General features: G+C 31.2%; 4 protein-coding genes across 5 annotated transcripts; 1 reads left to right on the top strand and 3 right to left on the bottom strand.

The window, feature by feature from the left end:
• Positions 1-9082: 9082 nt before the first annotated feature.
• LOC107648576 (ethylene-responsive transcription factor ERF011) lies at positions 9083-9900 on the bottom strand. The gene has a single exon (XM_016352388.3). It carries the CDS (start codon positions 9744-9746, stop codon positions 9153-9155), a length of 594 nt encoding a protein of 197 aa, XP_016207874.1. The 5' UTR covers positions 9747-9900; the 3' UTR covers positions 9083-9152.
• A 5825-nt stretch (positions 9901-15725) lies between these two features.
• Positions 15726-18183, bottom strand: LOC107605650 (uncharacterized). The gene is made up of 2 exons (XM_016307599.3): positions 17437-18183; positions 15726-16853 (listed from the first exon to the last, which is right to left on the bottom strand). Exons 1-2 carry the CDS (start codon positions 18106-18108, stop codon positions 16272-16274), a joined length of 1254 nt encoding a protein of 417 aa, XP_016163085.1. The 5' UTR covers positions 18109-18183; the 3' UTR covers positions 15726-16271.
• Positions 18184-25403: 7220 nt separating this feature from the next.
• Positions 25404-30168, bottom strand: LOC107605649 (pentatricopeptide repeat-containing protein At2g27800, mitochondrial). Of its 2 annotated transcripts, none has more exons than XM_088489318.1 (4): positions 29816-30168; positions 29470-29607; positions 28050-28229; positions 25404-27434 (listed from the first exon to the last, which is right to left on the bottom strand). In XM_088489318.1, the coding sequence occupies exon 4, from the start codon at positions 27187-27189 to the stop codon at positions 25861-25863; it is 1329 nt and encodes a 442-aa protein (XP_088345444.1). In that variant the 5' UTR covers positions 27190-27434; positions 28050-28229; positions 29470-29607; positions 29816-30168; the 3' UTR covers positions 25404-25860. The 2 variants fall into 2 exon arrangements, with proteins under 2 accessions (XP_088345444.1, XP_088345443.1); XM_088489317.1 differs by having other exon boundaries at positions 25404-27396; positions 29816-30167.
• Positions 30169-43568: 13400 nt separating this feature from the next.
• On the top strand, positions 43569-46934 carry LOC107605648 (uncharacterized). The gene is made up of 3 exons (XM_016307597.3): positions 43569-44104; positions 44344-45036; positions 46300-46934. The coding sequence occupies exons 1-3, from the start codon at positions 43888-43890 to the stop codon at positions 46803-46805; spliced, it is 1416 nt and encodes a 471-aa protein (XP_016163083.1). The 5' UTR covers positions 43569-43887; the 3' UTR covers positions 46806-46934.
• The last annotated feature ends 25155 nt before the right edge of the window (positions 46935-72089 follow it).

Raw genomic sequence — 72089 nt, 5'->3', positions numbered from 1 at the left:
ACAAATGCACATATTTAGGGGGAACTCCTGCAAAAATTTTTTTGTGAAGTCTTCTCCAAAGCTTTCTATAAAACAAAGTGCATTATTGTTGCTTTCAAAATCATTTATAAATGCATATCCTCAAAATTGGTTTGTCATTATCAAAAAGGGGGAAATTGTAAATCATGTTGCTTGTATGCGAAGTTTGTATTCGTAGGTTTTGATGAATGACAAACCAACAAACGACATGAAAGACAAACCAACAAACAACTTGAATGAACAAGCATGTTGAAAGATCAACCAACATTCAACGTTGAGGAATGAAGAGTTGAAAGCAACACAACAACAACAAGAAACTCAAGTCCACAACATTTGAAGACAAGTATAGTGTCTTAGGACTTAGGTAACTTCTTGTTAAGAACCAATTGCTAAATCTCTCAACACACACTCACAAAATGTTTTGATGCACATCTTGCAATTCGATGCTAGCCAAATGGTTTAAAAACTTGTTTTCAAAGGTACAAAAGCATAAGAATTGACTCCAACAAGTTTAAGATCAATCCTAAGTATTTTGAAGTGATTTTAAGCCATTCTTTAAGGTTTGCATCGATGCACACTCATCTTGCATCGATGCAAAGCATGCGACGACTTGTTGCATCGATGCAAAGATGTTTGCATCGATGCAACCTAGCTGAAAATTCAAATTTCAGCTTCAAAGACACATTTGCATCGATGCAAAGTGTTATGCATTGATGCAAATGATTCAAAAACATAAAAAACGGCTAGTTTTGACAAAAAGGCTCCATCCCATTAACTCCCCAACGTTTCTAAGGTTTGGGGAGTCTATAAATAGATGGATTGAAGCCTTATTTCATATACGTGAGTATTTGCAAACTATCTTGTTCATAGTCTTTCATTCTACACATTTTTTAAGGTGTTATAATACACAATTTGAGAGAGCAATATCAATTGGTTCAATAGTGCTAAACTTGTAATCATACACTCTTCTAGAGAGTACTCATTTCGTCTCAACAATTCTTTGAGAATTGTTTTCTTGTACACTTTGTAAATTGGAGTGTGATCTCCAAGGTTGAGTCAAGAGTTATAAACACTATAGTCGGTGAGGATACCAAAGAAGTATACTAAGTACTCAAGGCAAATCTTAGAGAAGGTATCTCTAAGTGGAGTGGGTTAGTATACGAGTGGTGATCATATACCGTGAGGTGTTAGAAACTAAGGACTCGGATTGTAAAAGGTTTTGCGCGAGCACCTTGAAGCTTGGCAATAGTGGAACTTCTCAATAGCGATTGAGAAAGAAAGTGGACGTAGGACAAGGATTGTGCCGAACCACTCTAAATAGCGTTTGCATCTCTCCAAACTCATCTCTTCAATATTATTGTCTTTTACCTTTGAGCAAATAAATTGTGATCGAAAAGTAGTTTCGTAAGTACTTAAGGAATAGCTTAAGTCCGATTGGTGAAAAGCTTGATCAATTTATTTGAGTTGGTGTCTATTGGAAAGTAAAAGCTCCTTATAAATGCTTAGCAATTGAGTTAAGCTCTTGGAAAAATACTAGTACAATAACACTTTTGTATATTGTCTTTAACTTTCGCAAAAAGATTCATTGTTGTTGCAATACTCAATTCACCCCCCCTCTTGAGTAATTGTGTATAGGTTCTACAATAATGTTCAACATACAGCCAAAAAAAATATCCATAAAAAAATCAGCAGCCAAAAAAATTTAACCATCAGAAAATCAGCAACATCATTCGTTTTCCATAATAAGCAACATTCTAAAAAATCAGCAACTCAAAATAAGCAAACATTAATAAAATCATTATTATTAAATCAGCAACTCAAAATTAAACCCTACAACTCATAATTAAATCTAACTCAACAACTTATAATTAAACAAGACCAGGCCATCAGAAAATCAGCAATAATATCATTTATTTTCCATAATCAGCAACAACATTTCAAAAAATTAGTAATTCACTAAGTAAATATTAACAAAATTATTATTATTAACTCAACAACTCACAATTAAACCTAACTCAATAACTCAGAATTAAACAAGACCATCAAAAAATTAGCAACAACATCATTCATTTCTCATAATCAGCAACAACATTTTAGAAAATTCAATAATCAACAATAATTAACCAGAAGTCAAAACAAAATAACAATAATCCATTTCTGTTAACAACAATGAACAATGAACAAAATTAACTCAGAAAACAATAATTAATCCAGAAAAATAATAATCAACAATCAACATAATTAAATCCAAAAAAACCGCATTAACTCCCAAAAATAAAACTGAAGAAGCAGTGTAGGATGGAGGCTTACAAACTCAGAAATTCAATAACTAAGCAGAAATTAGCAAACTCAGAATCAGAAAGCAGAAAATCAAATAAAAAGTACAAACGGAGAAGTGAGTTCGGACAGAGAGCAACAGACAGTTCGAAGAGGAATGTTGGTCTTGGACAGACACACACAGAGCTCAAAGAGACGACGATCGATTTAGCAACCTTAGCGACGGCAACGCCACCGGGTCAACACGTCCTTCATGCGATGGTAATGAGAAGAGGAGCGATGAGAACTGAGAAGAGTTCGACGATGTGATGAGAAGAGTGCGATTTGTCCCTGCTGGCAGTGACAGCACCCTCTACCGGAGAAGAAGAGTTCGCGATGAGGGATGGTGATGGTGGCTAGCTAAGCTTAGGGTTAGGTTTCACCATTTCAGAGAGTGAAAGAAAGGGGGTGCTTAGGTTCTTCCTTCTGAATTTCTTGTTTTAAACAATTACAAACGGCGTCGTTTTGAGTGATGCACCAAACCGGAAACCATGAAAAAATATGGTCGGTTCTGATGGTTCATCGGTTAATCGTCGGTTCGATCAGTTTTTTGACCGATTTTTTACAGGATGATTTTATATCTCAACTAAATCCATTAAGTGATCAATTCTCAGTTAACCCGGTTGAACTGGTCGGTTCGATTTGATTTTTAAGATTATGCCTTTTTTATTGCACATGCAAAATTTTAAACTTAACGGGTAGATAAAAATTGTCAATTTTTTTTCCAAATATTTTTGAACATTTTTATTATAATATAACAATTGATACACTATCTTTTATTAATTTAAATTTTTTTAAAAAATAATTTTATGATAATATAAAAAATTTTATAAAAAAATCTAAAATTAAATCCTTGTTAAATACAAAAAATTAGCATAAGATAAATAAAAAATAAAAAATAGGGTTATGTACTTTTTTCATCCCTAAAGTCTGGGGTGAAAATCAAATTCGTCCCCGACTTTTTTTTTGTTATTAAAATCATCCTTAACGTTACAAAACGTTATAAAATCATCCTTTTGTCCATAAACAACATTTTTCGGATAATTTTACCCTCAAATAAAAATAAAAAATATTAAAAAAGAAAAACCACCCCACCCACCCCTTACCCCCCACCCCTTTCACCTAAATCAGAAAAAACAAAAAAGAAAACAAAAGACACAGAATAAAAGAAGAGAAAAACAGAGAGAAAGAAGAAAGAAAAGGAAAGGAAGAAGAGGCAGGTGACGGCAGGAAGGAATGCAACCGCCACTGTCGCTGTTGTGTTGTGACGAGAACGAGAGAGAGAGAGAGAGAGAGAGAGAGAGAGAGAGAGAGAGAGAGAGAGAGAGAGAGAGAGAGAGAGAGAGAGAAGAGTGACGACGAAGAGCTGCTCTATCGTCGTCGAGCTTCTGATGGTGAGGGGTTCTACTCTTCTCTCTCGCTAGATCTGTCCTCTCCTCAGCCATAGCTGCGATGGCGACGGCAGTAGCTTTCCGTGTTGTCGCTTCTTCCTCCTCTTTTCTTCAACCGCGACGGTGATGGACGACAGCAACACCACCCCTCTTTTCTCTTTTTTCTCTCTTATCTCTTTTCTGCTTTTTCTTTCTTGAGTTTGAAGTATGGAGTTTTCAATTTTCTTTCTTGAATTTGAATGTGATGTTGTTGTTGTTGGATTTTTGAATCTGAATATATTGTTGTTGAGTATTTTGTGTTAGTTTTATTTTATTTTTTTGAAATTAAAAAAAAATTGTTGGTGTTGTTGTGATGGATTTTTGAATCTGGATATATTGTTATTGTTGATTATGTATTGGCTTGGTTTGATTTTTTTTTTAATTAAAAAAAAAAAATTGGTATTGTTGTTGTTGAAGATTTGGGTGGAGAAAGTGGAGTAGGGAGGAGGCTGACACTAGAGTGAGGAAGGTAAAGAGAAAAGACGATAATAAAGGGTATTTTAGTCTAAAATTAAAAAAAGAATAATTTTATAACATTTTATAACGTTAAGGATAATTTTAATAATAAAAAAATGTCGAAGACAAATTTAATTTTTACTCAAGACCTTAGAAACGAACAAAGTATTTAACCAAAAAAAACCTACGTAAAATGTATGCAAACAATGAAAAAGCTTTTATGTAAAGAAGTATATTAGCGGTATAATAATTGATATATCATTTTCTGACTTTAATTTAAACTTTATTTCTAATTTATTTGTCCCAATTTTATATATAATGTTTATAAAGTATTGTCAAGTATGCCCCCAAAGCTAACAGCCTAACACCGTCTAAATCAATAATGGCAGAAGCATTTTGTTAAACATTTAAGAAAGTTTTGAAATTACCCTTATAAAATCATTTTACTTTGACTCAAACACAAAAAAAATGCAATTATATAGAATTTCCAAACAAATTAAGATTTTAGAAGAATGGAAAAGAAAAGGTTTGTAGGGGTGTAAGTTACCGAACCGAACCGAAATTAACTGTAAAACCGAGTCGAAATTTACAACAACTGAATACAAAACCATAAAAATTGATTTTTTGGGTTTTTTTCCGAATTAAATCGATTGGTTCGGTTCGGTTTTTAGTTGGTTTGGCAGAAATCGAACCGAACCGAACCAATGAAGTGGCTTAGTAATGCAATGTTTTATTATGTTTAGTTGTTGGAATGAGTTGAAATTGTGTTGAATTTGGATGTAATGTAATGTTATTTCAGTTTATTGATTGTTTTGAACATCATTTTACTGAGATTAATTTTCTATTAGTTAGAATTTAAAAACTGAAAAAATCAACCGAACCAAACCGCTTTTGGTTCGATTCGATTTGATTCGGTTGTTGCACAGACAATAAACCAATTAATTGGTATTCTATGAAAACTGAATAGATCGATTCGATTAATTTTTGGTCCAAAATCAAATCAAACCGAACCGATAAAACGCCTAAAGATTTGTGGTGTAAAAATTCAAAATTCAACTCTACAAGTATTTTTTTTCTTCGATTTTCTCTAAGACCGACTCAGCAGAAACTCTAAACGTAAAAGTGTATAATTTATTTTATCCCATGTACCGTACCCTTAAAAATCACAAATTTTATAAATCCATCCATAAAAATATCAACCATATTAGGTATAAACAAAATTAGCAATTAAAACAAGTCAGCGTTTAAATATTTATTGATATATAAAATACATATTAAAAATGAATGAAAGTATATATGTATTTACATATTGATTAATTTTTGTAACTAATTTAATATATTCCAAATATTTTTGTAAAATATATAGTTTTCGGAGCAAAAGCTATGCATTATTATTATTATTTTTTAAATATTTTTCTTTTGTTTGCAAACCACCATTAGAAGATTGTGTTAATTTGCTTGCTTCACCATTGGTAGATTCATATTTACTTTGTTCGAATTTCCTTATATTTGCCATTTTTTAAAAAATTTTTCACCAAAAATTGTAATAGTTTTGGTCGAATGAGTTTTTTGTGTTTGGGTATTATGGTCGAATGAGTTACTAAAAAAATATCAAACATTCTATTGGATGTTTTCCTGTGAAGCCCATTTGTTTTCTCCATTTTGTTTATGAAAAGCTTAAATACCAAAAACAGCATTGTGAAGCCCAGTATTACAAATTATAAGAAAACCATACAAAAAGGTTCGGAGAAAACCACATATAAAACTATAATTGTCAGAATTAAACCGGTAATCGAACCAATCAGATTACTGATTTATTAGTTTATTAGTTTAACGTTAAAATGGTAAAGCCGATCTCACGTAAATAAAAAATAAAAAATAGTTAAAAACTTAAAATTAAAATTTAAAATACATATCTTCACTAATATTTTATGAAGAATCAAGTCTCAAATTCTAAAAATAACTAATATAAAAAAATTATAAAATTTATCAGTAATACTACAATAATATATTAATTTGACACAATAAAAATAACAATTAATTCACAAAACTTATCATCTAACTATAATATCAGTCGATTTTAATACTAACATCAAAACAAATAACTTTAATCACAATACTAGTATTGAAATAGATCAAGAAGATTAATAAATTTTTAATGAAATTTATATTTATATTAATAATGGTAAATAATTAAAATATAATTAATTTAAAAATAAAAAATACAAAATTAAATTAAATTATATATTTATAAAATTATATAATTGAATGTATGCTATATAATTAATATTTGTCACCTATAATGTTAAGAACCATAAAGGTTAAGTGGCAAGTGGATACCTCAAAGGCTCTTGGTTTGAAACTTGGTGGAGAGATTTTGAAAAATTTTACAAACAGACCAGTTTAATTAGACTAGTTTGTACTAGTTCTAGTTGATTTTGACCAATTTGCTCCGATTCTTATCAATTCACGCAGGTTTTTTTTCTTGGACGGTTTAAAGAGTAAATTGAGCAAGTTTAAGATTTGGTTTACTGGTTTTTCGATCAAACCGGCCAATCCGATTCGATTTTCATAACTATACATAAAACATGCATGCTTGGTCGCCGAGGCCTTGATCAGATAGCAACTTTGTTTGTCTCACTTGGAGCTACACCGGGTTCAAATTCTCATGAAAGAATATAGAACCATGCTAATAGAATAATAGTAGAGGTGGGTGTGTGAGTTGGTCTATGTTGTGTAAGACAAACAAAAAAAAAAAACCCATACATGCTTGGTTCATTTGTAGTATTTTGCAGTGTTTTGTGTGTGTAAAACATAGAGTAATTAACCAAATCTATTTTCGAGAATTTTAAAAACAGATATTGTTGTCTTTGAAAAAAATTAATATACATATTGATCTTCGTAGTCTTTTTTTCGTTGGCCAAAATAATTTTCAAAACAATTTTCGGCATGATTCACTAACGAAAAATGCTGAGTTAACGCTTTATCTTGCACATGTGGTTGTTAAATATACACGTGTATGTGCGACGTCTACGTATGCGAGGAGACAAAACAGTTATTGACTTTTTTCTTCACTTTCTTAATCATATTCTTCATTCACTGCACTACTCTTTTCTTTTTCTTCCTCCTCTTTTCTTTATCCACTCTTTTCCTTTCTCATCCCTTTTCTTTTATCGGCAATTACCTTTTCGATTGCGATTCTGTCACCCCACTCACCACCGCTGCCACTTTCTCCCTATCCGTCGACCACTGGCTCTTTTTTGACGACCTCGCCTAAACACCCGACTCTTTCTTCTCCTCCCCTTCAAAATAAACATTAACCTCAATAAAAAATGTTACAATTATTAATAATACAAAACTCCTATCTTTTTTAAATCTGTACTTCATGCTGTATTCCTTTGAATTTTGATTTCTTTTCATTCTTAAACTTATACTTCATGTTGCATCTCTTCAAATTTTGATTATGTGAAAATTTATTTTTAAATTCTTAACTCCTATATTTGGTATAAATTTATTATTTTTAATTATCAATTTAATTTTTTTAATTTAATAATTTAATAATATATTTTTAATTTATACTTTTAAATATTAATAACTCCCTATCAACTAAAACCAAATCCTCTAATATTTCTCTTCTAAAAATGTTGGCTTTGTTTGGCCACTTTTGTTGTCTCATCTTCATTCCCTTTTGACTCTTTTCACACCGACGAATTGTGGTTGCAAAATCAATTTTAGAAATAATCAAAACTAATTAATTAAAAAGAGAAAACAACAAAGACAAAAGCAAGCCGCCTTAATTAAGTGACAAAATTATCAAAGGGAGCCGAACGAAAATTTCTTCTTTGCTTTTACATGAAAAGTACAAAGAGATATCTCCAATACTACAACAACATGCAGTTCAGTTTCATGAACTAATTTCTAGGATAAAATTTAACCCACCGACCCATCAACATTTAGTGGCCAACTTGCTATTTTACACTTACCAAACCAATAATAACTTACATTTATACAGATGGAATCTAATAAAAAATACTAAAAAACTTATAAAATTTATTATTTTTAACTAATAATTAATTATTAATATTAAAAAATATAAACTAAAAATATATTATTAAATTATTAAATTAAAAAAATTAAATTAATAACTAAAAACAATGATCAAAACTAATAAATAATAACAAAAAATAATAAATTTTAATAAATTTTAAATATTTTTTTAATTTAATTTTTATATATTATTACTGAATAAAATTTTGTTAACAGATAACCTTTTTGTATGTTTCCTAAAGTATCTACAGATTAAGGATACATCAATATATTATTAAACTTACTATTTAATATATATATATATATATATATATATATATATATATTAAATTAAATAATTATATAAAAGATTTATATGATAAAAGTATTAAAATTAAATTTTTTATATATTCCAAAAAGATACGAATATTTTTGTATGCATGATAATGTGAATCGTAGCACAGGGAAACTTATACTAGCTAGCATTTGCTAATATATAGTAGAAGCCTTAAACAATAATTTGTGTGCTCAATAACATTATCAAAAACAAAACCTATTGATATACATACCCCAATTTTTACTATGAATGATACACGTATATTTTCTAGATGGTAAAAACTCAAGTGAAGTCGACTTCACGTGAAGTTGATATTTAAGAGCCGTTAAGTTGATATTTAAGAGCCGTTAGATGAAAATTTAGTTAAATCAGTCAAATCATCTAACGGCTCTCAGGCATTAACTTCACGTAAAGTCGACTACACCTGAGTTTTTATCTTTCTAAAAAGGGAGAAAAAGCTTGAAGACAAAAAAAAAAAAGTAAAAAGGGTTAATATATAGACACAAATTCATTATATATATATGAATATATATAATATTGATAGATATTTCCAACCATACAATAAAATACTAGAAAGCAAGAGAATCTCCTTCATCATCAGGTTTAGGAAACTCATTTAAATCAGGTTTCTGAAGGAGAGAGGAAGTTGATGAACAATTATTAATATTATTGTTGGAAGATGCATGATTAAGTGCTGTTTGGAGAGCATCCACTCTTGCTCCAACTTGTGTTGCTCTTTTGCGTATGGAATCTGCTGACATGTCGCATTCTGGTTCCAAACAACCACCATCCTTGTTTCCTTCATCTTGAAACAACAACTCCGGAAAGTTGAGCCGGGCCGAGGGGCCTCGGAGGTAGAACACGGCCGTGTCGTATGCTCGCGCGGCCGCTACCGGTGTAATGTACGAGCCTAACCATATTCTTGACCTCTTGTGAGGTTCTCGAATCTCCGCCACCCATTTTCCCCACTTCCTCATCCTTATCCCTCTATAGGGTTTGTTTGATTTTTCTTTTTGAACTTTTGATTTCGTCTTACCAGGACTTCTGTTATCACTTCTACTTCTATTATTTCTATTCCGACTTATCACTGATGAGTTAGTAGAACAAAAATAATTCCTATCTTCCATGTTTAGAAATCTATGGCTACGTACTATATATAACATCAAACCCTATCTAACAAAGTAACAAGCATGTGGGTTATGTGGATATTTATAGGGGTATCAAAACTTGAAGGGAAGATTATTCTATTTAGACCTAGAACAACAACAATGGTTTCTCCCGGTGATACTATATTTTTTTTATATCTATGAAGATGGATGGAAAATATTATCATTATTGTATTTATATAGAATGATAAGTAGTTTGTAGGGAAAGGAGAGAGAAAATGAGTTTTCAACGTGTCGTGTTGTGGGGGTTGCCACGTTGATTTTAATTCCTTCGAGATAAATTAAATTCAATGGTGGCCGACACAAAACATCACAAGTAACCATCTCAACTATATCTACATATATGTATACATACATAAGTATATATATATATGAACAAATTAAAATACATTCTAATAATAACATTAAATAAATGAAAGCACACCCTGCTTTTGTGTTTTCCTAGTATTTTTTGTATGGTATATTATGGCAAATATGTGGTTTCTATGAACATACAGTAGAAAGAAGAACAAAGCTTGAGTCTTATTTAATTTAGGGTTCATAGTTGTTTTTTTTTTCTTTTTATCATGTATATATATATATATATATATATGACAAATAACCTTTATATCTGGGTGGTTTTGATTGAATCACCATATATATTGATATTCAAAAAATAATCATATTAATATATATATATATATATGGTAGCCTTTGGTAGAGAGATAGAAACGGAAAGACTAAGAATGAGAGACAGAGACTAAGAGACAGGAATTGAAATAAATCTCAGTATTCTGTTTGGTACAAAATGGGAGACAGGAATTGAAACAAGAATGAAATTCTAATTTAATTTGCACAAAGGGTAAAATTGGAATTAATTAATTGAAATGAAAGTATTTTAGGTATAAAATGTTATTAAAGTTTCGGTCTCCATCTCTAAAAATTTCAGTTTTCTGTGTCCCTACTTTTTGGAGGTACTAAAATACTGAAATTTTAGAGACAGAGACAGAAATTTTAGTACCAGTCTCTGAACTAACAAATACAATACTGAATCTCAGTCTCTCAGTCTCTGTCTCAGTAGCTCAAAACAAACGCTACTATATATATATATATAATCACCATATATATATTAATATTACTTACGCCACTTTAATTAATTAATTAATTAAAAAATACCAATTAGTGACGCATCTAATTAGGTTTTGTGTCAGAAAATAATATTAATGTTATTTCTCATGTTATTGATATGTTACGCTATATATATTATAAGGTCCAGGAGATAGAATAGGGGGTTGAGTTTATACATGATGGCTTAAAACATAAGTAATTTAATTAGCAATTGCGGTAATAACGTTTATATATATACTCATATATATATATATTGGAGTTTGGTCATGCAATGATGATGATGATGATGATGTTAATGAATTTTTGGTTGGTGGAAAACAAGGGGACAGGTGGATGCAATCAAAGAGAAGAGTGAAGTCGGTGGTAATATATAGATATAGATAGATGAATATATACACGAAGAGATGCATTTGGAATCATGAATATAAGGATGCAAGTAGAATAGAATATATAACTTTGCGTCCACGCAATAATGGAAGTAACACATACACGTGTAATGGAGAATACATACTTGAGTTTGAGGGCGTCCTTCTTAGCTTTTTTCTTTTCTTGCTTCTAAACTTCATCACTATTCGTTTCATTATATGTAGTATTCAGAATAAATGATGATTTGTACTTATAAAAAATATAGATATTGATAAATATATCTATATAAGAATAAAATAATAATTATAATTATGAAAGATAATTTTTGTGTGTCAAAAATACTCAAATATTAGTTATATAATTGATCTGTTAGAATATTTTTGACATACAAAAATTATCTTTCACTACGTTACCAACAACATATCTGCCAATTTCTGTCAACTCTTATTTATAACTGTGTTTTATAGAAGTGTCTTCGTGGATGTGTCTAATAAAAATATCTTTTTTATGGTTGTGTTTAATAAAAGTGTCTTTATAAATATATTTTGTAGATGTGTCTCTTTATATATGTATTTAAAATATAATAATTAATTATTGTTGGTAATAAGTTGGCAGATAATATATTGGTATCATATACTTTTCTTTGTCGTTTTATTCTTATATGAATATATTTATCAGCATTTATATCTTTCATATTTGTAATTATTCGTAGTATTCAAGATTCGGTCTGGTTCAAAAACCGGTTCACCATTAAGTATATTTTGATGAAGGCTGTATTATGATGTGTAGAGAATTCCATACAAAAATAACGTTTTGTTTTATAACAAATTTGTCAATATAGTTCATTGGTTAACTTCGAATTATTAATAAAGAAATGCTCATCATTATCCACTTGCATTGACACTGATTTTGATGTGCTTAGACTTTTTTGTAAAGTGGCCTCCATTAATCAATCAATTACTACTAATTCTTTCGCATTATTTTTTTTTTTTAATTTGTTTTATACGGTAAAAATTCAAATTTATTCAAATCATCTAACGATTTTCTTCAATTATCAATTTTACGTGAAGTCAATTGTCCTGAGATTTCACTGTTCTCTCTATATATATACGTTTATTAATATTTTAAAATATATAATGGCACAAGGTGTTTTTTTTTAAAGGTGAAAGGCGAGCCTCAATAATAGTAGCATCTCAAGGGTTTGGAAAGATTCTCGCATGTTTTTTTAAACCCAAGTCACCAATAACTTTATCATAAATTCTTAATTGAGTAATATTGACTTCTATATTGTTTAACTCAAAATATATTGTTTGTTTTAATTTCTCTCGATAACAACTTAATTGTGATAGTTATTAAGCAAGTATAATTAATAATTTTTATCTATCCGTACACCTACGCATTAACAAAATTCTTTCACTGTTTTTTAACTTTACACAATTATTTTAAAATAGGAGTGTTTGTAAAGAAACAACCGAAAAGTTTGGTAACAAAAAAAATTAATAAAAAATAGTCATAATTTATCTTATTTAGTATTAATTAATTATTATGACAATTAATGAATACTAAATACTATAATTAATAAATATTAAATAAAGTAAATTTTGACTGTTTTTTTTGTCTCTTTAATATTATTCAAAAAATAAATGGAGTCTTACAAATGTAAGTATAATAATTAATAAATTAATTAATTTCTAGTTAGTAAGTTAATTAATTAATTGGTTGATTAATTAGTAATTACATTTGTCGGATGTTGGGTTGTCATCATCATCAGCATGATATGAAATTTAAAGGCATTCACCAAAGCTTCATTTTCAACGGTAGATATCATTTTCTTCTTTTCTTCCAATTATCAAAACGACCAGTTTTTTTTTTTTTGGTGACTATCAAAACGACCAGTTAATTCAGTTTCTGTTGCATTATATTTGGATGTTTGTTAATAATAATAATAAAAAGAATAATAATAAAATTAAATTATGTTTGCTTTAAGAAAAAGTTAAGAAAATAATTTCTATATTTTGTAGAACCGTACACAAGAAAATGACAAAAGTGATTGTATCTCAATTATCTTAAATAATAAGTTAGGCGAAATTTCATTCAGCTTGCAATTTGAGACTAAAGAAGAAATTAGTGATGATTTTTCCAACATGGAAAAGAAGTTCAGTCGGCAGACCTAGCTTTCTCTCCAGTTGAATATATACTTTTTTTTTTTTTTAGCCTTCAAAAAATATTCTTTACTAATCTTAGTTATTTAACACTTTTTATAGATAGACAATGACTTTCGTAAATAATGTGAATAACAGACTTTAAAATTGATCCAATAAAATAAAAATACACTACACCTCAACGAAAATCACAAAAATCACAAATAGAAAAAAAAAAGTTACCAACTTACCATATATGTCACTTATTAGTCATTAAATTCATTGTCTACCTATACTTTTCTTAAAAAGTCTATTTTATCAAAATTTTGAACACATATAGCTCAAGATTATTGTGATGCATTTTTTTAGACTAGTTTCTTGATAATACTAAGATAAGAGAAATGTTTTTTGTAATTATATAACCACGACTTTGAGTGTTGTTTTATATTTATAAACTAATTAACATTATAAGTAATTAAAGATTTCAATTAGTTTAAATTAAATTTGTGAAATAGATAAAAGTACATGTTAAACGGCTGTGTACAAAAGCTTGCAAAGCTTCATGAATCGTTCATACTTCATAAAGATAAGCATCAAATTATTTTATTTTAACAAAGACACCTCAAAGAGTGGGACAAATGACTCAGAGCTTTAAAGTTTCAACTTCATATGCTTTGCAGCGGCTAAAAGACAAATGAGCAAATCCCATTACTCTTGGTTCAGTTTATCTTTCTCTAATACTCATTATATCCTTAATTTTGTATTATTTACATGTTAGTCTTACCAAGCTTATTGGCTTATTTTAATTTGTAGTGAGGTATTACTATTTGTATGTTGATCAAATATTCTTTCCCTTCCTCTCTTCTTCATTATTATTTGGGAGCTCTCTTTTTTTTTACCATAAATAGGAGATTCGAACCTGCAACCTCTTAATTGAATATGACCATATGGGGAGACTATGCCATTTGAACTATAACTCATTAACTTATTTGGGAGCTCTCTTGTATTCTCTTTGTTATCATGTTTCATGTAATGTGGTGATTGGTCATATTATTTGATGAAATAAACCTCACATTAGTCCTTAAAAGAATTAAAATATCAGTTTGATTGTGGAAATATTTGCAATAACATCCTTATGGAATATGCCTCGTTATTTCTATGTACACACATATGATAGAAAGTCTATTCATACCTAATTTTTCAATCCTTAGCCACTACCAAAACCCTTTTTTGTTTCTTTAAAAATGAAAATTTTTCCACCTGTTTGTCAATAAAAGCTATCTCTGCTAAAAATACACAAAAAAGAAATTCTACTACTAAAAACTAGATTAATTTGACTTAATTCCAATATCATATCCTATGTTTAGGGTTGACAATTCATATCCTACCCGCGGGTATCCATAGGGTAGAGTACAGTTCGGGTATGTCTGCGGGTAGGGTAGGGTACGGGTTTAGAGTGTACCCTACCCTACTCTACCCGCACCTTATATGTAATACATACTTTATAAAAATTAGGTATATAGTGAAGGAAGTGAGAGTTGAACCCACAACCTCTTTTATATAATAACTTACAATAAATGAACAACCATTAGAACTAGTTAGTTAATTTAATAATTTAGAGCATTAGTTTTTTATTTTTTATGTTATTAATATGTATAAAATTTGAAATGATTGAATTTTATATTTACTTTGAAAAAATTTGATATTTCTGTGGGTAGAATAGGGTAAGGTAGGGTTTAGAATTTTAGGATGCAGGTAAAGTAGAGTAGAGTTTTAATAAAATTTTCAACCCGCGGGTAGGATTAGGGTTTGGTCCTTACCCTACCCTACCCATTGCCAGCCCTACCTGTGTTCCAATTTAGGGAAACCCTTGAACCATACCACATAATGAAGGTGAAAAACTTTAAAATCCCTTCACAAGCACTCATATTTGTTCACAAGAATGAAAAGTGCTTGTTCACAAGGTCAAACTCTTGGTCCTATGTGTTGCCATTTGTTGTCTTCTTTTTCATTAGACGTGTTTAATATTATTGACAGAAATTCATTGATCTAGCTAGAAAAAGATAAATGATATCTGTACCTATTTCTGAGTGTAAACATCAAAAGTGAACCCCACAATAGCTTCATTAGCTTGTAAACCAAATACTAATCCGGAACCTCATGAATAATAATATTTTTGGTGTAAGATAAGAAGATACTTGGCTATAACTCAAATTTTGATTTTGATTGTGGTCTAGGATAAGTTGAAAATCATGCATTTCAGTTTTGTCCCCCACACAACTTTACAGTCAGAACCCGCAATGCAAACAACATAATATAATCACATAGAACTACTAAAGCATGTAATATATGACACAAAAACCTTCAATTTCTCTGTTAAATATGGTTATAATATACTTGGGAAATAAATAGAGTCTTATTAATAAGAAAAAAATAATTTGAAATGCTTCACAGTAAATATATACCATTCAAAAGCTTGAATCTTGAACCAGCACTACCTATAGCAGAATGCTGAAGAAAAAAGAATTGCAGGCAGCATCGTTAAAACAAAGACCTCATTTTTATAGCAGGAGGAACCATACTCCATCAGCTATAGATGCCATGAGTTCAAGTTGCCACATAACATTATCCTCCATTCAATTGGTTATTCCCATTCCTCCTCCAATAAAAAAATTTGACTCTGAAACCAACATATCCCTGTTTAAAAAAATACTGGTACTTCATTTCAATCCTCCAAAGATAAGATCATTCCCACCACTTTTTGGTACCGTAAGGTCCAAAAAAGTGACAATTGTTTCCTTTTTGGTCCACATTTTAGCTTTCCACAAGAATATATACAGAGATTCCAAGACGCTATAATAAGAATTGCTCATAGAAAAGAATCAATCATTGGTTCATAGCTGCCATGTCAATAGAACCCATCATCTTCTTGATCACTGTCTTCATCATAATCTTCTATGTATTCATCCTCACTACTCCCCAACAGATAATCGTCTTCATCCTCCTCTGAAATTGCCGCAGTAAAATCAGTCCTCGCTGCTGCAAGTTCATCTACAAGCTCATCCAAATCACTACTCCCATGACCACCACCACTGTCAAATCTCGACAATGAAAAAAACCCATCATCATCTTCTTCTTCCACGACAAAACCGTCCCTTCGAGCCCTACTCCTGCTGTTCTCGATCACCAGATCCTTCTCCGAGACATTCCCATTCTCAACATCAATCCAAGGAAACCACAAATCGGCGTGCCTCCCCAGTGCCCTATCCCAATCCCCAACGACCACTGTCCCCAATTCCCTCTCTCTTGCTCTCCTCAACATCTCTGCGAAATCCGAATCATCTGAAACCAAAACCAGCCAATCAATCCCCCTGGTCATTGAGTGCTGCATCTGCCTCTTCAATGCCCAATCTGCAGCCTGAGGCTTATCCTCCACAGTCTTCACATATACCCCAGCCCTCCTCAGCTCTGAAGCTAGCCCATAACCAATCTTGTGTTACAAGAAACAAAATATAAAATACTAATATACTATATAGAAAGCGATGACAATATGTGACTGAAAAAGTTTGCATAATGGAACAGAAACAAATTGTTCATCATAACTACAGTGAGGCGTGTAAACACCAACCTTATGTATATTTCAAACCAATTTTAAGTCGAGTAAATGCAGAAATTTCATGTAAAACTCTGCGCTTTACTTTGTTTCGATAAGTTGATGTATAATGGTGTGTATCCAACATAATTTGTGAAACTATTAGGTTTTCATAGAGTGCTCAAACGGATTATGCTCATACCATAAATGGAATGACATTTCAGCTTAACATACAAGATAGTTGCTGGTGCAGATGAAATATCACCCCATTGATAATACGATTATCATCAACTAAGTAGTCTCTTTTTTCATCTTTGTAACACCCGAACCCTATTATTATTATTGTCAGAAATCTGACTAATCTAGCAAATTGGTTATGATTCTAGAACAATGCATAAAAATGAACAGCATTACATGGCACTAACATTTAGCAAGCAAAATAAAAACAAGGATGATTAACAGAAAAAGAAAAGAAAGAAACCTTGGGCCTGATGAGAGACCTAGCAGCCTCATTATACTTTTCATTCCCCTGAATAAACCTCTCTTTAAAACGCTGCCGTTTCTTCCCTTTCAAGGATTTCATCCGATTAAGCTTCTTCTGCCTCTCTCGTTCATGCAACTGCCTGAAATGCTTCTTCAGATCCAGATTGGTGCGACATTTTCTCCCGCAGACGGAACACCTGTAGGGCTCTGACGGCACCACCAGGCCCTTCCGTTCCAGCACGTCGAGGTGCTTTCTCTGCCGGCGATCCTGTAGGACCCACTGCGGGAGGTGGATGAATGTGTGGCGATTGGCGTAGGCGGAGATGTCGACGACGTTGCCGAGGTGAGTTGCGAGGCGCGTGAGGGAGCGTGCGGCGTCGTATGGGGGTCCTCGTGGGGGCTTGTTGTCGAGGTCCCAGAGGACGACTACTTTGGGGTGCTTAGGGGTGTAGATTCCTTGGTTGTTCTTCACCATGTCGATTTCGATCGGAGAAGAAGAAGAAGAGCATGCTGTGATGATTGGCGTTTGATGGTGGCATTTCAAGTTTGATGACGTGTGTGGGAAGAAGAGTGAGAATGAGAGAGAGTGAGAGTGGAAGAAGTGGAGTTTGTTGGCCGGTGTTTGATTTGTGGGGTTCAAAACACTGGCTGTGACTGTGAGGGACTTCATGTTTTCATGCTTTGCTTTGTTTTCTGCAGTTTTCGTTTCAGCAAGAAGATAGATAAGGCTGCCAAATGACCAAATCACCCTCTTGGATACAGGATGGGTTGATTTTTTTCAAAGTTCAGAAAATCGAACCGGTCATCGAGATGACCGATTTAGTTACTGGTTCATTGATTTAAGTGGTTCGATCTAATTTAATCAAAAAAAATTATTTTATACTAAAATAATAAATAAAATATAAATAAACACATTAAAACATAATTATAGTCTAATACAAACTTTAAAATATCAACCAACTTTAAAATACTACATAAACCATAATGTTATGATGAGATTCAAATGCAAACTCAAAAGTCAAATAACAAAAAAAAAAAACAATTATTCAAAATTATATTCTTGGCCAAACACTGTTCACGTATGATTGATGATCGCCTATTAGGCCTTATCAAGTTTCTCCTTATCATATTGAAAACATTGTTCAATTAATTAGCTGATGTCAATTTTATGCTTTTACAGCATGTTCTGCGCGATGAAATGTTAATGACAAAAACTAAGCAGAGCTTTCCAAAGTATAGGTGTGCACTGCTGTTATAATGCATGGCTATGGTCTTGTGAAGAAACTATGTGATGAGCTTAAAGACTTCATGAGAAAGCACAATTTCACATCAACAGAAGATTTCAGAGGGTAATAGAACTTAAAATTTGGTCAAATATGTTTTTAGTCCCTATAAAATCTAATTTTTTTTAGTCCCTGCAAAATTCAGAAGATGATTGGTCTTAGGTCCTGTTAAATGCTGACGTGATAGACAGAAATCCAATCCTTACATGTTGCATTTCATCTACCACATCAACATTTAATAGAGACAAACTAACGACAAGGGTAGGGGATTAAAAGAGAAAATCACAAATTCTAAGGGACAAAAATCTTATGAACAGAAACTGATCTGGTTTCAACTTTCCAATAGATTGAAATACAAAGATGGAAGAAAAGCATTTTGATATTTTCCTCTTCTTTTTTGTTTTCGGGGACGAAAAATTGCAGGGCTTCAAAATTATCTAATAACAATACAATTCAATTACAATATCACAGCAACCCACTCCAACCAGTAATCTCAACCGTCAAAATTATTCAAAATTATTCAACCCAGTAACAACAGCAAGGTTCACAGAATGACTAAAAAGTAGCAACAATTATTCAAAATTATCCACAATTCTAAACCACGGTAATGAAAAATCACAGTTCACAGATTAACTAACAACAATTAGTCAATTATAGTTAAAAAAAAATTAATACCTAAAAAGTAGAACATAGCAGACTAAGCAAGAGGGGGACAAATTCAAAGGTTTCAATTTGCCAAGAACCGAAACAAAGCATGTAATCCATGTTGATCATATTTGACATAGGCAGCCATTCACATAACCTGAATTAATCCTGGTTTGATAGTAACAGACAATACCTCAGACACAGCCAGTTACAAGTCAATGAGAAATTGTTTATTACCCTACTGGGAACCTTCGGGTTCTTACCCCGTTGTGAAATTGTTTATTTTACAGATATACGACGTGAAGCACCTCATTGAACGTGCAGGATCTCTTGTGGAAAACGATGATTGTCTTTTGGGACTTTATTTTGTATTTTAGTATTTACTTCTCCACTTTTGTATATGTAACTGTATATCCCTCTTAGAGGTTAATTTATAGAGAAATTAATTGTATTTTGTATGCTTCTGAGTTGTATTATACTTTCTAACTGGCATTTTCTTCGCATGTCGAGACTAGTACTTGCTATGTATCTCCTTTTGTACCTAGGCTTGTTACCTTTAACGGTTCAAGTGTGATGCAATTATTGTTTTGTTATCCTTTCTTTATTGGCTCCTAGTATATTATTTTTCGAATATATATATACATATATATTTTTTTCTCTTTTTAGGCGTCGTAATGTTTCACCACCTTTAATTTATAACTATAGCGTAAGGTTTTGTGTAGTAGGGTGTTACAAGAATCTCCTTGCACGCATGCAATGAAGGATGCTCGGGATGCAAAATCCCTGCGGCAAGGGCTTAGAGAGGAGCTGCAGAACATACAACGCATGCGGTAGCAGATGGATATCTACTACAAGCAAATGCATGCAGGGGACAGCGGTGCTGGAGGCAACACATTCTCATCTGCACTTGACGAAACACAAGCACCCATAGTAGCACCATCGCATCAAGACCAAGAGCGAGACTTTTAGGAGGAGGAGGAGGATGACGACGACGATAACTATGAGGACCCGTAGAGTCTAGTGTGTTTGATTAGTGTATAATTTTCTTTTGATGAGATTACTTTATTACAGTGTAGTTTTTTATTTTAATGGCGTATTTTGTTTTCATTAATTTTTATTTACTCAAACAGGTTATAAATATGATGATACCTATTAAATGAAATTATTTATTTTTAAATTCTAAAAAATATTATCATTGAATTTTGCATTTGATAAATTTGTCGTTATTCGTTTTATTTTTTTAAGTTAAATTAAAAAAATACCGTTGAAATTAGCAACAAAAAATTCTGACGGTAATCATGATGCGAAATACAATTATTAGCGCCAACGTTACTATCATATTTTTTTTACGGTAACGTCTCCCTTAAATTGGTCATTCCTCAATGTTTAGTCAAATTTTTTCAACGATAATTAGCATCGAAAAGACAAAATCCAACGGTAAAACATTACCGGCAACGTTTATACCGTTAAATTATTTTTGCTGGTGGTAATAATATTACTGTTGAATTTTTTATCAATTCTGCTAGTAATTCCAACAATTTTTGGTATTTATTTTGTAGGAATGTGACAGAAAGAAGACAAAGAGGCACGCAAGTTGGTAGCAAAAAAAGGGAGGCTAAGTTAATGGCAGCAACGTCACGGCGTCGAGCAGGAAGGAGGTGAAGAGGGAGGCCAAGAGTGAGAGGCGAAGAGTGCGTCGAGTAGGAAGGAGGTGAAGAGCGAGGCCAAGAGTGAGAGTCCGAGAGTGTACCGTGTGTGAGAAAGTGTGTGAGGAAGATAAGAAAAATAATTAAGTTGTAATGATATTTTAGACATTTTATAATTTAAGTTCAATTTCAATGAAATGGAATTTCAAATCATACCTATTTTGATAAAAATTGGTTTTAGGAAAAGACAATGAAAATTGAATTGGATCCTGTCTATCTTTTTTTTTTTTAAACACTAAAATTCAATTTAATTCCTATAAATTTAAATTTCAAGAAGTTTTCAAACACCTTATCATTAATTAATATTAAATTTTTATCCATATATAAGCACTCTACGGACTACTACGTATAAAGAGATATTCATTTCTAACATTGCTAATAATTTTATTAGTACAATTATATTATATGTATACTAAAATTAATTACTAATATAAAATATATATTAGAATATAAAATATATATTAAAAATAAATTAAATAATACATATATTTATACATAATACACTAATTATAATAATAATATGTTGAATGAAGGGTTCTTAAATGCATATAAATACAAGAAAAACATGTATACAAATTTCTAATAATATATTAGTCATACATTCAAATTAACTACTTCCAACATTTACTAAAATAATATAATTATCTTAAAGAAATAATTTGATTACATGATTATCATATAAAAAATATTTTATCATATCTATAATTCAATATTTAACGAACTCATTAAATTATTTTCATTATCCTTGTATGATTTGTAAGTAGCAATATTAAGGACAAAATCATATCATCATATGTACAACAAGGATTGCGGCTGCCGGGAAAAAACACCCATAGTTTGTAGAGAACATGTTATCCAAACACTGTAGATGAAATATGTAGAAAATTATAATGTTTACAATGTAAACGAGATATATTATGACAAATTTTTAACAGCTATAAAGGGATGTGCAATTATTTGTATTCTTTACAAACATTTCACTACTTTTATACCTTTTTCTTCTGCAAATTAGCCATAATGTCTAGTAGTAGTGGATATTTGGTTGTATGTGTATATTCCAATTGCCTTATGAGAAATGGTGATAATGGGATCATTTTTTAGTGTGAGAATCTCGTTTTGTTGCGTACCGAGCGTTGTTACTTCGTTGTCGGAGCTGAAGAGTTTGAAGGGTATAGGCTGCTAGCACCAATGGAAAATGGAGTTTTTCAGTTTCGTCTATTTTGACTGCACGGCGACGAGCATGTGCGGCTGATGTTTGACATCCATGGAAGAATCATGGCCGAATAAGTGATGGAACTTTCTACGGAGATTGGTGATGTCAGCGGCGTGGATCTGGGAAGTCAGAGTTTGTATAGGATGATCCACCTCTCGCACCACCACCGATACACGTTGCTAGTCCAATGAATGATATGGACGTTGATGGTGAGGACTCAGACGAAGAGTATGTTGCGGATAGCAACGAAAGCGGTTCTTCAGAAGATGATGATGAGGAGGAGTTTGTGTCGGAGACCCCGGTCGAGCCATCACGTCGGTATCTTTTGCTTGCCCCAGTGCCATACCAAGTATGAAAGTCACGAAAGCACCCACCAACGAGCTCTCCGATAGCGCGTATCCCGAGGTGGTAGGCGACGTCCTACAGTGTGATCATGCACTCACCCCACAGCATGTGGAGGGTATGGGTCTCTGGATGCCAGCGCTTCACAAATGCTGTGATCATGGAGTTATCGAAGACGAAGTCCCTCAGTGCCACAGCGTTGCCAAATCCAGCCTCCCTCAAATAGGGAGAGAATGGCATGCGGTGGTGGGAGTCTATGACTAACTCTCCTGGGTAGAAGTAGGCGACCCATCTCGTAAACAATAAAAAACTCAAATCAGGAGTGTGTCAACCTATAAAGCTATAAAAAATTCAGTTTACATAATCCTACCAACAAAAATTTACATAATTTAAATTGAATTATAAAATTAAGTTAACAAATAACTAGAAATATATCTACATTGTAAAATCATTTAAATACAACCGGTTACTTATTGAATGAATAACTAAATTAATAAACGTGTATATAATTAAATTTAAATAAAAATATCTAAATAAAAAATTCGTAATTAAATTAGCAAACGTCTATGTAATTTAAAGTAAATAAACATAATCAATTAAATAAATAACAACCTTCATTTTTCATCTAATTCATAATGTAGATTATGTAAAAACATTTACTAAAATAAAGGAACAATGACTACACCATCAACTTAGTAACTTAATCTAAGTTATAACAACTTAAAATTAAAAATTCATGGATTTTTATATTGACTAAATACAAACCTCTACATATTCGGACATAATTAAGTTTACCAATAATTTTTTGTAACCCTTTTTCCATAACTAAAGTCATTAAAAAAAACTTAGTAACCTACATCAAAGGTAAACAAACCGAAATAAATATTTAACTACCAAATCCATGTCAAAATATGCCTAACATGTGGTTCAAACCATTCCCAACAATATATTTCTACTCCTAATATCTACTTCACACTACTTCTATAAAAATACCCATACTATGGCAACACATTTCATGTTTAACATAAATATTAAACGAAGAACAAGACCAATCTCAAAGTCGGCTGCCCCGGCAACGTGCCACGTCACGTTCAGCCTATTGATGTCCATATCGTGCTGATCGGCGTGCGCCATAATCTTGAAGTAAGTCATAAATTTAATTAGAGAAGGGTAAAAAGGGGAGAAAAGTTCAGGAAACATGCGGTTTAAGGTTCTCCTCTGTGCTGTGAACGAAACTCTTATATATAGGCACCTTTATGTCTTATTTCGTTTACAATGTAAATGAAGTAATATTACACATATTTCGTTTACATTGTAAACAAAATAAGCTCGTTACACAACACGTGTGTAAACGTCATACGGCCACCACGTTTTCAGTTTTATTTCTTTTACAGTGTAAACGAAATACATGTAATATTATTTCGTTTACACTGTAAACGAAATAAGACATAGAGTATATTTTCGTAAAAAACTTTAAAATATTTATTTCCGTAAATAAAATATTTATTTAATTTATTTAAAAAAATATAGATTTATTTAAAAATTTTAAAATTGAAATTTTGAATTTTAATTTACTTAATTTGATTTTTGGATGTGTATTTAAATTGGAATGTATTAATAATTAAAAATTTTAAAACTGGAATGGGGATTTTAAAATTGAGATTTTAAATTTTAATTTTATTTAGTTTATTTTTTGAATGTGTATTTAATTTTAAAAAGACATTAAATTTATTTAGATGTGTTTGTTTTAATTTTTTTAAATTAATATAATAAAAGACCGAATAAAAAGACACTTTTAAAAGATACCTAGTTGAACTATAATTCATAATGCGGTTGTTTATTGTTTACTATATTTTCATGTGATTCAATTAAATTTTAATTACTTTATTAGTCTTTATAGTTTCACCAAATTTTTAATTAAATCTCTATACTTTTTTTCTTTTCAATTGAATTCCTACACTACTTTTAACTTTGTAATTAGATTCTTTTTATGTCAAAAATAATAAAATTAACGAAATATTTTTTCTAAAAATCATGTGATCAAAGATCTAATTAAATTTTTTATTGTAATACTACATACCTTTAATTTGTAGAAAACTATTTAGTTAACTCTTAATTCACTTATTATACTAGAAATGACCTAATTATAAAATAAACACAATATAGAAACCTAATTGAAAAATATATATAGACTTAATTATAAATTTGATAAAACTATAAAAACCAACCGAGTTCAATTAACCTTCTAAAAACACTTTAATTTTACTAACAAACTCAGACAATCATAAGTCACTAACCTACCACAATCAGATGAAGTAAAATATTATCATCAATACAATCCATCTTGACAAAATCAGCCATTTTAGCAATAACTAATTTAGCCAAATCCTATGACTTAATAATCTCCATCAAGTTTTTTATCTCAATTTTTCTCTCAATATTATATCCTGTGTATCTTTTGTCACCCCATTTAAGAAGATTTTTCATTAGAGAGTAATAGAGACTAAACAAATACAATAAATAAGATTCGTTAGAGACACTGAAATCTAAATATAAGACTTCGGATAAATTCATTATTGATCAAAACTAAACTCGATTGTTTTGTTTATAAAAATGCTCAATAAATACCAAAAATCAATCCCTCTATCATTCGCCATGTATATTTATATATGTTGATTCATACATTTTCCAACAAAATAACTAACTACCGGATTAATCAAACGTTTCACAATAGAATAATAAAATTCTTTTACAGCATCAGAATCGAATATCTTACACTAACACCAAAGATCTATTCCTATACAGTGGCTGAATTTTTATATCCATGTAGTATGGTTAATAATTTATTTGCATAATTCTACATAGGTTTGATTGTTTTTTGGGGTTCCAAGACTTGGATACATAAAACTATAAACAATTTTTTTTAGGCGTTCACCTGCTACACATACAAGAGAATATGAAAGCTGGGACATCTCATGTGAAATTACAAATACATACAACTAATGGTTGACAGGATATGTCAACAATTAGGACATATCTACAGTGAAGAGTGTTTTTCAATGAAGAAGGAAGATTGTTCTTTTTACAATATAGAGAAATACTAAAAAATAAAAACATGTGCAATGCATATTCTAAAAAATATAGTTACAATCTTCATTCTTCAACCAACTTCACTCTTCACCAGAGAAATTCCCAAACAATTAAATGATAAAAGAATCTATGATTGTTGTACCTCAATCAATTCTGTTGACAGAATTCCCATAGTCATCTTCAAGCACATAAAGAAGCTTCCTGTAAGCATGCCCGTCAAGAAGGTCCTTATCCTGAAACTTGCGCAATAAGCTCATTGCCTCCTGAACACTTCCTCGTCGGCAAATCTCATCGAGCACGGTCCTATAAGTAATAAAATCCGCAGACCTCTGTTTTTCGGTCATCTCCCATAGATAACTTACTGCCTCCTCAATTTCTCCACCAAGCGCCAAAGCATTGACAAGTGAATTGTAAGATTTGCTACTTGGGATGAAACCCTTGATCTTCATCTCATGACATAATTCTTCTGCATTTTTCGTCCGGCCTTGAGCACACAACCCATGAATCAAGTAATCATAGGTAAAGGAGTTTGGCTGGCAATTGTAAACCACACCCATCTGATGGAATATCCTCAACGCATCGTTAACATGGAGAGAAAGGACATAACCTTTTAGCATAGCATTTAACGAAAATATGTCTGGCTCTACACCGTCATTCACCATTTGCTTGAACAAACTTCTAATCGTCTCCATATACACATAATTTATATAGGTGTTGCTACCCCTACCCAAAAGTGCAGCAAATAGAATATTATAAGTCCTAATTGAAGGCCTAGAATTTGAATTCCTACTGTTCTTCATTTGCTTAAATATATTCACAGCTCTACTCAGCTTCCTGGCCTCAGTGAAATAATATATAACGGTGTTGTACAGTGCCTCTGAACCGATCAAAGGAACTGCAAGCAGTTGGTTCACAATATCATCCATTTCTTGATACATCTTTGCAGCACCAAGCTTCTTTATGGTGACATGAAAAGTGGAAACATCGTGCCGGAACCTTGGCTGCTGAGATGCCCAATGAAACAGCTCTAAACAAACCAAAGGGTCACTTTGAAGAGTCATCACATTGCACAGTTCTTCAGGGGTGAACCTTGGTGGAATTTGGGACAGTGCCAAGTGAAATTTTGTTTGATCTAAAGTAGGCTTTAGGGATTTCAACAACCTCTTGCGAATCCTTTTTCTATAAGACCTTGAGGGAGCCCTGGTTGAATAACAATGATAATTGACGCAAATAGGTGCAAATATTATAGGAAATTTATCGTGGCCAGCAGTGATTTGAAACAAAAGGGGTTCAAATTTCTGGGTATCATGAAAAAGACACATCTTTTGTGGTCTCTGACAGATGAGGCCCTTGAACATGAGCTGAGGGAACTTCTGAAGAAATGAGCTTGGGAAAGAGAATAAATTTTGGATCGAGTTGTTCCTACTGAAGTAATTATGATATCTCAAGCAATTTCCACCAAAAGATTGCATTTTTACTGAGCTTGGTGAATAACTAAGTGGGAGGTTAAATAATACTTAACAGACGGCCCCAGTATGTGTTGAAGCATCTATTTCTTCCTCCCGTTTTCAAGTTTCTGCATTCAGAATATAATAATGCTAATTCGTCTTTATTCTAATGCACAAGCTCTCTCCATTGAATACGTTAATGGCCTCAATATTAATTCTCCACCTACTTCTCTGCACAGTAGCAATCGACAAGGGAAGCTTCAGCATCACTGTTAAGGAAGTAAAACTAGATGACTAACAAGTTTCTACAATGATTTCCCACTAACACTTATATGTATGCCATTTGTTCAGTTCAAGCATATTTATAGAATCATGGAATATCAATTAGACTACTATGACTAGACCAGCTCCACATTGATTCATTGAATATCCCAACTGTCACAATTAACAACATTATACATAAATTGGCTGAGGCCTGGATTAACCAGCCCCCACAACAAAAAGATTTCACTTTATACAACTTCTAAGGTCTAGAACTTAGTCCACATGAAAATGTGTGCAATCAAATTAAGTTCCACAAATCCAAAACCAAATCAAGAATGAAAAGTAACCATAGTGGAAAAAGCACCTTCTAGAACCAACGAAACAAAAACATTAATTTTCTTTTTTCTTTTAAATTCTGTTCTTGAACAGAAATTGTAATAACTAGCAAGACGAAAAGAATCAAGCTTTGCTAGGAAAGAACATAACCAACCACCCATAAACTATAAGCAAAAGGATGTAATATCTTCTTGCACAAGGAAAAGAAAGGGTAGGTAACTAAATAAAATAAAATAACTAGAGAGAGAGAGAGAGAGAGAGAGAGAGAGAGAGAGAGAGAATACCAATTAAGTACGAGAATGATTGAGGTTTGTTGAGTAGGAGAATAATTGAATCAGATAGGATGAAGTGAAGATCCAATAATTAAACTGAACGATGAATCAATGAATCCCCATGACGATCATTCTAGTGTCCCAACAAGAGGATGCAAAAGCCCGCAAGAAGAAAACAGAGAGAAAGGAAACCTGGTTGGGAGATAACAAGAAGTGTTGAAAGATATTAGGCAGAGATATAAAACAGCCTTGATCCTTACAGCCTATGAGTCTATATATAACCACATTTTACTACACTGGAAAAAAATCTAAGGAATTAATAATCAGAAGTCTAAGTGCTTGAGGAATCTCACTATGAACAACATATTATCTGTTATCTCACTACTGTTGTCTTCAGGCATATGTTTCATGCTGTCTTAGTGTTTTACCATTGTATTCTTATTGCCAATCCCTTTAAGGTTAGACCTAACTAATGTATCAAGCTTTTCTTTCTGATAGTTTGTATAGGAAAATATGCTGCCATGTTCTGTGTACCTAGCCACACATCTCTGTAACTCACAACCTTAGAAACTTGATCTGTATACTTAAGCTACTTCGTTAGTGAAAACCTTGTTCAATTAATTAGCTGTTGTCGATTTTATGCTTTTACTGCATGTTCTGCGCGATGAAATGTTAATGACAAAAACTAAGCATAGCTTTCCAAAGTATAGGTGTGCACTGGTGTTATGATGCATGGCTATGGTCTTGTGAAGAAACTATGTAATGAGCTTAAAGACTTCATGAGAAAGCACAATTTCACGTCAACAGAAGATTTCAGAGGGTAATAGAACTTAAAACTGGGCCAAATATGTTTTTAGTCCCTATAAAATCGTAATTTCTTTTTAGGCCCTGCAAAATTCAGAAGATGATTGGTCTTGGGTCCTGTTAAATGCTGACGTGATAGACAGAAATCCAACCCTTGCATGTCGCATATCATCTACCACGTCAACATTTAACAGAGACAAACTAACGACAAGGACAGGGGATTAAAAGAGAAAATCACAAATTCTAAGGGACAAAAACCTGATGAACAGAAACTGATCTGGTTTCAACTTTCCAATAGATTGAAATACAAAGATGGAAGAAAAGCATTTTGATATTTTCCTCTTCTTTTTTGTTTTCGGGGACGAAAAATTGCAGGGCTTCAAAATTATCCAATAACAATACAATTCAATTACAATATCACAGCAACCTACTCCAACCAGTAATCTCAACAGTCAAAATTATTCAAAATTATTCAACCCAATAACAACAGCAAGGTTCACAGATTGACTAACAAGTAGCAACAATTATTCAAAATTAACCACAATCCTAAACCACAGTAATGAAAAATTACGGTTCACAGATTAACTAACAACAATTAGTCAATTATAGTTAAAAAAAAAATTAATACCTAGAAGGTAGAACAGAGCAGACTGAGCAAGAGGGGGACAAATTCAAAGGTTTCAATTTGCCAGGAACCGAAACAAAGCATGTAATCCATGTTGATCATATTTGACATAGGCAGCCATTCACATAACCTGTATTAATCCTGGTTTGATAGTAACAGATAAGACCGGCTAATAAGTTATCAAGTTAATAAGATCAAGAACATGCCAAAACAAGTTAATACAGGCATACAGCAAACCAACAAGAAAACAAAAACCGGAAGTCTGGAAGAGCAACCTGATAATTAAAACGACAACAAACTAAAACAATAACTGAATTCAACAGATGAGGGAGAGGGAGCTGGAGCTTACCTTAGGCTTTCACACGTTCTGGAAATCAACAGAGGAGGGAGAGGGAGCTGGAGCTTTATAACTCGACGGAGATGGCTGAACAGAGGGCTGAGCAGCGGCGGAACGGCGTCTGAACTGAGGCTGTACCACGCGACGGAACATAGGTTGAATAGCGGCAGAAGCACGGCGAAACGGCAGCAAAAACACGGTGAAACAGAGGGGAAGCTCGGCAAAAACATACGCGGAAGAGCGGCGAACAGAGGCGATGCGACGACGCTGGAGAAGCGCGGCCGGCGGCGGTGGCTGGACTGGTTGAAGAACGACGACGAGATGGAAGAACAGAGGCTGCTGCGTTCGAAGTAGTTAGGGCTTTTTGGGTTTTTCCTTTTCCTGATTGTTAAAACTTAAAACGGCGTCGTACATCTCTTTTTTTGGCCGGTTCGGTCAAGCCAACCAGTTTTTGGACGGTTTATCGGTTTAAAACCGGTTTTTAAAGACGTTTTTTTAATTGTCCAAGCTATTGTAGCCATTGGTTTCTGATTTAACCTGTTCGACTCGACCAATTCGAACCGATTTTCAAAACTTTAATTTTTTTCGGTTTCTGAATATCCTAATTCAATTTGGCTAAGAATTAATCTCGTATGTATTTGAACTCCATAATGAATTGTTATGTACTTAACACAGTGAACTGATAATTTAACTAACTAAGTTGGTTAGGATGTGTTGGTCTTTTTTTGTTTGGTTTTACATGGTCAAAAACTAATGCATCATTTATCAAAATTTTATTAAATGTTTGTTATTGGCTAATAAATTATTACGTACATTTCAACTCTTAATATTTATTTAAACGAATTAGAAAACAAATTATTAGACTAACTCAACTTAGTTAGGATGGACTGAATTTGGCAATGGAATTACCAAGAAGCCCAATTCTATATATTCAGGTCTGTGCTTCTCTGGGTTGGGCTTCAGAATAGTAAATACTTCTTTTTCAACCCAATTCAACACATTCCTTTTTTCTGTCCAAAAAAATTATTCTTATTAGAAAGTAGTACCTATGTTGTGCTGACGCATACTTGACATTGAAGATGACGCTGTTAAAAACTTAAAATTGTGGAGAGCAGATAGAAGCCTATCCATGAGCAATAATCTTCAATTGTTAACTACTTTTTGGGTCTACTACTTGAAGAGAGACAAAAGAGATTATGAGATGTCTTATCCCATCCATAATTAGTTACATTCTAATTATGTTAAACTTTAACTAATTTTCCATATCTTAACCCAATTACCATCAAATATCAATCGATGGAGCCTTTCTTTTCCTTACTTTTTTGCTTTATTACACGATAACCCAACTTTATTTACTCCCAAAGTGTTAGACCAAAATTTGCATTTTAGGCTAATATCAACAACTGTTTTTTGGGAACAACCACTCATATGTTTATATAAAATAATGTTACATATATCAACAAATTTTTTAGACATAGTATTGGTAAATGCTACCCAACCCCTCTAAAATAATATGTAAGTTACCCTTCATTATGTGTCACATTGTAATTGATCCTTATCTTAACCATAGTTGGGGCGCCAACGTTATCGCTATCTACTGCCTCCCACACAACCTCTCTTCCCAGTATAGCCAGCGCCTCTTTTTGCCATGGATCACTTCTTACCCACATAATTAATGGTTAATTTGGTTATTAAATTTTTTTATTAAAAAAATATATCTTTATTTAATTACGTGATGGAACATATATTTATATGTAAAATATAATTAAATAATAAAGTATGAATAAATTAAAAATTAAAAGAATAAAAATACTATAAAAAATACTTGTAAGAAAGTTAGATTTTATCATTTTAAACTTGTGTTATTAATTTTAACAATTTATTTTTTTTAAAATAATTTATGTACGATAAAAAATATGTTTTTTCTGATTTTAATTATACTTCTAAGTACTCTAAATAGAGTTATTATATTATATTTTACATATGAATATATGTTCTATCGTGTAATTAAATAAAGATTTATTTTAATAAAAAAATTTAATAACCAAACTAAATATTACTTAGGTATGTATTTTATATTTATCTCTTAAATATTTATACAATTTATTTTTTAAACTGTTATATTAGTCTCTTCTCTAATATAATACAAAAAATAATTTTTCATAAAAATAATTTGTTTAATTATTAATTAAATAATAAAGTACTAATAAATTAAAAATTAAAAAAATAAAAATACTATAAAAATACTGTAAAAGAGTTGAATTTTATCATTTTAAATTTCTGTTATTAATTTTAATAATATATTTATTTTTTAAATAATATATGTATGATAAAAAAATATGTTTATTTGTTTGGAATACAAATTTTATTATTATATTTGTATGTTCATGATTTTAATTATATTTTTAAATACTTTGAATAGATTTATTTTATTATATTATATTTTACATATAAATATATGTTCCATCACGTGATTAAATAAAGATATGTTTTTTTAATAAAAAAATTTAATAACCAAATTAACCATTAATTAAGTGGGTAAGAAGTGATCCATGGCAAAAAAGAGGCGCTGGCTATACTGGGAAGAGAGGTTGTGTGGGAGGGCAGTAGATGACGATGACGTTGGCGCCCCAACTATGGTTAAGATAAGGACCAATTACAATGTGACACATAATGAAGGATAATTTACATGTTATTTTAGAGGAGATTGGGTAGCATTCACCTTATTATATTTATTATAAATACACGTATCTCTCTGCCCTTTACATGTAGTTGTTTATAAGAGTTGTTATGACTTGATGTAACATATATATATATATATATATATTATTTTGATGGTTTATAATTATATAAGTTGCATCAAAGGAATGCATGAGCATGATATTGTCGGTGCCATGTCCTATGCACGTAGAAGAGACATGAGAGCTACCAATTATATTTAATTATTTCTCTCTAACAAAACTAGGATCCATAGCTTCTTGTAGTTTTAATAATAATTTTCTATACTATCAACAAGTGTGTTCTCCACAGCTTCATGAGACCTAAAAGGAGCCAACCCAAATGCCACTTGAGACAGCTCCGCAAAATGGTCCAAAACTCTTAACCTCCATTCAAATCGTATACACAAAAATTAATTACGATGTATTTTTGAGAAAATGATAAATAGATATTTAATTTTTTTATCAGCGGATATTTAAGTTTTTAAAGATTTAAAAATATATTTAAGTTTCTAACTTTTTTAAAATTTGAGTATATCGATCATCCATATTTACTTGGGTCTGTCAACTCTCAAACCCAATGAAAAAAAATCAAACGTGACTTCCATTGTACTGACCTAGTTGATACGGATGCATACGTAAAATTTTTTTTAAAATGGGACAAATTAGACCATAGGATCGATGTGTGCAGATTTTGAAAAGGTCAAAAATTATATTTTAATTTATATTTTATACAAATAATTAATTTTTTTTTTGTATATATTTAACATACATGATTAAATTGTATATTATTTTATCCAACTATTTTCGAAAAAACGATTGTACTACGTAATTCCAGATCCAAAACCTTATATTCGTAAGAGTTTTATTGTTTGCCGTCAGATATAATTTTACTCTTTCTCAACATGCTTTTTTTCTTTGGTAAATATTCTTTAGACTTGAGTGTCAAAATTTATTAGGTATAAAGTTATCCAAATAAAGTGTAAAATAATTATATACTCGTATCTACATATATTAATATATAAACATAAATAAACTCTATTATAGATGTAGAGTTATTAGATTAAGTACATAGTTAGGTATCACGATTTAACACAATTTTTTTTTTTTTTTACCGAAGATATGAAAACTCGAACCCACAACCTCTTAATTGAGTATAAGAAGACTATGCCATTTGAGCTATTACTTCTTGACTTGGTTGGTGCAAACTATTTTACATAAACATTTGGTGAGTTTTTAATTACTATGTCACTCCCCAATAAGTCTTTGACGACTTTGACATACCTACATATTAAAAAACTTTCACATATAGTTTTTTGTTTTATTATATATTTTTTGGATTATCTGTCTAAATTAAGAAATTCAAAAGGAAATTTTGCATTGAGAAAAGAAGAAGAGGTTACTAATAATAATAATAAGTAACATAAAATGAAAAGTTACAACAATTTAAGCTAGCAACACCCTTTTCTTATATATATATATATTTCTCATATCATGGTCCAAAAAAAAAAAAAAGCTAAACCTAAAATGAATAGAACCCGATTCACGAAAAAATCTAAATTTATTATATGTTTTTGACTTGTAGCTGTATCAACGCTCATTCTTACTAGTTAGTCCACTATTTTAAATATAGGAAATCTCAACAATCCTCTAAATAAAAGGGGAGTAACGTTCTATCCCTCGTTATGAATAGATAATTAATTGGGGATGGTTTCATAAAGATGCGTAAAATTTCTTTCTGTAAAAATATTTACGTATTGCATTATTATTAGACGTATTAATGAACCGGTTATTTTTAAATTTTTTAATAAATTAAAATAAAACTATTTTTTTATAACAATAACAATAAACTCAATTTTTTTAGGATTTAATTGTATTTTTAAATTTTTAGGGATTTAAATGTCCGAAAAACAAAAAATCAGAGATATAATTGTCTTTTTATTAAAAAATTTAGAGATATTCGGTTTAAATGGTATAATTCGATCGAATCAAATCGGGTATAATAATTATAATGAAGATAATTGAGTTTATTATTGTTGCTATAATAAACCGATTTGTTCTGGTTTATAATAAAAAATAAATTATTAACCGATTTAATAAGAATGTCCAATAATAACATGACATATGTAAACGTCTTAAAAAAAAGATATTTTTAGTGTCTTTATTAAAGTGATCTCCTAATTAATTTACAAAAAGATAACAAACTATTATTTTTATTGTATATATAAATAAATATCTCATTATACATAAAGTATATTTCTTAATTTTATTTTACAAAATTTATCTAAAATTTTGCTAACTTAAGGAGTTCTTGCATCAGGTACTACCCCATTCTCACTCAAAGATCTTGGACGATCCGCTCAAAAAAACGTGGAAATTTTCATAAAAAAAAAAAAATGTCTAAACCTCATGTTCGTTGAAGTCCAAATCCAATCAGTTTAAAATATATATATGTGTATGTGTGTGTCTATGTATGTATGTATATGTATATGTATGTATTATTTGAATGTAATTGGTATGACACGCACAAATACTATTGACCATGATGAATATGAGGAAATCGCATGGTCACATGAATAAATAAATGAATAATGATAAATATTGAAACATTAGAAAGTGAAATGAATGTGCGCATAATAATCACTTTACAAATATATACTTTATTTGGCTTTCATTTCAATTAAAGGTTGAAGTAAAATGAATAAGACTCGCTTCATGACTCGTGTGCTGAAATGCATAATTACTTTGAACATAAAATAAATAAAAAAAAGAAATGTATAATTAGCTGAAGTTCATTGAATAATTTAAAATGATTATTAAAAAGTTCAGGTTACAATATGCATGTGTGGGTATATTACAAACAAGTAGTGACTAGTGTTCATTATTGATGTCAATATAAAATAAAAACGAATTTATTTTTCTTCCCTGGAAAAATAATTAATGTCTAAATAAATATATATATGCTCAAATAAATAGAAATATTGTTTTGTTTAATTGAATTAATAGAATCTTGCATTCTTGAGTTTATCTGATCTTGATAATAATATTTCACCTATAAGTCAATAATTATATATAATAAATGACAAGAAATAAACAAAAGGTAATTGGATCACTGCGAAGTATTTTTTTTATTATTATTATTATTATTATTATTATTATTATTTTACATTTGAGGCAATTTAATTCATATTTTTAATTTATTTTAATGCATTGGAAGTTATAGAAATTATTTTTGTTACGAAAACGTCTCACATAAAATCTTAACAATTGTTCTGAAAATTAAACACTCATATTTTTTTTCGAAAAGTTTTAATAAATAAATAAATGGGTCCATACATTTGACATGAAAATACATTCACAAAAAATGATGATAGGGAAGTACTTAACTTGTGCCGCTAATTTGTCTGCTTCACCGACCTTTACAAATTACAAGTACAACATTTCAGAACAAGTTCAAAATTTTCTTAGACGTATATTTTTTTATTTTTAATTTTAGTTAATATTTTTACTATTATTTTTTTTATTCTTCGTAACCTTATTTTTTTCCTTCTTCCAACATCACTGGTAATATATTATTATAACTTCATTTCTTATCATCGGTCATCTTTTGGTACTATCGCCATTGACACCCACTACGACTGTTATCCTAAATTCTAAATATAAAATCCTAAACCTAAATGTTAATTCTAAATTTTAATTTTAATTTTAAATTTTAAATATTAAATCTTTCAAAAAGCAACAAAAAATAATTTTAATACTAAAGATTGTTAATTAAATTAAGGTTTAATTACTCTGTTAGTCTCTATAGTTTTGTAAAATTTTCAATTAGGTTTCTATATATTTTTTCCTTTTAATTGGGTCCCTACACCAATTTTTTTTTTCAATTAGGTTCATATCGTGACCAAACAGTTAGATTTAACAGAATATTCCATTACTAAATTAAAGATTATCTAACTTTTTTCTAAATCCCTAATTCTCTTTCAGTCTTATTTTCTGAAAGACCAAAATAACTCTCCCAAACCTAAAAAAAAAAAAGTTCATTCTTCCAAACTTAGAAAAAAATATCATTCACGTTCCTCCTCTGATTCGTTCGTTAGTTGAACACTCCGTCAGCTGCCGAGATCAACTCCACTGGAACATTGCTGGAGGATTTCGCTTATCTGGTGTCACTGCCGTCGTTGTAGACGTTGCTGCTGCTTCTAGGTAAGACAACGCTTAACTTTGTCAGTCAACGAAAGGTTTTTCTTTTTTTCTCCTGGAAAAATTTGTCACGTTGTTTATTATATCTTCCTTTTGTTTCTGAAAATGGTTAAAGAGGGATTTATGGTATTGTATTTTCTTGTTTTTGGTATGCAGTTATGGGTGATTTGGATTTCACCATTGAACTCCACCATGGTGGCAAATGTGTTGACAGTGGACACGGATTAAAGTATTTAGGAGGAATGATTGTGGAGGATTTACATTTTGATGTTGATGAATGGTCATTGCAAGAGATTGTGAGTCAGCTAAAGCAACTAGGGTATAAGGGATACACCAGGGTATGATACAAGGAACCTGTGATAGATTTAAAGTCAAGTCTTAGAGAGATGAAGTCCGATGAGAATGGCTAGGTCACTGATGTCAAGTTCCTGCAAACATTGCGAGGTATACGTTGTCGATGGAGTCAGAGAGGGTAACGGAATTGAAATCACTTATAGTGATATTGATTATGTGCCAGAGGAAGGTGAAGACAGTGGCTCTGGCTCTGAATTGATAGAGGTTGAAGTGGATGCTGAGTCAAAGCCTTCTACTGATGAAGAGGTATTTGATGGAAGTGCTGATGATGGTGACCATGAGGATCACTTTGGGTTTGAAGTGGAGGATAATGATCCACAATCAAATGCGTTTGGGGGATTTACTGGCCCACTGAATGATGAGGGACCTGCAGCAGCTGGAACAACTCAAGGTGATGAAGATTTAACGGAGGGTAATGAGCAAGTTGGGGACATATCTGATGGATACGAGACTGATGATATAGACAGTTATGAGGGGGACTCTGATGATATGATAAAAAAGATGAGGTTTTCCAAATACAATGAGGCAGAGATGAACAGAGAGTATGAATTTTAAGTAGGGCTGGAATTTAAATCACTAACGCAATTTAAAGATGCTGTTAAGGAGCATGCCCTATTAAATGGTCGGGACATTAGGTTTTGAAAAAATGATAAGGTGAGGTGCAGAGTTGTTTGCAAAGGAAGAAAGGAAAAGTACAAGTGAGTTTGTTTTGCAAGTAAGGTTGGTGGTTCTGATTGTTTCAGGATCAAGACTTTGAATGGAAAGCATACTTGTAGACTATAGCGAAAGACTTGCATCAAGTAGTTAGATCTCAAAGAAGATTGCCAACAACATCAATAGAGGCGAGGAAATGAAACTTGCGACAGTTATTTAGACCATCTAAGACAAATATATGGCCAATATCACTGTTGGTAAGGCTTACTGGACAAGGAAGAAGGCAAGAAAAGAGGTACATGGGCGGGCAATCCAACAGTATGCTAAGCTAAGGGATTACTGTGCGGAGATACTTAGTCCAAGATCTAGTCTGAGCATATTGGTTGATAGGCCTTCTCTTACGCCCCAACCCCGATTTATGAGAATGTATATGTGCCTTGATGCAGTCAAGAAAGACTTTTTGGCGGGTTGTAAACCTATTATTGGCGTGGATGGTTGTCACTTGAAGGGCAACCATGGACAGCAGCTGCTAGTTGCTGTTGGCAGAGATCCGAATGACAATTACTTTCCGATTGCCGTGGCTGCAGTAGAGGCAGAGGCAGAGACTAAGGACAACTGAGGGTGGTTCCTGGAGATGCTGTTAAATGACATTGGAGAATCAAAAAAGTGGATTTTCATGAATGACCAACAAAAGGTATAACAAATGATAAATGGGTTTTCATGAGTGAATATAAATCTGCTATGTATATGATCATATATGCAATTGCTATGTTTGTGAATATTAACCTGCTATATGAATTTGCTATGTTTGTGAACATAAATCTGCTATGTTTAGATGCTATATTAATCTGCTACATCGGTATATTGTGTTCTGCACTTAAACTATAAATTAGAGGCGGATGCAAGTGTTTCAAGAGTTATTGCCAACACTGGAGTATAGGTTTTGTTTGAGGCATTTATATGCCAACTGTAAAAAGACATATGGGGGTGGTATTGTACTAAGGAACCTCATTCTATCTATTGCCAAAGCTACCTATGTGAAAGAATGGGAAAGAAGGATGAATCAACTAAAGGAGATCAACAAAGACTGTTATGACAAGTTGTTTGCTTTGGATCCAAAATTGTGGACAAAGAGTCACTTCACATTTCTGGCTAAGAGTGACATGTTGATGAACAACGTCTCAGAGGCATTCAATGAAAGAATTCTAGAGGCAAGAGACAAGCCAATTTTTTATCTTCATCATCATTAATCCACTCGAAGAACTTACATTTTGGCATTCTCCCACAACCAACATATCTTCTTCCATGGCTTGTTACTGCCGAAAAAGACATCACAGCAACTGCCTCACCACAAAATCAAATATGTCTTTTCTTAACGAGGGTTTTGAAACTAGAGACTCCTAAAGATAAGTGACTTTGATCCATAAGTATTTACAGAATAAGAAGCAAATGGAAGAGGAGAAGTTTGAGGAAGAGGCGAAGAGAGGTGAAGAGAGTGAGAACTCAGAACCCTACTGATTCTCATTGATTTGTAAGGGGTACACGAGGGGTAAAATGGTCAAATTATCTAATATTAACGTTTTTTGTAACGTTTACTGTCAATAGGGAGCTAATTGAAAAAAATTGGTGCAAGGACTCAATTAAAAGGAAAAAAAAAGTATAAAAACCTAATTAAAAATTTTGCGAAACTACAAGACCAACAGAATAATTAAACCTTAAATTAATGATTAGTTTCTATATATTTTCTTTCGCTAAACTATAACATCCTAAAAAATATTGAAAAAATAATTTGATGACACATAAGTCATTCATAATCTTTGAACATTGCAACTTATCCTTTCCAAAAGCATCATTTTTTTTTCTTTAAAAAAAAAAAAAGAAAAGGTTTAATTAGTTTTCTTTAAACCATTGCAATTTACAATGATCGATCACACATCACGTGGTTGTAACTTAAAAATAAGCACCAATAATTCCTTAACTTATATCCTTTGGATTAAAAAACAAAGGCGTGCAAGAAACTCTAATTGGACAAACCATTAAGATACTTCACCATCTTACGAAAAAATAATTGCATTATAGAGCCATTAGTTAATCATTTAAATTAAATTAAAATCACAATATATATATATGTCCACTTTTCTCAGCTGCATCAAACGGAAAGAAGCAACTCAATCATGTTTCATCATCAGATTAATTGGTCAGGGAATGATTGTTAATTATTTGGTTGATAGATGATTTGTTTCATTGTTGTTTGGAATAAATAAAATCAAAATGAAACTAATAAACTGGATTATAAAGATATTAATTAAGCAAATATTACTTTCAAAAGGGCATGCAAGAATTAAAACAAAGTGAAATATCAAATTAGTCATTACAAAAATTGCAAAACATTATTACTTTAATTTAATAATACTAGTCTCTTTGGCTATCATCTTATTATTAGGGCTGGAAATTAAATTAAAACAAGCTAAGTTGAATTATAGTTTAAATTGTTTCAATTAAAAAGAGCTTAACTTAGGGTTTGTTTTGGCGTCATTTTCGAAAAAATATCTTTTTTTTAATAATATTTTTTTAAAAGATCATATTAAAAATTTGCTAAACACACTAAAAGTTAAAAGAAATATTTTTTATTGAAAAATATTATTTTTTATAAATTTAATGGCAACCAAACAAGCACTTAATATTCATCTAATATCTCCATAGTTTAATATAATATTTTATTTGGTTAAAATGTGTATTTATATTTTTTCTTCTTTCATTTTACACTGATTTCAACTTTAATTTGTTTAAAAAAATTAATCTTTTTTTTTTCTTTCATTTATGTACTTAATATATTCAAAACACCTTAATTTCATCCTTTTGTGCATTTTAATCTGTAAACAGAAAAAAAAAATAATATAAAAGTCAAACTACATAATAATATTAATAATGATGTATTCATAATAACTTATCTAAATCAGGCTTTACCCTATTTATTTTATGTAACTTAAGCTTGACTCAAATTAAGTTTCTAAATTCTTGGATTAATTAACTTAAACTACATGATTAAAATTAGATATTATGGTCCAAATCAACCAAACTTCTCAATTTAACATATACTAATTAATTAAGCCACATGAACGGATTAAATTAAATAATACTTAGCTTAGTAAAGTCTATTTAAGTATTTATTACCAAGACCTCTATCTAGGTAAGACTAAGAAACTCTTTAATTTGGTTCACATCAATCACAAGCAAAGTGTGGGACACCTGAATTTTTATTCAACAACCAAACAGTTAATATAATTTTGTATTTATTTGCATGCACCTATTTTGGCAAATTTGGCTCCACCATATATATATGACCATACACAAGTGTCTCTCTTAACCATTGAGTTTGCCATCTGGTACATCCATTATTCCATTGAATATGGACAAAATTTACATGTGGAAATGTTTTTTTTTTTTCTCCTTCCATTCTCAATAATCAGTGATTAATTAATTAAAACATGGAAGCTAATTTAAGATAGTTAGATACAAGAACAAGTTGTAATTCAATTTTAGGTGCTAGTGGCAGAGATACTCACACTTAATTAAGATTCTTAGCAAATAACAATGTAATAGAATGTTGGTAAGTCTATTCCTATGCAAGGATGATGGCATATTTAAGAATCTTTTAAAAGAAATATCCAATTAATATTACTCCTTCAATCTAATAATATTTGAAGGTAAATAATATAAAAATTAAACTACACTTTCCTCTTAGTGAAAACTAAAATGTATGTTAGAGTAAAGTGATAAATAAATTTTTGCAAAATTATATTTTGGATAGGTTAATTAGTTCTTAAAAAATACTAATAAAATTTTTTAGAATAGTAAATCTAGACACATTAACTTTAAATTAGCCCTATAATTAGGATTAAAAGTCTTAATTTGAATTAATTTGTTCATGTTTGTTATTAAGGTTGTCAAACGGGCCAACCCGACCTATTTAGACCCATTTAGTTTAAACTCGCACCATTCGCATGCCATAATTTTTTAGTTCGAACCGTTTATGGTAAGTCCGATGGGTTAAATGGGCTGGCCCGTTTACTCTTTTATTTTATTTTTTGAAAAATATTTTGACAAAAAATATCATTTTTATGTCAAAAATTTTAAACAAACAATTTTTTTTTTTAGTTAATGGGTCGAATTTTCGAAACGAATCGAAAAAGATATCGGCTAAAAGTACTACTTTCTTTTGAAAAAAGCATAAAAAGAAATAAACGGGCCACCCGTTTAGTCTGTGGGTTAGCTTGTTTAACCCATCATTTTTTTCGGGTTAATCGGGCTCAACCCGTTTAGCCGAAACTTAAATGAACTTAATTTTAGAGGCAAAACTCGTCTATTTAAATGAGTAAACGAACTGATCCAATAGATTTGGCCGATTATGACAACCCTATTTATTATTACTTTAATGATAATTTATTTTTTAAAAAGTTAATCTGTCCAAAATATAAATTTTTTAAAGATTTATTTCTCACTTTACTCAAAATGTTAATAAGTTAGAGGGATTTATTCTATATTTTATAAAATTTGTTTATTTAATACCCATTATAAAACTCTTTTACTTTTAGCTTTAATATGACTTATTTATTTATGTAGAATTCCTTGTTAGATAATCTTTGAATTCCATTAGAAAAATCATGTGATTAAGTGGTCCCCCACAAAAAAAAAAAAAGAAATTATTATTAATTAAGATAAGATTATGATCAGTCAACAACAGATTAATTAACTTTCTAAGGGCAAAACATGTTTTATCCTTAATTCTTGTAGCTTTTGGATTCACTTTTTATCAGTATCCATCTTTGTGGTATTCCAAAGTTCAATGGTCCCTTATCAACTTTCAGATCCTAAATTTTGATTGCTACTTTTTTCTGATTGTGCAGGGAATAGTTTGACCCCTAAATTGCCCGTTATACAAGGAAGCATAGAACTCAAGAAAAAAGCATCCCATTTTCCATTTGGAACTTTGCTATAACTGTAATGCTAACAACAACGCATCATCAACAAAAAGCATCTCACAGCTTTTTTTTTTTTTTAAATGTTCCTTTTCTTATATTCCCATCTTATTATCGAAATTCTAAATAATATAGATAGACAAATTTCAGAACATTTAAAAATGAACTTAAATCTCTATTATAATAAATTGATAAGAGGGGGTATTTTAGACATTTGCACTGGTTAATAGTAAATAGAAAGAAGGATGATATCATTTTAGATAAAGTCAATTGAAATCAACTTGAGTTGGTTGAATGGTCAGTTCATTCGTCTGCAAGTACCTGAGATTTGAATTTCGTTTTGTATGTGCAGCAACCAACTTGACGAGAGACCAGACCCTACCCTTAAATGGATTTTAGATAAAAAAAAAATATTAGATCTAAAATCGAATTAGGTGAGGTCGATCCAAGCTAAGATTGGATTTCGTGTTCCTCATTTTACCAATTTTAATCAAAATTGGAGAATTTGAGGTACACATCAATTATACTCCAACACTAAAAAAATAAAAAGAAAAAATATTTTGATAAATAAAACGGTTTTAATTTGTTTTGGGACATAATAATTTTTTTTTTCCATTTCATTTCAGAAAAAATTCCTACAAAATACATCAAAATTTCTTTTATGCTTAATATGAATAAAAAGTTCAGATCTAGTAGTTAGAATTGGGCCACTATCTTAGGTTACATAAACTCTTGGCAATGCTTGCAATGGAGAGAAAGCACATAATAACTCTAATTAGTCCTTATTGAATTTTCTCTCTCCTTTGAAAAAAAAAAGTACAAAAAGATATATAAATTAAGAAAGAAACGCGTTCATTGCTTATTAATGAGGAGTGTTTTGTCGGTTCCAAAATTCAATTAAACTAATATTGTATGGTTTCATTCATACTCCAAGAGAAAAAAAAAAAAAAAAAAACTCAAAGCTTATGTTATGTGGCACTTTGAATGTTTTGTTTGGTAACACCTCCTTTGGCACCATATCCATGCTTTGATTGATTGAAACCATTTCTTTGGTCCACCTTTCACCATACTCCATTGCCCCTTCCTTCATTCATGCTTTTTTAATTTCTTCCTTTTTATATGCAATAAGAACTATATTCTATATGCATATTAAGATATTGAAAAGTGAAGAAAATAAGATATGATCCAATGGATACATGTGGCGGTTTTAGGAGCATCTTTGGGGTGTGTTTCAACCCTTTTCATGGTTTTCATTTGGCGTTGGTGTCATCAAAGAAAAGATCATCATAGAAACTTTGTTGTTGAACCAAAGAGTTTCACTAGAATGGAGACCATTAATCAAGCTGGAATTGATGATGATCACAAGAACAATAGCAGCAAATTCTATGTTTTTCATGGTAAGTAGGTAGTAGTTTGTTATTTTAATTATTCCTAATAGTGCATTATTTCATAGTATACTACGGAAAATGTTTGGTAACCGAAGAAAATCAGCCAAAAACAGCCATAAGTTGCCTTATTTAGCATTCATTAATTGTTGCGACAATTAATGAATGCTAAATAAGCCAAGTTCTGACTTTTTTTTTGTCTCCCTAGTATTACCCGTATACTATATAGTATCTGTTTGTTTATTTTGAAGGTTCGGAAAAAACAAGAACATTGTTCAGTTGGGAAGATCATCCATATCTTGCTGCTGATGCTGTTGAAAATGGATGGTCAAGATTTAATTTCATGGCTCACAAGAGTTACAACATTATTCAATCATCAAGATCAAGATCAACAACAAGTACCCTTTTAGGAGCTTGTGCTGTTGTTGATGATGATGATCATGGAAGAGGGATTGAAATTGAGCCTGAGATAACCTTTGAAGTTTGTCAGGATTCATCTGAGTTTATGCAGAAGATTAGGCTCAATCCTGGTTTGAAGAAGAAAAACTCTGCTTCTATGATGATTATGAGAACTTCTCTACCTTTACCTGGTCCTTGTTTGGGAAACTATGCATTCCCACAAGAAGCATATTTTGAAGTTACAATCTTGTGTTCTTCTTCTTCTTCTTCTTTTGATGATGATTGTAAGAGAAGTAGTGAAGGTGAGAAGACAAAGCTTTTAGTTCAAGATGATGGTTTGAATTGTAAGAAGGGTATTTTGGACAATGTTGATGAAGAAATGATGAGGGTTGAATGTTGCAAGGAGGGTAGAAATGGAAAGATTGGATCTTTGGTGATGTTTTCTTTGGGGCTATCAAGAGGAGGAGGAGATGTTCCTTTGAGAGTTCCTGGGAGCTACCATGGAAGCATAGGCTTCAACTCCAATGGCTCTGTTTTTCTTGATGGTAACTAAATTTATTGGTAGATGCTCCTGTCAAAATATCTTCACACGAAAATGATATTATAAACCGTTAGATTGTTTGACTGAATATGTTTAATTGATCGACAACAGTTCATAATTATTTAATTAAACATATTCAGTCAAACATGTCAAATGATCTAACAGTTTTTAATGTTATTTTTATGTATAGACATATTTATAAGAGTATCTAGCAAATTTGTTTTCAATGTTCTTTTTTAACTCCATGAACATTAGCATATATTTGGCAATTTTTTTTAACTCTTTAAATGTTTGATTTGATACCCTAGAAATGTCAAGAGAAAAAGAAGGTTAATTGAATTCTCTATCATCTTTCTATGTCAATCTGTTACATTACATGTTCACAAGTCACAAAATCATAAAAGTTTGTGTTTTGTGTTGATTTGTTAGAATAGGATAGGCCAGCTAAAGACATATCTCTTATTTTCTCACCCAAAATATCAAATCTTATGAAAAGGCCCACCATGAAGTGTTTCACACTATAATACAATAATACATTGCCATACACTATAACTCTATTATAAGTAGTATCCTATTGGAAACATTTCAAGGGTAGTATCGGTGCATCAGTTATTTTAACCGTTGATCTGAATTATAAAAAATATATATAATATATATTAATTGAAATCAACGGTTAAAACAACTGGCGCAGTTGAAATGTTTTCCATACTATTTATAAGAAAATTGATGGTATTTGTAAGTAAGCACTTTTTCTTGCCTTAGTGTACTATTAAGCCAATTCTATGGTGCATCTTGTTTAGCGTCTAATTTTTGCTTAAACTATTTTTTATAATAATTTTAAAATATTTAAAATCTTTTAATTTTATATTTTTAAATTTAAAATTAATTATTTAACGTATTTTAGTAATTAGACAATATCTTTTAGGCATCATAACAAACACTATACTATTAATTCAACACTTTTATATATTTTTATTTAACAGTTTAATTTAAAAAAATAATATGATATCATAATTTGTATGACTAGAAAATTTAGAATTTAATTTTTATTTTTATTTTTCAATTCAAAATAAATTATTATGCGAATAATATTAAATATAATTATTAATGTGTCTCTCTCTCATTGGACATCCTCATGGCTAACCACTAAAAGTTTTATGTATGTTGTTGGTGTTCATTTTCATTGTTTATCTTATAATTTTAAGAAATTTTCTTATTCTATTTTTTTTTTCAAATGCATGTACTTACAAAATAACCATTTGTACAGGAATGAAACTAGTAACTGAGTCCAAGAAGGAAGAAGAAGAAGAATGGATGATAGGAAGTGAGAAAGTAATTGGTTGTGGATTTGATCCAAGGCAAAAACAGGTGTTCTTCACATTAAATTCAGAATTGGTTCATGAAATCCATTGCCAATCAGATGAATTTAGCACTCCACTATATCCAACATTGGCTTCAAATATAGACATTATAGTTTTGATTAATTTTGGACAAAGTTCGTTCAAATATGAACCTGCTAATGCACATAGGACACCAAATCCATGTTTCATGGGCCCAATTGTAAATTCCCATAATGCAAAATTGGGCTATGATGATAGCAAGGAACTCTTCTCCATGGGAAGGATTGATTCTCAGTGGCATAATGGTAAATCTACACCCAAAGGGAATATTATTCCAAATCATGTAGCCTTTGATTTTGACGAGGAATCTGAGGCTGATCTATTTGAAATAGTCTTGGATGATTCTGGAAAATCTCCTAACATAGTTTCATAGACTCTAATTTTTTACAACTTATGTTTTTTTTGTAATATCATCATCTAAAGAGCTTCATATACATGCCACAATTGGTAGTTGTGACACTTCTTTTTTATCATTAATTTTTGTGGAGCCTTTAACTTTGACTAAGTAGTCATGTACATTTTTTTTCCTTGGTGCCTTAGCATATATATATAGCTTCACCTTTTGGAAGAGAATATTTTCATGACTATGTAAATTTTGTATTGGATAAATAATTAAATATATTATATTCTCGGTTCAGTCCTTTTCTTTTAACTTTATAGGAACATTCTCTGTTGGTTCATGGGCATGATTATTGCCAAAAAGGCACCAAGGTAAAAAAAAAATAATAGCAATAATAAGGGAAAAAGATGCATGTTGCTAGATATTTTTTGTTAATAAAATAAATTATTAATAATAAAAGCACAATGCCGTCCAAATAAAAAAAAAATTCATATATATATCAGGGGCAGGCCTGAAAAAAAAATGGCAAATTAAACAAGAAACAAAACAAAGATATATAATTGTTGCTGAGGTAGCTAAGAAATAGCTTTCATCAATCATGGTTGGTCTAAAGAACAATTTCTTATTTCTTTTTAGATTTTATAAGACAGTTCACGTTCAAGGTTCTATTTATTTTCCATTTATAACTAATCATGTGAATGCATAATAGAACCATTGTCATATTTTGGAGTAGATAATATATTATTATATGGTGCATATGGGCATGGCCCAACTTATACTAATAATTGATATCTTATAATAAAATTTGAACGTTCTAAAATGCTAATTGAGTTTTAAATAAATGGATAAAGTATATTTTTTATTTTAATTTTATTTCAAAAGTTTTTTATTTATATCAAATATATTCTTGACAATTAAACATTTTATTAATAATGCATGACAACTATTTTTACGGCTCTTTACTATTTGCTAACCGAGTTCTTCCCACCACATTGGGTCCGAAGGTTTTTGAGCCGAGAAATTGTCCATACGGACGAACTTACATACAAGAAACATTTTTTTGGTCTGGTATGGATGGCCCGTCAATGGAAGAAGTTTCCGGTTAGTGGACCTCACAAGTCGTATTTAAGAATGAAGAGGAAGCTTCAGATAGCACAGAAGCAGCTCCGCCGAATGCGCCGGGAGAGTCACCCGGAGGAAACCCCACACTCCGAGGACCCACCTATGGAGGGCGAAGACGAAGCTGAAGTCGTAAATGAAACTCCGTTGTAGGAACCTGAAGAGGTATCCGAAACTCCGTTGCAGGAACCTTCCAAGCGAGCGCCAAAAATCGCATTCGCGCTCTAGGCCAGGGTATTGTTGCAGTTTACACTACTTTTGAGTTCTGATTACTCAGTTAAATAAAAAAAAATATTTGCGGATTACACAGACTTTGACTATAATATTATACAGTTAAATAAAAAAAATTCTTCAGCTTTGCGTGCTTCTTAGCGGCGGCCAGAATGTTTCTCGGCCTCCGTCTCCATAGGATGTGCTTCTTTAGGTTCTGCTTGGCGTTGTTTATGTGTTTTCCGTGCTTCTTTTAAAATCTTAGTTGCAGAGAAAACATTAGTAACTCTTTTCTTGATGAGTTTTGTTTTATTTTCAATGACTTGTATTTTTAGTTACTAAATTCTTTCTCTAACACATTTTAAATTAAGTTGTAAAAATATATTTAATTATAAATTTATGCTGAAATTAAATTTCATGATGATTAACTAATTAGTTTTCATTTTACTAGTAAATTATTTTCATAAAAATTATTGTTAATTTTGTAAGATTATTCTATAAATAAATTATTTTTTTAAGATAATAAAATGACTTGTCTAGAAATTATAATTTTACTATAATGCAAGTTTTTGTGTTTTTACTGAAAAATTAGAATTTATTTTTAATAAAATGAAAATATCTAATCAAATTCTTATATCTATGTAACTATTTAAAAGGTATTTTTTTTATTTGATTAGTAAATACTTAATTATAATAGGTATAACAATATAATAATATATAATTTAATAATAATAATGTAGTAAAAGCTCATTCAAATTATTAAATATATATCATTTGAACATTATGTAACATAAACGTTTTGATCCGCTTCACCAGTTTTATATTGATCCATAAATAATAATTTGGTCTCCTTAAATAATTGAACATAATATTATTAATTTGTTAAAACCAATATTTTTGTAGGTTGTTCAGAATAAAATCGACCCAAACATAAAAAAAAAACAACTAATGAAACTACCTATTTTAACATTGTCATAGAAAAAATCCAATCAAATAAAAAGGATCCAATCATACAATTAAACTACCATTATATCATGACAATAAACTAAAATATCACCAACTAAAGAGACATATAATAAATATGAAAGAGATCATGCCAAAATTTTAATTATGCTCATGCTATTAACCAATCCACCTTATATCATAATTTAGGAGTGAGCATAGTTGTCAGAATCGAATCGATGATCAAGTCACTGGATCACTGGGTCATTGGTTCAACCGGTAGATCACTGGTTGAACCGATTGACCCGATCTTATGTAAATAAAAAACAAAACATAGTAAAAAATTTAAAATTAAAATTTAAAATACATATTTTCACTAACGTTTTAAAAATATCTAGTTATTCTAAAACAATATGAAATAGGAACAATAAGTATTTTGTTAATTTTATTCTATCATAAATATTTTTATTTTATTTTTATATTAAAATAACTATTATTTTTGAATTTCAATAATTTATTAATTAGTTTATATCTATTATACTATTATATACTACAAGTATTTATTGAAAAATAATGTTAATAGATATTATATAATTATAAAAAAACAAGTGAGTTTATAATTATTGTTAAACAAAAATATAATTAATTTAAGAATGAATGAGTTTATAACTAAAATTAAAATAAATTAAATAGAAGTAAATTACTTGGTAAAAGATATTTATATATATTAATTTGTATATATATTAATAATAAGTTTAATAGCCTGGTGGTTGTGAGTATCATTTTTTTCCATCATGAGGGGGTTCGAACCCTATCTTCCACATTTTGAAAAAATTTTGAAACTCAATCGGTTCGGTCGAACCGGCCTTATCGGTTTTGACCGGTTCACCCCAAATTTGACCGGTTTGCACCGCTTCATTGCCTTATGTGGTTTGATCATTGGACCGGTCTAGAATCCGATTCATTGGTTTTTCAGTCGAATCGGTCAGTTCGGTCCGATCCGATTTTAATAACAATAGAGGTAAACACGGGTTGCGTTGGTTCAAGTTTAGGGTGAAATTAGAATCGATCAAATTGAATTATAATTGGTTCGGTTTGGTTTGAATTTACATTTTTTTAATGTATATACCCGAACCAAACCAAATCGATTAAAAACGGATTGGTTCGGTTCGGATAATTTGGTACCTAATGATACAGAAATTTATAAAAAAAAAAATAAAAAAACAAAATTTGGTACCCAGCATCGTCTCAAACAATTTCCAAATGACCAAAAAAAAAAAAAGCATATATGAATCTCTGTTGTCCTTGATAAAGATTTAGCTATAAACATAGAGAACTTCCCAATATAATCAAATAATAATATGATTTATAAGTTTAGGTGGTAAATGAAATATTGACTAACCAATGAGTTATAGCTCAAATGGCATAGTCTCCCCATACTCAATTAAGAGGTTGCGGGTTCGAGTCTCCTATTTTTAGTAAAAAAAAAAAATGAAATATTGACTAATGAAATTTAATAACACAATCAAAACATGCAAGTGTATCAATCCTTCGCTATACATGTCAAAGTCCAATAAAGAAACCACACCAAAAGTTTGAGCAATCAAACGTGTGTGCCTCACAAATCACTATCTCAAAAATAATATTAATATTTAACTAATTATCCTACAAGCTTTTCTAAATTGATCTTCATGACCCTCACTAACATAACCTTTTAAAGCATTTAATTTGTACATACCTTTCAAAAATCATTATTTAAGAGGGTATATATCATGTACACATTTATTTTTTTAAGAAAAAAAATAATATTATCATATTATGTGTGAAACAGTTTCACCTCACATTAAAAAAAAAAATTATTTTATTTAATATTTACTAATTATTATAACAATTAATAAATACTAAATAAAATAAATTCTACTATTTTTTATTAATTTTTTTGTTACCAAACATTTTTAAATTCCTATTTAGTATGTACACTATAACATAATTTGTTGATAGGTAATAGAATACCTCAATTTTTTGATCGGCAATAGAATAACTCAAGTTTTTTTTTTACTCTTTTTGTTTCATATTAAGTGACTCTTTTTATTTTTATTTTTTGTTACAAATTAAGTATTGCTTTTTAATTTCAAAAAGTCATTAATTAATTTTTACTTATTATACCCTCTACAATCAAAATAGAAAGAGAACGCTAAAAGCCTAAAAAATCAATATAAGAGAAAATAGTATTAAGCATATTTGAGTCTTTCTCTTTTAATTATTTATATTTTTAATAATTATTTTAATAGTTGTACACAACTAAAAAGAGACACTTAATACGCAAAAGGAGTAAGATTTGTGTGAGATTTATCACCTTATTATACCAATGTGACTCCCACTTTAAATATGACCTACACTCCATCCTAGGGTGACAAAAATTCAGTCACAAACATTTCTCATTCATCATAATACCAAAAAACACAATCTTTAGCATCATATTGTAACTCATATCCCAGCATGGTTTCCAAAATAGTGAAATACAACTAAAGGCCCTGTTCATGATGATAATAAGCTAAGGTAGGAAAGTAGGAAACTAATGATTAATTAGGTCTTTAGGCTGCGTTTGTTTATAGAGACAGGACACTGAGACAGGGACACAGAGACACAAAATCATGCTTGATAGGAAAGACATGGACAAAGACAATGTGTCCAGAGACTGAATTAGTGTATTTTGTGTCCATCCTGACAGGAAGGATACGGAGACACTAACAAGAGATACAACTTATTTTTCATTTTTTCTTTCTAATTCTTGATAATTTTTCATAATTATATATTTTATTATTATATTTTACATCTCAAATATTTTGAATGAAAAAAAATGAGAATAAATTGAATTTTCATAATTTGTTCTAATTTATTACCAAACAGAATACAAGAATACAAAATTTTGTATCTCTGACCATCAATGTCTTGTCCTATCCTATTCTCACTGTCTTGTCTTGTCCTGTTCTCAAAAACAAACGCAGCCTAAATTCACTTAACATATCAAAGCTAATAAAGTAATTTAAACTTCAAAATCACATAACAAAACCAAACAAGATGCTAAATAGTAGGTGGATATTGTTTGGCCTGAAGTTGCACCCTTCTCTTATATTCAGCAGGATCTTGCATTTCAAAGCAACATTGTTAAACAGCTCTTTTGACAACAAACTAAGCATCAGAGTAAATACTACATAACATAGTAGAATGGCAATACAACAAGGACACCTATACGGTTCGTTTCGTTAAGCATTTCGTTGCATTTTGCAATTGAATTACAAATATTTCTTAGATTCTTGTTCTTTATTCTTAGCGGCCAAACATATGGACAAAAAGAAAGAAAGAAAGTTGGAATAGTGCCTCTTATTATAAAAACAGTAGAATTTCGTCTCAAATAGTTTAGACATATGAAAAAATGATTGATTATCTTATTAGGACACTGAATAAGATAGAAAATACACAAGTAGCCAACGGTAAAAAAGATTATACAGAAAATGGACAAAGTCAAAGGAAATCTATGTATAAATGGTCTCACTATAAATATAATGCTTGATGAAACATAATGGCTGCCGTTTAATTGGCAACACCAGCTAGTATAAGAATGCTTTATTTTTTATTGTTATTTAGGAGTGAGCACGGATCGGTTTGGTTCGGGTTTAAAGTGAAATTAGAATCGAACCGATCAAAATGTAATTGGTTTGGTTTGATTTGGATTTGTATTTTTTTGTGCATGTACTCGAACCAAACCAAACCGATTAAAAACAGATTGGTTCAGTTCGGGTAATTGGGTACCCGATGATTTTGAAATTCATAAAAAAAACCAAATTTTTATCTTAAAAATTCAACAAGTACAATAAACATGTAACATTAATATAAATAATCTAAACATGTTAAATACCAAATACATTAAAAACTAAATTCATTAAAATCTAAACATATTAATAGTGAATAATCTCACTAAAAGCCATATATATTTTTTTATTTAATTAATATATGATCAGATTCACGGGTTGGTTTGGATTCCGCACCCCAAAATGGATACACAAATCAATCACTAACAAAGGTCATTGGTTTGGTTCGAGTTGAACCCGATTACCCGTTAGTTTCATAACCAATTTAATTGATTCGGTTTGGATTCAGACAGGTAATCGGATACCCTCTACCCGTGCTCACCCCTATTGTTATTGTTGTTGTTGTTTTGTATTACTAGTATTTCTTGAGAGATAATTCCGTAACAAGATAGCTAAGTAACTATATTGCACAATTAGAAAACTTTAATATTTCACCAAAAACAATAAGCATAAGAGATCATTTCAATACACAAAGGTAATCTCACAAGAATCGAATCAAACATCAAACATTAATAAAACATGAAACATGAACAAGATTAAGGCCAGTAACTAACACTTACTCCTTTTATATATATATATATATATTAACATTCGATACCAAATTAAAAAATTTTAAAGAGAGTCTTTCCATTTTCTAAAAAACAGAGAGATTATCTCGTTTTACCACCCCTTTTTAAGATTTAAAAAACCAAACACTAATTACCAATTACCTCTTCTGTGAATATTAGAGCTACTACTCAGTCCCAAAAAATTTATCCAAATCAAACTCAACTTGCAAGCTAAAATCATCAAGAAAAGGTCAACTAAGGGTTTTGAAACTTAGAATCTATTAATGTTATAAGTATGATGAGTGCATGAAGTTAGTCACACATCAAAAAAAGTAAGGAAGAATGAAGAGTTTATAAGATGAGAGACCTATTAACTTACTACCTTAAGGTTTTGAGTTGGATGTGGTATTTTCTCATTATCTTGTTTGATTCCTCCGAAAAATCTCTCCAGTAATAGAGAACTTTCAGTTTTTTTTTCAAAAAAAAAAAAAAATACAAACTAAATCAAGAAGCTCAATAGCTAAAGTGGTGTTTGGTTTGAGGAAAAGTTTTTTTGTTTTTATTTTTATTTTTTATTTTTTGAAAATTGTTTTTGTTTTCAAATTTTTATATTTTAAGAAATATGTTTGTTTTGATTATTGTTTTCAATTTTTTAAAAAATATGATAACACTGAAAACATGTTTGGTTTGATTGTTTTTAATATATTAAAAAATTTTAAAATAATATTATATGAACAAATGAATAAATAGGCATGCATAATGTCATAGTCATTAAAAATTTATTCTTTGTAAAATGTCATAGTCATGTATAAATCCATTTTATTCTTTTTAAACTTCATGTAGTTCTTTCGTAAGTATAAATACCATTAGCAAATAAACTAAAACTTTGACACAAAAATGCAAGCAATTTTTTAAATTAGTTACTAATAAAATAGCCAAAACTCAATTGTAGATTATACTTTTTTTTTTTTAGCCTAGTTATACCGTAAATTATATTCTTTCTTTAGTCTAGTTATACAATAATGTTTTCCAACAATTGTAGTCAGTTCATTATTTATTTCTTTCCAAATTGTTGCCTCAATAGTCATCAGTTCATAATGTTACATGTAACTGTTAGGCTATTAGCAATAGAAGTAGAATTTAAACAAAACCTAACCTCTTAAAAAAATTAACACAATACTAAAAAAATTAGTAGAAACCAAAATCTCCAAAACTGCAATTTGAAAACAGAAACATATGGACAAAAAGAATGTTTCATTTCCTCAAAAAAAAATTTATCACAATGTTCTCTTTTTTTTTAGTCTGTAGTTCTTCTAGTAAAAATTAAAGCACTAATTCTATACTCTCGTTAAAAATTAAAGCACTAATTCTATACTCTGGTTACTTTTTTTTTTCAATTTATGAACCCGCATTCTTTAGAAGTGTTTTTGCTCTAAATTGAAATGATAATAATGATGTAAATATAAATTCAGAGGATAAATAAAATTTAAAAGAAAAATAAAGATTTGAAGAAAAAATTAGAATTAAGTGTATAAATTATAATTAACGATTATAGTAAATGATATTTTTGGTAAAAAAAAAACAAAACTTTTTTGTTTTTATTCTTTAAAATTGTAACATATTGTTGGCATTAAGAAAATAAATAATTTATTTTTTTAAAAAAATATTATCTTTAAAAAATATATTTAAACATATTTAAAATTCAATAAAAATATCTTATTTAAAAAAAATTTTTTAAAAATAATATTTTTTTATCTAATAAAATTCTACAATCATTTATATAAGTTAAAGAAAATAAAATTATAAAAAATTAGAATAAATCCAAATCTTTGTAACAATTCTTCTTGATATCATTAAATATTAATTGACTTCACAACTTATAATTTAATTTGTAAAATTAAAAAATCTACAGAAAGATATAATATATACGTTATTTGATTTAATTATAACATAAATTATATCAAAATTAGCTATTTTCCTTTTTACATACACTCCATATGACCATATAGGAGGATACATCTATTTCTAGTTTTTGGACATTACATCGTAAAAAAAGGTCTCTATGTATTTTAAAATTCTTGAATAGAGAATGTGTGAATACGGATTAAAAGAGTGGCAAGATTTCAAAGATTAAGGTTCAGCAGCTCAAAACTAAGTTTAAATCAATCAGAAAATAAGGTATTACAGCATCTGATTACTTACAAAAGAGAAGAAATGTTGTTGATGCACTTGCTGACATTGGCTACACACTTTCATTGGAGGATCATATATTCTGCTATCACTGATGGTTTAATAGAAGATTATGCCTGTACATATCTTTAGTTATGACTAAATCAGATACTGAGACATTGTTATTTGCTCACGAAGACATGATAGAAAGGTTTAGGAAAATAGATTTGGGATCCATACAAGCAAATTATGCTCAATCAAACTATCAATTTTCTAAAGAACCATCTTCATCTAATCTTGGAGGAAGGAGAGGCAGAGGTGGAGGAGTTTCAACTCTGATCAAAGGCCTTTGTGCCAAGTTTGTGGCAAAATTGGCCATACGACCATTTCTTGCTTCCATCGATTTGATCAGACCTATATACAGATTCCAACTAATTCAAGAACTCCACCACAAGAAGCAAACAGTCCACAACCACCTCCTTCTAGCTATCATAATTCAATTGTAGAAAATGTAACCTAGTTCTAGGCCCTGATTGTTTTCTGAGAACATTTCTAATAATCAATTTTCGTCAAATTCCTTGTAATTGTTCTTGGTATATGCAGAGAATATGAGAATATGCAGAGTGTTTTGATTCTTTTTAGTCCATGTCTTGCATTTCCGAATTGCTTCCATTTCTCTGTCCACAGCCTCTTTCCAATGTTTACATTTTATGGTTTGGTGTCCTGTAGAAGGAACTTTATTAATCAGATCAATTGCTTTAGTTGTTATAGTCAGAAACGTTTGGTATTTGGTGATTCCAAATTTGGTATTTGGTATTTTGTTTGTCTCAACTTTTGGGGGAGAGGTTTTTGGTATAGAGAGTAAATGGATTTCAATTACAGATATGGGAATTGGTGATGAATGAAAAAAAGGATTAGGTGTGGTGGCTGAGTGTCGGTTATTAAAGGATGTACTTGTTGAAGGGGATGATGGTGTGAGATTGGTGGCACTAGGACCTATACACAGATTCCAGCTAATTCAAGAACTCCACCACAACAAGCAAACAGTCCACAACCACCTCCTTCTAGCTATCATTATCTCAATGCCTAACAATTGAATCTATAATCTTAATCGTTTTCTTTCTAATCCAATTCAATTGTCTAAAACTGTTCTTCCCGTTATGAACCTGTGTAATATTCCTGCTTCTCAAAAGTCAATAAATCCAAGTTTATGTCGGTTTTTTTTGTGAGCCTAAGATGCATTTACTCTCATTTGCTACTGATAATTATAACTTTGAAGCTCCTCTTGATATGATTTATTCTGATCTATGGGATCCTGCCCCAATTACTTCTTTTTATGGTTTTAGTTATTATATATCCTTCATTGATGCATATACTAGGTACACATGTATTTATTTGTTGCATACAAAATCTCAAGCTTTTAAGTTTCATTCAATTTAAAAATGAAATTGAAAGACATACTGGATTTAAAATTGAAGGTTTACATACTGATCATGGAATAGAATACTTATCTCAAGAGTTTAGTAATTTTCTGGTTAACAATGGCATTGTACATCGCTTCTCCTGCCCTTATATACACCAGCAAGATGGAAGGGCAGAAAGAAAACATAAGCATGTCACTGAAATGGGACTTGCCATGCTTGCCACTGCATCCTTACCATTATTACACTGGAATGATGTATTTTTAGCTGCAGCATATACTATAAATAGATTACCTTCCAAAATTGTTAATCACATGTCACCTTATCAATTACTACATAAACAAAAACCAGATTACAATTTTTTAAAAACATTTGGGTGTGCTTGTTATCCCTGCCTTAAGCCGTATAATTCTACAAAGTTTGCATATAAATCTTCTCTGTCAGTGTTTCTTGGTTATGCTCCACATCATAATGGGTATAATAAATGCTTAACTTCTAATGATAAAATTGTGATTTCAAGGCATGTTTTGTTTGATGAAACTAAATTTCCTTATCATGAATTATTCGAAGCAGATTCTCCATCTCCAACTTACAATCAATTTCCTCGTACTATTTTAACTTTTCCTCATTTCACTACTATATCATCTCATAACACAAGTCAAAATTCTACATCTACTGTAACACCTTAATATTTTTAAATCAAATTTAAGTCTTATTTAAATTATATTGATAGTTGATTTTTAAATCTTGCGATTTTTTTTAAATATAAAATATTTATAGAAAATAGTTTATATATATAAAAGTAGTTAATAACTAGTTTTTATTAAAATTGTTATTAGTTGAAAAATAAAGTGGAACTAGAAATACTAACATAAAAAATAGACATGCTAAAAAATAAAGGCATAAACAATAACAAATTTTACTCATATCAAATAATCATAAAAAAGAAATATCAAATCACAATTGCAATCACTCAATAAGGATAAAACAAGATATATAGAAAATTCTAATTCTCTTAATTTGTCTAAATATAACTAAAACAATCGTCTATTCTTCCTTCTTAAGATAAACGCTTAATGTTTTGTATCTACGTTCTTGATATCTTGTTCCTAACAGTGCACTTGTCTTTCCTCCTCAACCGAGCAGCGTATTACTTTGTACTGCATCGTTCCTAAAGATAGTACAGAAAGGAGGTGAGAAACAAAAGTTTCTCAATAGTTTTTCTATATAGTGTCATCGTATCCATCTCCAGCCACTTTGAATTTTAAAATAAAAATAATGATGATGTAATCTTGTTCAATTATTATTTTCAAAAGTTTTCGCTAGTCGGAGTGGTTTGACTTTTAGATGCTTCTCATTTACTTATGTTATAACACGTGACTCGTAACAAAATGCCTATAATGTTAAAAGATATAGAATGCAAACTCATAAACCCTGATTTGATGTTTTCGTAAGTCATAAAGCAAGGCAAAATAAATAAGAGAAGAATAATAACATTGACATAGATAAATCAAATAAAAAGAATCTTTGAATAAAATAAGAAAATTAAACAGAATCATATATAAATCAAATAGAGAAGATCTTTGGATAAAAGAGCGATCTTTGAGTGAAATAAGAAAAATAAACATAATCACAAATCAATTAAAAAGGATTCTTGAAGAAAAGAACGATCTTTGAATGAAATAATAAACATAATCATAAATCAAACAAAAAGATAAAAGAAGAACAATCATAATCGCATTTTTTATTGTACTATTAGTTACTTTTTTTCGTAACTTTTATGGAAGGTATTGAGTTCAAATCGGTATAAAAAGTGGGAATCTCCTTCCCTTATCGAAGGTTATTATCTCAAACGTTTTGTCGATCACTTTTCCTTATCAAAGAATTATCTCGATCGATCACCTTTTTTATCGAAGGATCATATCAATATCTTGTCTTTTAGGATCACCTTCCTTATTAAAAGATCATTCCTCATTTCAATTTACAATCAAAGTTGTTTAAACATATACGAAAAGAGAGTTATTTATTTTGGTTCGGGCACCCTCTGCTCCCTCCTTTTATGTGTGCAAGTTTGTTCTCTTAATTATTTTATTAATTTGTACTTAATTTGATTTAGATTTACATGTTTAGTTTCTTTTGCTTTTTTTTTTCCCCAGTTTTTTCTTATTATCACTGTTGCCAATGATGAATCCAAAAAATTTTAGTAGTGGGGGCAAAATTTATATAACGTGATAATAATTTTTATAATAAAAATAATATGTGTATCTAAAAAATTAAATATTAAATTATCTATTAACCATTATATATCTGTGTATAAATACATGTATTGTTTAACTTATTTTTAATATGTATTTTATATTTTAATATATATTTTATATAGATAATTATTTTTAATATACATATAACAAGATTATTGTTATGATTATATTTTGTTATTGTAAAATATGATTAGTTTTCAAAATATCTAATATACAAATTAAAACACTAAAATAGTAATTTAAATAATAATATATAATTTAAAATTATATTGTTTTAGGTTTTATATTTTTAAAAAATTAATTAATTTTCTCTTAACACTACCATCAAAATTTCTCTCTTTTCATATATATTACTAAACAATTATTTAAAAATTTACTTTCCAACACAATTAGAAGCCGACTCTTATTGATATTCATAGTTAAAAAAGTTCTCTCAATTAATACAGTTACTATGCAAAAATAAAGCTAATTTGAAAAGAAAATAAATAATATTCTTTTGAGTTAATTTTTAAAAAAGACACTAATTTCGTTTAAATCTGAGAATTGATCATTCTAACGAATATCTAATATAAAATTTTTAAATTAATGATTAAGTACCAAAAGTTGAGTAAAAATTATTGTGGGATCAAATTTAATAATATAATAAAAACAAATAAATATTATTATCATATACTACTAAAAAAATTCTAAATTATAGTGGGGGCACTTGCCCCCACACCACTACCCTTGGAAGTGTCCCTGGCTGCTGCCATTTGTTTTAGTTTGAATTTATTAAAGGGGAAAAATGTAAAAGGCAGGCGTGGGGTTTTGAGGCTGATGGAAAACGGCCATATTGGCATGGGATTGGTAGTTGGTACTTTGGCTACAGTTGAAGAAAGGGAATTTCTCCTAAAGACATTCATCAATATACTAGAAAAATTCGTCATTAGCAACACTAATTTTTACAAATATAAAATCCTTATAGGAAGACCATACAAGCTAAAAATAGCTCGATTAGGGACACTGACTAGATTCAACCAGCAACCTCTTTTAACCCCTTTACATTGGAAAAGTACAAAAAACACTTTTAGCGATGGCTCAACTTCTAGATAATCCATTAAAATTTCAAATGCTCTAACAAACGTCCAAGAGTTAGGATGTAACTGAGATGGTGTGCACTTAAGCTACATCAATATCCTACGCTCAAACTCAGAAAACGAAAATTTCACCCCCAAATCAACGAAAACACAACTATATATGAAGAAATACTCGAACCCCTTACCACGGTCATAAACACGGTCAACGGCACTACAAGGCAAAAACCTAAGATTAATACCACTACCTTCCCTAACCCATGACGATACCGAGCCTAGCAAAGACACGCTCTGCTCATCATCGAAATCAGAAGTGTAAGCTTTCACCGACTCCACTACCTAGGAAAAAGGGTCGTTAGAGTCCCAAACCCAAACTTTCTCCACAATCTTATCTTTCTCATCATCAACCTCTTTTTTTCCCCTACCCCTAACAGCCATCCCCACCATAACCCGTTTTGCTTTCTCCATTTCACAAGCAAAAGGAAAAGCAGTAAAAAAAGAGACCAAGTCAAAGAAATGACTAACCTTTCTTACTCATCTTCAGCAAAACAAATCCAATATTGTAAAAACCTAACACAAAAATTCGAAGAGATAACTAAAAACTACCCACTATCCTACCACTTCCACTCAGCAAACCCGCAACAAACCCCATCTATTGATACAAAAGGGTGCACCACAAATCAATGGTTACTATCCACCACCGCTTCGTTACCCAATAAACATTAAATGCACCTGTCTTTTCCAAAAACACCTTCTCTTTCTTCCAAAGCAAAAAACCTTTCGAATCCAATTTAATCGCCAAAAAACATCAGCCAACCCTCATGTTTTTCAAAATTTGCAATAATCAAGTTGAGCTTGGGGGCTTCGACCACTTCTGATTCTGAGCTATGCCTTTGAAGCTCAACCTGTTATACCTCAGTTCTTCAAACAGGTTTAGCTTGGGGGCTATGATCCGTTACCAAAACTGACCTAACAGCTCGGAATCAAACGTCCGCAAATCCCTCTAAGTGAACCATCACCACAAATCCCAACTATCAAAGCACTAATAGAAGACTCCATCAAAGTAGCAGCAGAGATACGAATAATAAACCTGATACGAATAACAAATCTCACAACAACTCAATATATATACTAGTAAGCTACTAAGCTAGAAGTACGCAATTCATTCCATTTTACTTTGAATACTCTCACACTCATACTCACTTGAGCGTCGGAGTCCCTTTGCAGTGTAGAACCTATGCACAATTACTCAAGAGGGGGGGTGAATTGAGTATTGCAACAACAATGAATCTTTTTGCGGAAGTTAAAGACAATATACAAAAATGTTATTGTACTAGTATTTTTCCAAGAGCTTAACTCAATTGCTAAGCATTTATAAGGAGCTTTTACTTTCCAATAGACACCAACTCAAATAAATTGATCAAGCTTTTCACCAATCGGACTTAAGCCATTCCTTAAGTACTTACGAAGCTACTTTTCGATCACAATTTATTTGCTCAAAGATAAAAGACAATAATATAGAAGAGATGAGTTTAGAGAGATGCAAACGCTATTTATAGTGGTTCGGCACAATCCTTGTCCTACGTCCACTTTCTTTCTCAATCGCTATTGAGAAGTTCCACTATTGCCAAGCTTCAAGGTGCTCGCGCAAAACCTTTTACAATCCGAGTCCTTAGTTTCTAACACCTCACGGTATATGATCACCACTCGTATACTAACCCACTCCACTTAGAGACTCCTTCTCTAAGATTTGCCTTGAGTACTTAGTATACTTCTTTGGTATCCTCACCGACTATAGTGTTTATAACTCTTGACTCAACCTTGGAGATCACACTCCAATTTACAAAGTGTTACAAGAAAACAATTCTCAAAGAATTGTTGAGATGAAATGAGTACTCTCTAGAAGAGTGTATGATTACAAGTTTAGTACTATTGAACCAATTGATATTGCTCTCTCAAATTGTGTATTATAACACCTTAAAAATGTGTAGAATGAAAGAATATGAACAAGATAGTTTGCAAATACTCACATGTTTGAAATAAGGCTTTAATCCATCTATTTATAGACTTCCCAAACCTTAAAAACGTTTGGGAGTTAATGGGATGAAGCCGTTTTGTTAAAACTAGCCGTTTTTTTATGTTTTTGAATCATTTGCATCGATGCATAACACTTTGCATCGATGCAAATGTGTCTTTGAAGCTGAAATTTGAATTTTCAGCTAGGTTGCATCGATGCAAACATCTTTGCATCGATGCAACAAGTCGTTGCATGCTTTGCATCGATGCAAGATGAGTGTGCATCGATGCAAACCTTAAAGAATGGCTTAAAATCACTTCAAACTACTTAGGATTGATCTCAAACTTGTTGGAGTCAATTCCTATGCTTTTGTACCTTTGAAAACAAGTTTTTAAACCATTTGGCTAGCATCGAATTGCAAGATGTGCATCAAAACATTTTGTGAGTGTGTGTTGAGAGATTTAGCAATTGGTTCTTAACAAGAAGTTACCTAAGTCCTAAGACACTATACTTGTCTTCAAATGTTGTGGACTTGAGTTTCTTGTTGTTGTTGTGTTGCTTTCAACTCTTCATTCCTCAACGTTGAATGTTGGTTGATCTTTCAATATGCTTGTTCATTCAAGTTGTTTGTTGGTTTGTCTTTCATGTCGTTTGTTGGTTTGTCATTCATCAAAACCTATGAATACAAACTTCGCATACAAGCAACATGATTTACAATTTCCCCCTTTTTGATAATGACAAACCAATTTTGAGGATATGCATTTATAAATGATTTTGAAAGCAACAATAATGCACTTTGTTTTATAGAAAGCTTTGGAGAAGACTTCACAAAAAAAAAAATTTGCAGGAGTTCCCCCTAAATATGTGCATTTGTTCCCTTAATGGGCGTTTATCAAAGAAAACAATTTAGATATCAAAGTTTTTGCTTAGCGGAAGTCTTTTTGAAAACATTGTTTCGCAAACTTATTTCTTCTTTTCAAATCCTTAAACTTCTTCTTTTTCAAAAGTTTAAAATTTCAAATATCCTCAAACTTCTCTTCCCCCTTTTGACATTATCAAAAAGAAAGGATTTTGAAATGTGTCATAGAAGCATGCATAGAACAATGAAAATAGATATTTCCCCCTTTCAAAAGAATTTGATTTTCTCTTTTTATATATAAAAGAAGCATGCATAATTCCCCCTAAATAAGTGAAATATATTGAAGCATGCTCATTAACTTAAAATAGGGGTACCAAGCCTATTTTGAGTTGTTCACCAAATAAGCATACAAGCATTAGTTATTAAACAAAATTATGAAGAGCATATCAAAATATTAAAACCATAATAGAAATCCTTAGCTTACTAGTAGTTAGTTTAACAATTCATATAATGAAATAAACATAAAGCAATAAAAAGTGACTTGATGAAGAGGAGACAATCAATCTTGGTCTTCATCATCATCAGTGTCCTCTTCATATGGTAGGTGGATCCCGAAATGCTCATATAAGTCATCAATACGACGATCCAAGCGACCCGTGCGACGATCTACACAAGACACACGACGATTAAGTGCTTCAAGTTGCCTACCATGCTCTACGTCAATCCTTTGGATGTTTTGGTTGATGGATTGTAATTCTCTCATTATATCAACCAAGGAGGGTGGTTCTTGAGCTTGAGGTGCTTGTGGAGGAGCTTCCTCTTGAGGACCTTGTTCATCAACATTTCTTCTTCCCATTTTGTTGAGAATATGAGTGTTGATACAAGATTGAGGTGGTACTTCCTTGGTAATCTCATTTGATACATCAATACCAACATAATCAAAGACTTTAGACCATAGGCAAAGGAATCCTAATCCACCATTCCTATCCTTCATCTTGAGCCTAACCATATGTTGTATTATAAAGTATGGCCAATTAATCTTAATTCCATTCATCATAGCCCACATGACAATCAAATCTTCATCATTTACATTCGCATGCCCGGATATTCTAGGTTGCAATACATAGGTGACTAGATATAACAAAGTTCTATGTTCCGCACTCATTGAATTGCAACTAATTTTGGAATGAGCTCCTTGTACAAGATTGAACAAATGCATGGCATTGTCCTTTGAATAACCCCATTCATCAATTGGGGTTTTACCACCTTGAAACAAGTCACCTTGATTTGGCAGCTCCCAAATGGTGGCTAACTCATCACCATCTAGCCTATAATCCTTTCTTCCTATCTTGAAGAATAATGTGAAACTTGATTCATCTTCCTCATCAATCTCAATCATGAGTGTACTATAGGCTATGGCAACTAAATCCGGATAAAATTTACTCTTAATTTGAACAAAATCCATGAGACCTTGATGAACTAGAATAGCCTTAAGAGTATCAAAGTTATGAATGACAAGAAGGGTCGGATCCAAATACCTCGGAGGAATTTCCTTTCTTCCGGCGAGCCTTGCCTCATAGAATTGAAGATCTTCATTAGAAGCAAAGTACCTTGCCAAAGGATGATTATTTGGAGGTGGAACCACACTTGAAGAACCTTTTGACTTCTTGACGGTTCTCTTGATTCTAGGCATTGTGGATGATTTTGTTTTATGGGTTTTGTAGAGGAGAATGTGGGGACTTCAAATATGTAATTTGTTTGTAGTGGGTATCTAAGTTTTGTGATTTGTATGAAGCTATATGTGAGCTTGTTTTGGAGGTAATGGAGGTTTGGAGATGGAGATATGAGTTGTGAGGTTGAAGATGATGAAAAAAGGGGGGTTTTGTTGCACAAAAATGCCAAATTTACGTGTTTTTATGTAATTTGGTCTTGTTTGCATCGATGCAATGGGCTTTGCATCGATGCACATAGCACGTCGTGTGCTTTGCATCGATGCAAAGCTTGGTTGCATCGATGCAACATGCATCATTTTGCCCAAAATCACCAAATTTTCATCCTTTGGTGGTTCTTTCTTCAATCCTTTGAGTTCCATCATGTATATACTCATTTAAATTATTATAAACTTCAATTTGTTGATCCTCCATTGTTTATAATCTTCAAATTCTTCAATCTACCTCAAGATTGATCACTCATTCATCAACTCATAAACCTACAAAACAATGGCTAATTGGATATCTCCAATGCTTAAGTTAGTAAGAGATAAAATAGCAATATAAACACAATGAATTCAAACAAATCATATTAGATTAGAATCCAAGTTCATTTCGGATGTTAAAAAAACTTTCTTTACATAAAGGTTTAGTGAAGATGTCCGCTAGTTGTTTACTAGTTTCGACAAATTCAATAACCACATCACCCTTTTCAACATGGTCTCTTATGAAGTGATGTCTAATCTCAATATGCTTGGTTCTTGAATGTTGAACCGGATTCTTGGTTAAATTTATTGCACTAGTATTATCACATTTGATAGGAATGTGATCAAGCATGAGTCCATAGTCCACAAGTTGTTGTTTCATCCATAAAATTTGGGCGCAACAACTACCGGCGGCTACATACTCGGCTTCGGCGGTAGATAAGGCTACACTTACTTGTTTCTTGCTATGCCATGAAACAAGAGAGTTTCCTAGCAAGTGACAAGTGCCGCTAGTGCTTTTCCTATCCAATTTGCAACCGGCAAAATCGGAATCGGAATAACCAATCAAATCACAAGTGGATCCTTTCGGATACCACAATCCAACATTTAATGTTCCTATGAGATACTTCATAATCCTTTTCACCGCACTTAAGTGAGATTCCTTAGGATTAGCTTGGTATCTCGCACACATGCATACACTAAACATGATATCTGGCCTACTTGCCGTTAGATAAAGCAATGATCCTATCATGCCTCTATACTTCTTTACATCTATGTTTTTACCTTGTTCATCTTTGTCAAGGTAGCAAGTAGTGCTCATTGGTGTGTCCATTGCCTTAGCATTGTCCATTCCAAATCTTTTGAGCAATTCCTTGCAATATTTGGTTTGGCCAACGAAAGTTCCTTCTTTTCCTTGTTTGATTTGAAGACCAAGGAAGAAGTTGAGTTCGCCCATCATGGACATTTCAAATTCACTTTGCATGAGGTTTGAGAAAAACTTGCAAAGTGATTCGTTAGTTGAACCAAATATTATGTCATCGACGTAAACTTGTACCAGAAGGATATTTTTGTTTTCAATCATGATAAATAAAGTTGTATCAACCTTCCCTCTTCTAAAACCCTTTTCTATTAAAAACTTGCTCAAACGTTCATACCAAGCTCTTGGAGCTTGTTTAAGACCATAAAGAGCTTTCTTGAGTTTAAAAACATGATTAGGATTTTCATAATCCTCAAAACCGGGAGGTTGTTCAACATATACTTCTTCTTGAATGAAACCATTAAGAAAGGCACTCTTAACATCCATTTGATAAAGTTTGAAGTTATAAGAGGATGCAAAAGCAAGTAACATCCTAATAGCTTCTAATCTAGCTACGGGAGCATAAGTTTCGTCATAATCAATGCCTTCCTCTTGATTATAACCTTTAGCTACTAATCTAGCTTTGTTTCTAACAATTGTACCATTTTCATCGAGTTTATTTCTAAAAACCCATTTTGTTCCGACAATTGTTTGATTACTTGGTTTAGGCACCAATTCCCAAACGTCATTTCGTTTGAATTGGTTAAGCTCCTCTTGCATTGCCATAACCCAATGTTCATCATCAATTGCGGACTCAATGGTAGATGGTTCAATTTGAGAAACAAAAGCACTATATGTAAATAAATTTCTAAAAGAGGATCGAGTTGTTACCCCTTTCGAAACATTACCAATGACGTTGTCTAGAGGATGATCCTTTGAAGTACGCCAGTCCTTTGGAAGTGCATTTATTTGTGCTTGTGATGGTGCAATTTCTTCAACTTGAACATTATCCTTTGTTGTAGAGGCTTTATTTAAATCTTTTTCTTTGTCTTCACCATTCAAATTTAGTGAATCAAAGTTTTCTACATTTTCATCAAAATCTTTTCTAGCATAACAACGGTTAGTTTCATCAAAAGCGACATGAATACTTTCTTCCATAGTCATGATGCGTTTATTATATACTCTAAAAGCTTTGCTAGTTAAAGAGTAGCCTAAGAAGATTCCTTCATCAGCCTTAGCATCAAATTTGCCTAAGTTATCTTTTCCATTATTTAGAATAAAGCATTTACAGCCAAAGACGTGAAGGTGGGAAATATTTGGCTTTCTTCCTTTGTACAATTCGTACGGTGTTTTCTTAAGAATAGGTCGAATGATAATCCTATTCATAACATAACACGCGGTACTAACCGCATCCGCCCAAAAGTACTTAGGAATATTAGCCTCATTGAGCATAGTTCTCGCCATTTCTTCTAAATGACGATTTTTCCTTTCAACCACACCATTTTGTTGTGGTGTTCTAGGAGAGGAAAAATTATGCTCAATGCCATTTTCTTCACAAAAAGTTTCAAAAAGATTGTTTTCAAATTCTCCACCATGATCACTTCTAATAGATGATATATGCAAATTCTTTTCATTTTGAATAACTTTGGCTAATCTTTTGAATGCTCGAAATGCTTCACTCTTGTTTGCTAGAAACAAGGTCCATGTAAATCGAGAGTAATCATCAACAATAACTAAAGCATAGTAATTTCCACCGAAGCTCATAGTCCTGGAAGGACCAAATAAATCCATGTGCAAAAGTTGTAATGGCCTTGTTGTCGAAACAATGTTTTTAGATTTAAAAGAGGCCTTTACTTGTTTTCCCTTTTGACATGCGTCGCAAAGGATGTCTTTTTCAAAACGTAGCTTTGGTAAGCCAATTACTAACTCTTTAGAGACCAACTTGCTAAGATGGTCCATGTTAGCATGAGCTACTCTACGATGCCATAACCAAGTTTCATCATTTTTACTAACAAGGCATTTCACATCATTTGAGGAAACTTCATCTATATTAATCATGTATACATTGTCAACACGGTGTCCAATTAGCACAATTTCATTAGTGTCTTGCCTTTTTATTAAACAACATTTTGAGTCAAAGGTAACTAAGTTTCCTTTGTCACAAAGTTGGCTAACACTAATGAGATTATGTTTGAGACCTTTGACAAGTATAACATTATCTATGGAGGTAGAGGAATTTTTACCAACTTTTCCAACGCCGATTACTTTGCCGGTGTTGTTGTCTCCATAGATCACATTTCCTCCGTTTGTAGGCTCTATTGCGGTGAACTTTGATTCATCGCCGGTCATGTGTTTGGAGCATCCACTATCAACATACCAATTTGTATCCTTAGCTCCAACACGTACCTACAAAACAATTAAAATTGGGATTTAGGTACCCAAGTGAATTTGGGTCCTTGATGGTTAGTATGAGCATAATGCCCATAAGGTGCCCATCTCGTATCTTGACTACGAAAGTTTATATGTTTAATTCTAGTAAAGCATACGGGTGCTATATGACCTACTTTATTGCAATAATGACATATGACATTTGGATTATGCATCCTATGCATGTTTCTAAATGGTTGCCTAGGTTGTTTCCTAAATGCAACATCTTTTGATCTATATGCATTGTGATTATAATTTCTAAATGAAGCATGTTGAGGAGGATGTTTAAAGACTTCATTCCTTTTAGGCATGCTTGCCTTTTGGGCTTGCGGTTGCCTAATAGGAGTTTTAGTATTTTTAAATTTTCCTTTTTCAAAACCTAAACCTTCCTTATTATGAACATGCTTTTGATTTTTCAACATTTTATCTAAGTTCTTTGAAGATTCATTGAACTTAGCTAAAGTGTTCTTAAGATTTGTAATTTCATTTTCATGCATTTTACAAGATTTGTATGGATCACTACTTGTGCTACACTTATCTTTTCCAAGATTGATATTCTCATTTTTCAACATCTCATTTTGTTTTAAAAGATCCATATTCTTTTTCTTTAGGAGAGAATAATCTTGGGTAAGTTTTGTGTACACCTCAAGTAAGGCATCATATTCATCTTGTAAATTAAAAGAAGTGGAGTTGTCATTACTAACCTTTTCTTCGCTTGCCATTAAGCAAAGATTTGCAACCTCGTCGTCATCGGAGTCGGATTCATCCTCGTTCTCCCATGATATGTATGCTTTCTCCTTCTTCTTAAATTTCTTGTTTTTGTCCTCCTTTTGAAGTTTTGGACAATTGGGTTTAATGTGTCCAACTTCTCCACACTCATAGCATTTTGGTACCTTTGTTTTGCTCTTGAAGTTTTTCTTCATTGCAAACTTATTGAATCTTTTTAATAAGAGTGCAAATTCTTCATCTCCTTCTTCTTCATTATCATCACTCTCTTCTTGTAGTGATGTTGTTTTAAGGGCGAGACTTTTCTTCTTGCTTTCTTCACCTTTTTGTCTATTTAGCATAGTCATCTCATAGGTGAGAAGATTACCTCGTAGTTGATCAAATGTAAGTTGATCATAGAGCCTTCCTTCCACAATAGCGTTTACTTTGGAGTTCCATTTTGGTGTAAGGCTTGTAAGCACTTTGGTCACAATTTGTTTATCATTGTATTTTGTGCCAAGCATGCTTAGGTTGTTGAAGATCTTGGAGAGTCTTTCAAGAGCTTCTTCAATGCTCTCTTCATCTTTCATTTTAAAATTTTCCCATTCATGAACCAACATAAATACCTTTGATTCTTTAACGTGGTCGGTTCCTTCGTAAGTGATTTGGAGTTTATCCCAAATCTCTTTAGCGGTTTCACATGTAGAGATCTTCATATAATCATGCTCGTTAAGTGCACAATGAATGAAGTTGATGGCTTTATCATTCATTGCCACTTTCTTCCAATCATCGTCATTATATTCACTTTCTCCTTTCGGTACTTGCTTTAAGACGGAGACTTCTCCTTCTTTAGCGCTTGTTGTCTTTGTTGGAATGTGATTTCCATTCTCAATCACTTTCCAAATTCTCACATCTTGAGAACGGATCCAAATTCTCATCTTATTTTTCCAATAAGAGTAATTTGTTCCGCTAAAAAGAGGAGGTCTAGCGGTTGAGTTACCTTCACTAGTGTTGTTGTTGTTAAAGCTTGTGCTTGCCATGATCTTTTCCCTTAAACGGTTAAGTCTTTCAAAGGGTTAAGCTCTGATGCCACTTGTAGAACCTATGCACAATTACTCAAGAGGGGGGGTGAATTGAGTATTGCAACAACAATGAATCTTTTTGCGGAAGTTAAAGACAATATACAAAAATGTTATTGTACTAGTATTTTTCCAAGAGCTTAACTCAATTGCTAAGCATTTATAAGGAGCTTTTACTTTCCAATAGACACCAACTCAAATAAATTGATCAAGCTTTTCACCAATCGGACTTAAGCCATTCCTTAAGTACTTACGAAGCTACTTTTCGATCACAATTTATTTGCTCAAAGATAAAAGACAATAATATAGAAGAGATGAGTTTAGAGAGATGCAAACGCTATTTATAGTGGTTCGGCACAATCCTTGTCCTACGTCCACTTTCTTTCTCAATCGCTATTGAGAAGTTCCACTATTGCCAAGCTTCAAGGTGCTCGCGCAAAACCTTTTACAATCCGAGTCCTTAGTTTCTAACACCTCACGGTATATGATCACCACTCGTATACTAACCCACTCCACTTAGAGACTCCTTCTCTAAGATTTGCCTTGAGTACTTAGTATACTTCTTTGGTATCCTCACCGACTATAGTGTTTATAACTCTTGACTCAACCTTGGAGATCACACTCCAATTTACAAAGTGTTACAAGAAAACAATTCTCAAAGAATTGTTGAGATGAAATGAGTACTCTCTAGAAGAGTGTATGATTACAAGTTTAGTACTATTGAACCAATTGATATTGCTCTCTCAAATTGTGTATTATAACACCTTAAAAATGTGTAGAATGAAAGAATATGAACAAGATAGTTTGCAAATACTCACATGTTTGAAATAAGGCTTTAATCCATCTATTTATAGACTTCCCAAACCTTAAAAACGTTTGGGAGTTAATGGGATGAAGCCGTTTTGTTAAAACTAGCCGTTTTTTTATGTTTTTGAATCATTTGCATCGATGCATAACACTTTGCATCGATGCAAATGTGTCTTTGAAGCTGAAATTTGAATTTTCAGCTAGGTTGCATCGATGCAAACATCTTTGCATCGATGCAACAAGTCGTTGCATGCTTTGCATCGATGCAAGATGAGTGTGCATCGATGCAAACCTTAAAGAATGGCTTAAAATCACTTCAAACTACTTAGGATTGATCTCAAACTTGTTGGAGTCAATTCCTATGCTTTTGTACCTTTGAAAACAAGTTTTTAAACCATTTGGCTAGCATCGAATTGCAAGATGTGCATCAAAACATTTTGTGAGTGTGTGTTGAGAGATTTAGCAATTGGTTCTTAACAAGAAGTTACCTAAGTCCTAAGACACTATACTTGTCTTCAAATGTTGTGGACTTGAGTTTCTTGTTGTTGTTGTGTTGCTTTCAACTCTTCATTCCTCAACGTTGAATGTTGGTTGATCTTTCAATATGCTTGTTCATTCAAGTTGTTTGTTGGTTTGTCTTTCATGTCGTTTGTTGGTTTGTCATTCATCAAAACCTATGAATACAAACTTCGCATACAAGCAACATGATTTACATGCAGGTGTCCGACGCCGCCGTCCTCACAAGGAGACGACGTTCCTCACTCCCATTCCAAGGAAAGCAAGTTCGAGCATCAGCGGAACGAGGTATACCTCGAAGGACG

The sequence above is a fragment of the Arachis ipaensis genome, chromosome B6 (genome assembly GCF_059453495.1).
Source record: "Arachis ipaensis isolate K30076 ecotype BB chromosome B6, ASM5945349v1, whole genome shotgun sequence".
NCBI lineage: Eukaryota > Viridiplantae > Streptophyta > Magnoliopsida > Fabales > Fabaceae > Arachis > Arachis ipaensis.
Note: the sequence above shows the minus strand (reverse complement) of the source record. Positions and strands in the feature narration are given on the sequence as shown.

Bases quoted from the DNA above. Each gene is read 5' to 3' on its own strand.
- LOC107605648 (XM_016307597.3), top strand. From the start codon at position 43,888: ATGATCCAATGGATACATGTGGCGGTTTTAGGAGCATCTTTGGGGTGT. The intron at 44,105-44,343 runs GTAAGTAGGTAG...TTTATTTTGAAG, and splicing joins CAAATTCTATGTTTTTCATG to GTTCGGAAAAAACAAGAACA. The intron at 45,037-46,299 runs GTAACTAAATTT...CCATTTGTACAG, and splicing joins TGGCTCTGTTTTTCTTGATG to GAATGAAACTAGTAACTGAG.
- LOC107605650 (XM_016307599.3), bottom strand. From the start codon at position 18,108: ATGAAGTCCCTCACAGTCACAGCCAGTGTTTTGAACCCCACAAATCAA. The intron at 16,854-17,436 runs GTTTCTTTCTTT...TTGTAACACAAG, and splicing joins GGTCTCTCATCAGGCCCAAG to ATTGGTTATGGGCTAGCTTC.
- LOC107648576 (XM_016352388.3), bottom strand. From the start codon at position 9,746: ATGTTATATATAGTACGTAGCCATAGATTTCTAAACATGGAAGATAGG.
- LOC107605649 (XM_088489318.1), bottom strand. From the start codon at position 27,189: ATGCAATCTTTTGGTGGAAATTGCTTGAGATATCATAATTACTTCAGT.